We start from the raw sequence: 72,089 nt of genomic DNA, 5'->3' as shown, positions 1-72,089 counted from the left end.
GCCTAGCAACCTGCTTCCCTGGTACTTTAAATATGATGCTGGCAACAATCAGAGCAAAATGCCTCGGACCTTTGGAGGTGACGGAGTCCCACCTCTAACTGACAAACCAGGGACTCCTAAGATACGACTTGGCAAACAAATGGTAATGAGATGGGGAGCTATTAATATCAATGGGGGCTACTCTGGGAAGAAGGTAGAGGTGGCAGAGGCTGCAAGTAAGATGGGGCTGGACGTTTTAGCTGTTAGTGACATTCGGGTAAGGGGTGAGAGAGAAGAGGAAGTGGGAGAATACAAGGTCTACCTGTCAGGAGTCAAAGCAGGAATAGCACAATGGGGTGTAGGGCTTTACATCAGGAAAGAAATGGAACACAGCGTAGTTGCAATAAGGTATGTAAACGAACGACTGATTTGGATAGATTTGACAGTGTCTAGCACGAAAATTAGGATTGTGTCAGTATATTCGCATTGTGAAGGGACAGAACAAGATAAGATGGATAGTTTTTGTGAGGCACTCAGTGATGTAGTTGTTAGAGTAAAGGACAAGGACAGTGTTCTGCTCATGGGTGATTTTAACGCCAGGATTGGAAATCAAACAGAAGGGTATGAGAAGGTTATGGGTAAATTTGGAGAGGATATGGAGGCCAACAGGAACGGGAAACAACTCTTGGATTTCTGTGCCAGTATGGGCTTAGTAATCACAAACTCCTTTTTTAAACATAAGAACATTCACCGGTATACTTGGGAAGGCAGGGGAACCAGATCTGTCATTGACTATATAATAACAGATCAGGAATTCAGGAAGGCTGTGAGGGACACACGTGTATTCAGGGGATTCTTTGATGACACTGATCATTATTTAATTTGCAGTGAAATTATTGTGAGGCCGAAAGTGCAGGAGGTCAGGTCCATATGTAGGAGGATAAGAGTGGAGAAACTTCAGGATAAGGAAATCAGGCACAAGTACATAACAGCGATCTCAGAAAGGTACCAGTTAGTTGAATGTAACCAATTACAGTCATTGGAAAAGGAATGGACAAGGTACAGGGACACAGTACTAGAAGTGGCTAAAGAATGTCTTGGAACAGTAGTGTGTAAAAGTAGGATGAAGCAAACAGCTTGGTGGAATGATACAGTCAAGGCAGCCTGTAAAAGGAAAAAGAAGGCGTATCAAAAATGGCTACATACCAGAACCCAGATAGACAGAGAAAGTTATGTTGAGGAAAGAAACAAAGCCAAACAGATAATTGCAGCATCCAAGAAGAAATCGTGGGAAGACTTTGGAAACAGGTTGGAGACTATGGGTCAGGCTGCTGGAAAACCATTCTGGAGTGTAATTAGCAGTCTTCGAAAGGGAGGTAAGAAGGAAATGACAAGTATTTTGGACAGGTCAGGAAAACTGCTGGTGAATCCTGTGGATGCCTTGGGCAGATGGAGGGAATATTTTGAAGAGTTGCTCAATGTAGGTGAAAATGCGATCAGTAATGTTTCAGATTTCGAGGTAGAATGGGATAGGAATGATGATGGAAATAGGATCACATTTGAGGAAGTGGAAAAAATGGTCAATAGATTGCAGTGCAATAAAGCGGCTGGGGTGGATGAAATTAAGTCGGAACTCATCAAATACAGTGGAATGTCAGGTCTTAAACGGCTACACAGGATAATTGAAATGGCCTGGGAGTCGGGACAGGTTCCATCAGACTGGACAAAAGCAGTAATCACACCAATCTTTAAACATGGAAACAGAAAAGATTGTAACAACTACAGAGGTATCTCTTTAATCAGCGTTGTGGGTAAAATCTTCTCAGGTATTGTTGAAAGGAAAGTGCTAGTATTAATTGAGGACCAGTTGGATGAAAATCAGTGTGGGTTTAGGCCTCTTAGAGGTTGTCAGGACCAGATCTTTAGCTTACGGCAAATAATGGAGAAGTGTTATGAGTGGAACAGGGAATTGTATCTATGCTTTATAGATCTAGAAAAGGCATATGACCGGGTTCCTAGGAGGAAGTTATTGTCTGTTCTACAAGATTATGGAATAGGAGGCAAACTTTTGCAAGCAATTAAAGGTCTTTACATGGATAGTCAGGCAGCAGTTAGAGTTGACGGTAAATTGAGTTCATGGTTCAGAGTAGTTTCAGGGGTAAGACAAGGCTGCAACCTGTCTCCACTGTTGTTCATATTATTTATGGATCATATGTTGAAAACAATAGACTGGCTGGGTGAGATTAAGATATGTGAACACAAAATAAGCAGTCTTGCATATGCGGAGGACTTAGTTGTGATGGCAGATTCGATTGAAAGTTTGCAAAGTAATATTTCAGAGCTAGATCAGAAATGTAAGGACTATGGTATGAAGATTAGCATCTCCAAAACGAAAGTAATGTCAGTGGGAAAGAAATATAAACGGATTGAGTGCCAAATAGGAGGAACAAAGTTAGAACAGGTGGACGGTTTCAAGTACTTAGGATGCATATTCTCACAGGATGGCAACATAGTGAGAGAACTGGAAGCGAGGTGTAGCAAAGCTAATGCAGTGAGCGCTCAGCTACGATCTACTCTCTTCCGCAAGAAGGAAGTCAGTACCAAGACTAAGTTATCTGTGCACCGTTCAATCTTTCGACCAACTTTGTTGTATGGGAGCGAAAGCTGGGTGGATTCAGGTTACCTTATCAACAAGGTTGAGGTTACGGATATGAAAGTAGCTAGGATGATTGCAGGTACTAGTAGATGGGAACAATGGCAGGAGGGTGTCCACAATGAGGAAATCAAAGAAAAACTGGGAATGAACTCTATAGATGTAGCAGTTAGGGCGAACAGGCTTAGATGGTGGGGTCATGTTACACGCATGGGAGAAGCAAGGTTACGCAAGAGACTCATGGATTCAGCAGTAGAGGGAAGGAGTAGTCGGGGCAGACCGAGGAGAAGGTACCTGGATTCGGTTAAGAATGATTTTGAAGTAATAGGTTTAACATCAGAAGAGGCACCAATGTTAGTACTGAATAGGGGATCATGGAGGAACTGTATAAGGGGGGGGGGGGGGGGGGGGGATATGCTCCAGACTGAACGCTGAAAGGCATAATCAGTCTTAAATGATGATGATGATGATGATGATGATGATGATCCATCATCAGGAGCCATACGTGGACACACCTGTTTCCTAACACCATGACATGAGGAGTAACACCGCTATATCTCTCCAAATCATTGGAAGAATGGAACATCTCACCAGGTTCCCAGGTTACCACTATTCTCGCCGACTCTCATCCGGAGTCGCACAGAAAAGCGGTTCACCGATGACAGCAATGCGATACCACGCATCAGCATTCCATGTGTTCCGGTGCTCGCTTATTTCCAAGTCCGTATCGATCTTAGTGCTGAGTTTTCACTCAGACGGCGCTTTGGCGTTAGGCAGTTGTTTCCGTGTGTGATCGCTGGCCGTAGCTTAGCTGGAGGCGTGTGAGGAGGAAAGAGGTGGCTGCCTTGGAGTGGAGACAGTTCGGCTCGGCTGGCGGTTGTTTGCGTCTGGACGCCGAGTGGGGCCCGATGGGAAGACCGGACCGTGATTTTACGGCTGATAGTGTGCACAGCGGCATGGTGTGCCGTTTAACTTGATTCGTAAGGGGAGCAAAATCTCGCCTGTTGTAGTTTGTCGAGTCGGAGTTTGAAATACCTTCTATGTGCGGTGGGATGCCATTTCGTCCTCCTGTTTCTCCGCCGCTGGGATTGCTATCCTCGTTTACCGTCCCATGGATGTATATCGATGGGGTACGCTGCTCTCCGTACTCTACTAGGCGCTGGTGATGGAAGTGCGTCGTTCAGCGGCACGTTAGTCTTGGTGCTTTATGTTTGATCTTCAAGTGCATAGTCTTCGAGTGGCACTCCCTAGAGTTTGCCTTGCGCAGTTAGATTGGAGTTTATTTTGTCTTGTGGTGCTTCCGCTTTCCGTTAACGAAGGTTAAGCTTGATTCCGCGCTCCGTACGACGCTTGGCATCTCAGCAGGCGGGTCGGAGCCTCCTTCGCGAATAAACGGAAGTCTTTGGACTGAGAGGTTTTGTGTTTTGCATATTGTTCATAAATTGTTGTTTTGGTATTAAGTTGGCTGAGGTTTCTTATGGATTTCCCGGCATTTGGTCTGTTGTCCGGCCCGGGCTTGGTCTCGTCATTTTAAAAGTCGGTCCTTGTTTTGTCTTAGTACGATTTTGGTTTACTGCCTTGTGGTTCTGGTAGTACGCCGGGTCGCCGTGGTTGTGTTGCATTTTGTATGGGGCTGTGTGCTCGGAGCCGTGGAATACCATTTGTGTGAACTGCTTCACTGGGGAGTACTGATCGGCCCATTCTTGGTCCTCTGCTGTATCAAATAAGTTTATTATTATTTTAAAGTAACATTATCACTTAAATGATTTAATTCTTGTTGCGTTAATTGCAACTTGGGCACTGAGAAATTTAGTAGTGTAATTACGGAAGATTTAATAGTGGCACATGCCCCTTTACCTGTTTCGTAATCTGTTAATTACCGAAAGACCTTAAGTTCATAGTCATATGATGTGATTTTCTTAAATTATTGTATTTTTATGTCATGTTATTGTTTTTTTTAATTTGCTGATCACTAGTGTACTGTTCCAAGTATTAAAATGTTTCAGGTAGCTATTACTTGGGTGGAACGCGCGGAACCGCAACGGAGAGAGTAGTCGCGTGCCTTACTTGTCGGTTGTTGGCGCGGCCTGGTATCCGTTGTTTGTTTCGGTGCACCTGAGTTAAGTATTGTGTTGCCTCCTCCCTTGCGGCCCTGTCGTGTTCTTCTCGTACACATTTCCTTCAAGGTATTTTAGTTAATTTTATACTAGTATTATTTTAATTTCTTACATTGGTAAAATTGTGCGTCCTTCATTATGCACACAGTTTGTCATAGCGGAGTTGATGTGCAATTGTAATTTCTTAAACTCGTGATACATATTGTTTGTGATAATAGATTTGAGTATGCTAATTGTAATGTCTCATATATCATGATGTGCGTGTGAAATGGTGCAATAAATGGATGATTGTTATTTTGTTTTAGGCGCCCTTCATACCTCGTTTCTTGTCCCTGTTGGTACGCTATCCTTGTGAAGGTATCCCACATCACCACGGTTGTCGGCCACGGCACCACTCCAGACGCAGCCGTTTGTAATTCCGTAGTCCGGCTGCTGTTAGCCTCTGACTAATGGCACGGGATGACACAAGATCTTTCAGGCAGTCGGTTACCTGTTCTCGGACTGCAGGTGCAGATGTGAAGAAGATACATAGTGTTTCTGAACTACAAATCGATCCTCCCTTTTCGTGGTCAGACGTGGTCGACCAAAACCTATCGACGAGTACGTCTGCCCTGAAGTTTCCATGTTGTCCAACACTGGACCACTGTCACTTCCAAATACACTACAAGTCGGGAGCTTGCAAGATTGGACCAACCGGCCAATTGAAGCCCGCTTCAAACTCAGTCAAGTGCTGATCTCTGTTCGACGAGTACACGCCATCTCCTCCTCCACAGTTATCACTGAACATCCGACACCGTTCACGCCCATTGCACTGAGGTGGCAAAAGTCATGGGATAACGATATGCACAAACACAGATGGCGTTAGTAACGCGAACTCAAGGTATAGAAGGGCCGTGTATTGGTTGACCTATCGTTTGTACTCATGTGACACATGAGAAAAGATTTCCGACGTGATTATGGCCACACGACTGCAACTAACAGTCTTTGAATAAGGAATAGTAGTTGGAGCTAGACGCATGGAACATTCCGATTCGGAAATCGTTAGGGAATTTAGTACTCTGAGATCCACAGTGTCAACTGTGTGCCGAGTATACCAAATCGAGTAATTCTGCGGAAATTAGATTAGGAAATGAGATGCTTAAAGTAGTAAAGGAGTTTTGCTATTTGGGGAGAAAAATAACTGATGATGGCCGAACTAGAGACGATATAAAATGAAGACCGGCAATGGTAAGGAAAGCGTTTCTGAAGAACAGAAATTTGCTAATATCGAGTATAGATTTAAGTGTCAGGAAGTCGTTTCTGAAAGTATTTGTATGGAATGTAGCAATGTATGGAAGTGAAACGTGGACGATAAATAGTTTAGACAAGAAGAGAATAGAAGCTTTCGAAATGTGGTGCTACAGAAGAATGCTGAAGATTAGGTGGGTAGATCACATAACTAATGAGGAGGTATCGATTAGAATTGGGGAGAAGAGGAGTTTGTGGCACACCTTGACTAGAAGAAGGGATCGGTTGGTAGGACATGTTCTGAGGCATCAAGGGATCACCAGTTTAGTATTGGAGGGCAGCGTGGAGGGTAAAAATCGTAGAAGGAGACCAAGAGATGAATACACTAAGCAGATTCAGAAGGATGTAGGTTGCAACTGGTACTGGGAGATGAAGAAGCTTGCACAGGATAGAGTAGCATGGTGAGCTGCATCGAACCCGCCTCAGAACTGAAGACCACAAGAACAACAGGTTGAACATTATGGCCACCTAACTAATAGACACTATGTCCACCTTTGGCACGGATGACAGCGGCGACGCGTTGTGGTATGGAAGCATTCACGCCTTGGTAGGTCGATAGTCGGAGTTGGCACCACATGTGCACACACAAGTCATTTAATTCCCGTAAATTACTGGGAGGGGGCGATGAGTTTTGACGTCACGTTCAATCACATCCCATTTGTGAATGATCTGGTTCAGTTATGGAGAGCTGGGAACCAGCACATCAACTAATACTCATCACTGTGTTCCTCGAAACACACCTTCACATTTCTGGCCTTGTGACATGGTGTATTATCGTGTTGAAAAATGTCACTGATGTCGGTAGACATGATCGACATGAAGGGGTGTACGTAGTCTGCAACCAGTGTACTACGCTCCTGGGCCAGCAGGGCGCCTTGCACGAGCTCCACTGTCCTCATGGATGCCGACAGCCAGTTTGTTTCGTCGCACAGTACGGAAGTCAAGGAGCTGTTCCCCTGGATTAGCGCCCTCGCGTCGGTATGATGAAGAAGGTATTGGGATTCACCAGACCATGCAACGCTCTGCCATGGCGCCAACGTTTAGTGCCGATGATCTCGTGCCCATTTCAGTCGTACTTGCGGATGTCGTGGCACATGCAACGGACGTCGTCTGTGAAGGCCCACCACTAGGAGTGTTCGGCGTACCGTGTGTTCACACACACTTGTACTCCGCCCAGCATTAATGTCTGATGATAGTTCATCCACAGTTCACCGCCTGTCCTGTTTTACCAATTTACCCAGCCTAGAGTGGTTCTAGGCGCTACAGTCTGGAACCGCGCGACCGCTACAGTCGCAGGTTCGAATCCTGCTTCGGGCATGGATGTGTGTAATGTCCTTAGGTTAGTTAGGTTTAAAAATGGTTCAAATGGCTCTGAGCACTATGGGTTATGTCCTTAGGTTAGTTAGGTTTAAGTAGTTCTCAGTTCTAGGGAACTGATGACCTCAGAAATTAAGTCCCATAGTGCTCAGAGCCATTTTAACCATTACCCAGCCTACGACGTCCGACATCTATAATGAGGGGTGACCCCCCAATCGCATGACGTATGGACCTGGTTTCACATTGGTTTCGCCATGCGTTGAAAACACTCACCACAGCACTCCTTGAACACCCAAAAAGTTGTGCAGTTTCCGAAATGTTCGTGCCGAGCCTCGGGGCCATTTTAGTCTACCGTCGTCAGACTGAGATAGCTCGCGCCTTCCTCATTCCACACACGTTCACTGACACTACATGCAGCGTTCGTGTGTCTCACTAGCATCATCAGTGTGTTCAGGATTGATTTAGTTCAAACTAAATACTCAAGAGAAAGGACAAAATTATATTCAAACACGGGAGTGCATAAGAACACAATCCAGATCTTAGAGTTTTAAATTCACAACTCTTTATTACAATCTATTATATCAAATAATGTCTTTAACCGAAAAACACTGTTAATTACTAAGGCTGTCACAAACTGGTGACAAAACGCCTCCAGGCCCCATATTACGCCAACAGCGACTGCCTGCCGTATCGTGAACATTCTGATTACAGTTTGGTACGGAAAACAAGAAACGAACATACATGTAACATCAAACAAAATGATTAGACAATCCCACAACCTACTCCGAGCTCGGGGTTGTACAACACAATGGTTGTAACTATAATTAATAAAATATTTCCATAAAAGAAAAAATGTAAAAACAACATTAAAGAATACCACAACACAGCCAAAAGAAAAATATGTAAACTTGCCATTTGTAGGAAAGCTGTCATATAAAATAGCAAAGCTGTTCCGAGGAACAGATATCAAAATCAGCTACTATACAAATAACAAAATAAAGGACAAAGCTATCCATAACATTAAAAATAATACCAAACCGTAAAATCAATCAGGAATATACAAACTTAACTGCAACTCATGTCCAAAAACATACATAGGCCAAACAGGGAGAAACTTCAGCATACGGTTTGGAGTGTTTCAAGGATGTCTAGTTTTCTGCCTTTTGGTTGGATGTGTAAGATGCTAATACTTGTGTTGTTAATATGGTGTTTTGTTTCATGCAGGTGGGTAGCTATTGCTGATGTGTGATATTTTTTGTTTTTTAGTGCTGCCATGTGTTCCTTGAACCTAATCTCAAATGATCTGCCTGTCTGGCCTATGTAGAAGCAGTCACAGTCCAAACATTCAATTTTGTACACACCTGTGTGATGAAGTGGGTGTCGTGTGCCGATGTTGTGGGGTAACTGCTGTCCAATCTTGTTATCTGTTGTAAAGGATATGCTTATGCCTTTCCGTTTGAAGAAATTGGCAATCTGGTATGAAATGTTACCCAGAAAGGGGATTGTACGGAAGATGTTATTTTCTTTTTGTTTTTTGTGTTGTGATTCCTTTGCCATTATTGAGTGTTTTAGGGTGTCTACTATGGAGCTGTTATAACCATTTTCAATAGCTGCTTGTTTTATTATTTCAATTTCTTGATCACATTTATCTTCTGAGAGTGGTAGTTGGATAGCTCTATTAATCATGTACCGGAATGCTGCCATTTTGTGTGCTGTGGGGTGGCAAGAGGAGTTGTGGATTGTGGTATGTGTTGTGGTAGGCTTCCGATAAATTTCAAACTGATGTCTGTTATTCTTTATTCTAATGGTAAGGTCTAGGAAATTTATACTGTCGTCTTTTTGGTGTTCAACTGTGAATTTTATGTTTTCATGGGAGTTGTTGAAAAACTGATTCAACTCACTGATGTCATCTTTAGTGCCTTTGATTAAAATGATGGTATCATCTACATATCTGTAGTAGTAGATGATATTTTTGAGGAGGTGTTAATGTTTACCATTAGATATCAGTTTAATTTTTCGTCAAAATTAATCCTAAACCATATTCTGAAATAGCGTTTCGTTTCTCCACTAGGCAGTGCCACAAGTTCCTCCAAAAATCGTAACACAACACACACACAAATGTAATACTTACTAATGTAAATCCACCCGATGATGGAGGTTTAAACCTTCGAAACGCGTCGTGGAAATAAATAAAACGGTGACTGGTAACAGTGAACTTGTTGTTTCATTTAATGTCAGTAACAGTCACGGTAAAGCCTAACCTAAAAATGTTCGCATTTAAAGTTAATCTGCCCAGTCAGGCAATCAAGGCTATTTTCGAGTATAAAAACAGTGCACAAAAGGTCGCAATGACGACACAACACATACACTTCAATAGGAATTGTCTCAAGAATAACGTCATCCCAAATTATGTCAAGATTGACATCAAAACAAACACAACTACTGCGAAGAAAACACTGGAAATCGCTCGGAAACTCTGGGTGAAAAATGAACTGAAAGAACTTTATATTAAAAACAAATGTTCAATACACAGCTTTATAATGCAGAATTACAGTTGGGAAAGTTGCTTCATAGATTAGAATATGATTCCATAACCAAAAAAGTCAAAGAATACACCGAGTTCATCGTACAGAAAACGAAAACTACACAGAAGAGAAAACTAGCGAATCTTATAAAGCAACAATTACCTCCCAAACCGAACCAAAACAGCCAAAAGAAACACACATTCTACACACCCTTCCTCAACAACACGAACATAACATTCACTGCAGAAGAAGAGGCACTACTCTGCAAAGGCTTAAAACACAACGTTCAAGCTCCGCTGGATCAAAAGAACCAAGAAAAGCTCATCACTTGTGCAACACAGATCTCGACCATCGCCTTTAAGAAGCAAACTGACAGAATATCAGCCTGCCACAAAATTAACGAAATCATTGAAAAGGAAATTTCAAAACCTTTCCCAGCATACAAGAAAAGAGAAGAAGCCCTTACACGTACCATTAAGACTAAATTAAACGTTAATAATGCAATAATTGTAAAAGCTGACAAGGGCAACACAACTGTTGTAATGGACAGAACAACATACATAGAAAAAACTTTAGACTTCTTCCAAACCAGCAACATAATTGAAATACATAAAGATCCAACAGCCAGAATACAAAAGGAGATTAAACACATTTCAAACAACATTAACTTCCTACTTACCATCCAAGAAGCAAGAAACATTGTAACAATGAGCCCACAAGCACCTTGCCTTAGGTCACAACCTAAGATCCACAAAAGCGGGACCCCCATCAGGCCCATAGTGAACTGTAGGAACAGCCCAACATTCAAGCTCAATAAAATACTCTTCAGAATTCTCAAACAAGCATACACATTCAATAATGAGAGAACACTTAAAAACACAACAGAATTTACACAATATGTCAAAAACATACAAGTACCTGATGGAGCCACACTTGCCTCATTTGACATACAAAACCTATATTCCTCTGTGCCAATAGATCCCACACTACAGATAATTAATGCCAACCTACATAAACACAAAAATATCCCTTCAACTCACATCAATGAACTAATGGACCTGCTTGAATTCACACTTTCACACAACTATTTTAAATTTAACAATAAAATCTACCAACAAACAGATGGTCTGGCAATGGGCTCAAATCTTTCCGGATTGCTAGCAGAAATATTTATAAGCAACCTAGAAGACAAAATCCTGAATTCCAAGCACCACCTCCTCAAAAATATCATCTACTACTACAGATATGTAGATGATACCATCATTTTAATCAAAGGCACTAAAGATGACATCAGTGAGTTGAATCAGTTTTTCAACAACTCCCATGAAAACATAAAATTCACAGTTGAACACCAAAAAGACGACAGTATAAATTTCCTAGACCTTACCATTAGAATAAAGAATAACAGACATCAGTTTGAAATTTATCGGAAGCCTACCACAACACATACCACAATCCACAACTCCTCTTGCCACCCCACAGCACACAAAATGGCAGCATTCCGGTACATGATTAATAGAGCTATCCAACTACCACTCTCAGAAGATAAATGTGATCAAGAAATTGAAATAATAAAACAAGCAGCTATTGAAAATGGTTATAACAGCTCCATAGTAGACACCCTAAAACACTCAATAATGGCAAAGGAATCACAACACAAAAAACAAAAAGAAAATAACATCTTCCATACAATCCCCTTTCTGGGTAACATTTCATACCAGATTGCCAATTTCTTCAAACGGAAAGGCATAAGCATATCCTTTACAACAGATAACAAGATTGGACAGCAGTTACCCCACAACATCGGCACACGACACCCACTTCATCACACAGGTGTGTACAAAATTGAATGTTTGGACTGTGACTGCTTCTACATAGGCCAGACAGGCAGATCATTTGAGATTAGGTTCAAGGAACACATGGCAGCACTAAAAAACAAAAAATATCACACATCAGCAATAGCTACCCACCTGCATGAAACAAAACACCATATTAACAACACAAGTATTAGCATCTTACACATCCAACCAAAAGGCAGAAAACTAGACATCCTTGAAACACTCCAAATATACAAACATCAAATGGAACAACCAGAATCTATCTTAAATGACAAAAATGACAATATTTACAATAGTATCATCTCTGTTTTCAGCAACTGCCTACACTCATAAAATGCACACACACACACACACACACACACACACACACACACACACACACACACACACACACACCTAATATTTACCATAAATATTGACAGCTGCCAAGACTACAAGAGATTGACCTCACTCACAGATAATTCATCACACCAACAGCTTGTGCCCCTTGTCAGCTTAAAACTGTATGTACATCAACTACTGGCACAAATCTATATCTATCTGCATAGTTTATAGCATTAACCAATGTATTACCCCAACCTTTAGGCAGGTAATATATGCAACATGCAATCTTAAGACACCTTGCCATGTAAATGTTTCCTCCCATATAATCACTCTTTCCTCTCACCCTCTCTCTCTCTCTCTCTCTCTCTCTCCCTCTCCCTCTCTCCCTTTCACTCACACACACACACACCTTTTCTCTCTCTCTACCTCTCCTTCTGACTCCATCCCCTCACTTCACATCTGTTTATTAACCCCAATCAAAGAGTGTAATGTATGTATGATTTTACTGTTGTAGCCAATATGATCATTGTAATTATAGTCTGTAACATTTCACCTAATTGTTTCAATAAGTATGAAGTTTAAGCCATTTTAACATTTCACGTGATTGTACAAACGAGTACGAATGTTTGCTGTTTTAACTTGTCAGAATTGGATTTATATACCACCTGAAGTACACACACACACACCTTTTCTCTCTCTCTACCTCTCCTTCTGACTCCATCCCCTCACTTCACATCTGTTTATTAACCCCAATCAAAGAGTGTAATGTATGTATGATTTTACTGTTGTAGCCAATATGATCATTGTAATTATAGTCTGTAACATTTCACCTAATTGTTTCAATAAGTATGAAGTTTAAGCCATTTTAACATTTCACGTGATTGTACAAACGAGTACGAATGTTTGCTGTTTTAACTTGTCAGAATTGGATTTATATACCACCTGAAGTACACACACACACATAAACAAACACCGCTAAATGCTTAAAGCAATTATTCTGTAATAATATTGTTATGATGTATATTCTTTGCACTTTGCGATTATGTCTTCACTTCTGCTATACGAACCTTGCACCCAGCTGATTCCAGACGCCATATTTGTTTACAAATGTGGCAGTATACATGTGATGTGTTACGACAGCAAAAGGAACCTGTGATCACTGAAGGTACTGTAGTTTACTTATTTAATGTTTACCATTAGATATCAGTTTAATTTTTCGTCAAAATTAATCCTAAACCATATTCTGAAATAGCGTTTCGTTTCTCCACTAGGCAGTGCCACAAGTTCCTCCAAAAATCGTAACACAACACACACACAAATGTAATACTTACTAATGTAAATCCACCCGATGATGGAGGTTTAAACCTTCGAAACGCGTCGTGGAAATAAATAAAACGGTGACTGGTAACAGTGAACTTGTTGTTTCATTTAATGATAGTGCGTAACTTTAAACTCGCGAAATTGAAGTAAATGATTGGAATCGTTGCTTTTGCACAGGCCTGCTGCAGCATCCAAACTGCTGTCGAGATTGTACTACTGTAATAACTGAAGTTCCATGTAATTTGCCAGCTGAAGATGGGTGCAAACCCGAAATGCATATTGGCATAAATAAAACACATTAAAAAAGTGGCTGGTCGCTGTATTTTTACAGTGAAATATCATTATCCACGGCCACGGAGCCCAACAGTCCAAATATAATGGACAAATTGTTATGTAAAACCTATCTGTAAATAAAACATTCTCAACGTCAGTCAATGGCGCCGCAAAATTACTCCGTAGTTATTTTACTTCAAAAACGCAATACGCTCTACCAGTAGCCGTCCATTAACAAACTGTTAGTGAACCGTTGCTGTGATAGGCTAATAGCCCAATCATTCCAAAGTTTTACAGCCTTGCACCTGCTCACCCACATAATGCCGAAGCAAAGCTCAGTTCTGTTCAACCACATAATTCAACTTTCCATCAGCGGACAACGCCTTCCCAATGTAACAGCTACTAAAGGCGCTGAACATTCTAATTTTGCGAGCCACATAAATGTCGCCGTCTAATACGGGAACAAAGGCCAACTGAACCCGTGCCAATGAGGAACTTCCATCAGGCCAAGCACCGTCTCTCCATATGTACACGACGTCTTAATAACACTTGACGACACTGCTGTTTACTTCAAGTTTTAAAGTATACTTCAGCATTACACTAGCTCATACCTACCATACATTCAGCTTCGACGAAGCACTTCAGTCCGCTCGTTGGTAAACACCACATTCCCTTGCCCACCCATAACTATAGCCACTGATCTTTTTCTTCTTTTTTTATTATTATTTCATTTCCGACAACTTGAACATCTGGCAGCGGACAAAAACCGCTCTTCAGATAAAGGTTAGAAAAACTGTATTTAAAGATGGATAAGATATACAAAAGGTGACAATAACACACGATGTGATTCTTGAAGTTTTCCCGGCGGACATAATGTTCCATCATCTTTCGGGCGTGCACTCGGGACAGCGACAATTGTTCTTGCGATATTTCGGCTAGCCGAAATATCGCAAGAAGAATTGTCGCTGTACCGAGTGCACGCCCGAAAGCTGATGGAACAAATAACACACGATTTTGTAATCCAGTACATAGGTGGACGATATAGACAATGTTTACATAAAAATAAAAACGAGTAATTTGTAAAATACGCTTAGATGGAAAATAGTGATGATTTTTAGACTCGTTTGACGTTTTTATTTTATAGTTAAAATACAGTCACTGATGAGTGTTAAGATGCCATGCTGTACTGACAATGCTGTGTGACACATGGAAAAAATTGTCATGATGAAGGTGGAATGATGAATATGACTAAGGGAACCTGAAGGACCGCAGTTAGCGACTAGAAAGTAGCAAGATGGAAGAAGGGGGAAGGCGAAAATGGAGGGTGGTGTAAGGTGGAGTGTTGTGATTAGGGTTGAAAAGAGGGATATATCTCGGGACGATGTTCATTGTTGGGGAGTGGGAGTTGACTGAAATTCCAGCAGAAGAGGATGAGTAAGGCATGGAGGTGTAAGGCATGGAGGTGATGGAGAGCTAAATATGGATGTAGTGGCGCAACAGGGTACCTGGATTGGTTATTAGTGCGTGGAAAATGGGGTGCTGGGAATGGATGCTGCGGTTAATGTATCGGATCCAAAGGTGCTCTAGAAAGACAAGAAGATGTGGGAAGTGGATGAGTTGGTGCAGGATGCCAGTTGGGGGAGGTAGGCATATATATAAGACGAGGTAGAGCGCATGTCTTTCCAGGATTTCAAGTGTCTTATACAATTTAGGTGAAGCACAAATCAAGGTATCGGTGGTGTAAGTTAGGATAGGATGGATGGGAGATTTACAGGAGAGGATTATGGTAGAAGGATGCAGACACCAGGTGCGGCCTGTCATTGGTTTTAGTAGTTCCAGTCGGTTTCAAGCTTTGTGTTGGATATTCAGGAGATGTACTTTCTATACCAGTTTTCTGTTGAGAGATAGTTCTAAATATTACTTTACTGCGTTAGCCAGAGAGGTGGGTTCCTTGTAGATGGAAAAGTGCAAATCTGGGCAAGGGAATCGCCGAGTGGTGCTACCAAGGAGGTGGTGATTTTCTCTTCCAAGCAGACCTCGTAAAAAATCAGAAACACAGGCGGAGAGTAAATAGTTTAAAAATTGCACTGCTAAAATATTTTTTTTACTCTGTTATCTCTTCCTAGATTATATAATTTTAGAAACTCGTTTCTTCACCAAATTATTGAGTGTACATTACTTTACTTGAAGAATTAAAGCAAAACATATATCATGAATTCAGCGAAATTTAAGAGCAGAGAACAGAATCGAATTGGATGCTGAATTTAGCCAGAATCAAAGAAGCTGAACTCGATCAAAAATAGAATTTTACTGCAGATGTAGTCGGCACCACGGTGCTTAGGCCTCCTCGAAGATAACTTAGTCCTCTTCAGTCTCAACACATCTGGAAAATGAGAATTTATAGTCAGGGAAAAATAATGACACAAAAGAGATGTGAAAGTATCTAGATGTGAAAGTATCTTGGCTTTATGTGTTTTACAAATTTCACTAGATCTTTTTTGTAATGATAATAATAAATTGCATTGGACAATCGTTGATACTGTCTATTTAATTCCTAATACTGGTTAACACACTACAAATAGTTGGAATGAAAAGATTAGCTATAAAAGTAGCTTCGTGTATAATCCACCTGAAATACTACATCGTCTTCCTACTTGCAATAACCAATATGAATACCAACGAAGTCTTACAGATAAAATTGCAGCATGACAATTCTGACAGGAAATCCTTAAATATATCGTGGCAGCCAAGTGCAGTTTGCACTTCACATCACTGTGGAGAAGGATATATGAGCCACAGGCAAACTCATTTTAAGTATCCGTGGAGCAATTGCGCAGGGAACACCGCTCATCCTTCAAAAATAAAGTAGCAGAACAATGAAATTAGAAGGTATGTTGATGGAGACTGAATTTTTTCAATTCCAGGCGTTAAGAGCCAGTGCCCTAGGACCATGCGGAGTAAAAAGGGATTGTAAACTTAGGAGAGCCTTCAATTGCTCTCCAAAAGAAACCGATTGCACGCGAAGTGTATGTAATTCACAGCATATGGAATCAGTGTTCGTTTTCACTAACGATAATTTGTTCAAACCGTAAGAAACCAGTTACCTTCAAGGTAATCTGTTGGAATGTTCGACCAACAAGGACTACGAATTTCTGCACAAGCTCTCGAATTCGATGAAGATCATTTCACAGATGGCGTGATTGTGGAATTTCCGTCGACAGATTTAAGGAGATATCTACCAAAATAATTATAAGGTAATGAAACAAACATCTTTTTGTCGCTATTTAGTGACTGGCATTTGTGCGAAATGATTCACGTTTCCAGATTTATGATGCTGAGAAAATGTGCAAGACGAATGCTGGAAGATCAAAAATCTAAAAACTAAAACTAGACTGCGAGGATTGAGCCAGAGTTGCAGAGAGAGGAGAAGCAGACTTATTGGGCAGCTGCAATGCTTAGAGTTGTCCAGATCGCAAAAGAATATTAATTTTATGCCAATGGAAATTGTATGAAGTCCTATGTGAAACCCGGGGTTATACAGTAAGAGTAGTAAGTAACCTTATAGATCATTTTATAGTTGATGGCTTGACAACATCAGAGCCTTTTTATGAAATTCTTGAAATTTTTTACAAGAAATTCTCTTTTCTGGATGGCGTTGGATATAGGACCCAAATTAGATAAGAAAAAGTAAAGTATCCATTCAACAATATTGTGGCTTGTCGCAGTTTTCGGCCTCCCTGGTGTAATGGTTGACTTGCAAAGGCGAGTTATTATCGTGGGAAGGTAAGTGAATCTTGAAAATTTAGAGTTTAAATAACTAGTCTATAGCTCGTCGTGATGGTCACCATCTCTTCCCCATACACAACTGCCCCTGATGAAATCGCCGTTCGAGTACGACAAAAGAAAACGTACCTCTTAAGACTGAGGTCGAAGATGGTGTCCTCGGGGCATCCGTACACCTCAGGGACGAGTTCGTCTCCGTGCATTCTGCACACGTAGTACATGGCTGGATTCTCTTCGACGATGCCCATTTGGCCTGGTTGACCACAAGATTTGATGGGTCCTTCAGTACAGAAGCGATCCGATATTTTCAGGCTGATTAAATGAAAAGAGAAAAACTTGTATTAACAATTTCGATTTAATACTGACGTTAGGCGGCCTTTTGCCTTGAACAGAATGAACAGATCTATACATTCTTTTTAAAAGTAAAAGTTCATATACATTGAAGGAAAAAACTGTAACACAAAAAAGAAATAACAAAATAAAAATGATCGTAGAGTAATGAAATTTCGGGAATGTATTTCTCCAGGTAACATTCTCAAATGATTAACATAGAAAGATTGCAGGTTACAGTAATAAAACATAAGCCACTGCAAATTTTGAATGCTGGTGTATTAATAACTGGAGAACCACCAAAATATTGAATACAGGCACACTAACGGGCATGCATTGTGTTGTACAGATGTCTGATAAATGTTTGTAGGCTTGAGTTCCATGTCTGTTGCACTTGGTCAGTCAATACAAGGCAGTTAATGTTGTTTGTGGATGACGTTGGAGTTATCTTCCGATGATAGCATATATGTGCTAGATTAGAGACCGATCTGGTGGTCGAGCAGGCCACTCACAACTCTTTGGAGCATGTTGGGTTATAACTGCGGTATATGAGATAGCGTTATCCTGTTGGAAAACACCACCTGGTATGCTGTTCATGAAAGGCAGCACAACAGGTCGAACCACCACACTGGCGTACAAATTTGCAGTGAAGTTGCATGGGATATCCATGAGAGTGCTCCTGCTGTCGTATGAAATTGCTCCAAAGACCATTACTCCAGGTGTAGGTCCAGTGTATGTGGCACACAGACACTTTGGCTGAAGGTCCTCAACTGGCCTCCAGATAACCAACACGCGGCCGTCACTGGTACCAAGGGAGAACCAGCTTTCATCAGAAAACACAACAGACTTCCACCCTGACCTCCAGTGAACTCTCAGTTGACACTACTGAAATCGTAAATTGCGGTGGTTTGGGGTCAATGGAATTCACGCTACAGGGCGTCCTTGAAGTAACCGCTTATTAACAGTTCGTTGTGTCTCTGTGATGCCAACTGTTGCACCAATTGCTGCCGCAGATGCGATATGATGCTCCCGAGCCATACGCCGAACACGTCTTCTCTCGGTAGTGCTACGTGGTCGTCCAGGTTTCGGTCTTCTTACAACCGTACATTCTCGTGACCGCCGCTGCCAGCAATCATGTACAGTGGCTACATTTCTACCATGTATTTCAGCAAAACCACAGAACGAACATCCCACTACTCATAGCCTCATTATACGACTTTGTTCAAACTCAACGAGTTTTTGTTACTGGTGTCCTTGTCACCTTAAAAGCATTCTTGACTAACATAACCTCACCACGTCCAATTTCAAAGGTAACTAACGTTCACCGACATTACAGCGTGTATTTAAAGCAAACTTGATTTGCATGCCCGTAGTGGCTCTACTAGCGCCACTCTCATGCGACTGGCGCGAAATTTGGATACATGTATTTCAGACATAGAATCATGCCTAACAACTTTTGCTTATGGCGCCCAACTCTTTCTTAGTGTCCCGACTTTTTTCTCTGTCTGTGTATGATAAGTTGTAATAGCAGTACTGTTAACAGGAATAACTGCTGTTGTTTAGAGCCGGCCAGAGTGGCCTAGCTGTTCTAGGCGCTACAGTCTGGAACCGTGCGACCGCTACGGTCGCAGGTTCGAATCCTGCCTCGGGCATGGATGTGTGTGATGTCCTTAGGTTAGTTAGGTTTAAGTAGTTCTAAGTTCTAGGGGACTGATGACCTCAGAAGTTAAGTCCCATAGTGCTCAGAGCCATTTGAACCATTTGTTGTTTAGAATATAGGTACACAGCACCGTGGCGTTTGCCATTCGTATGTGAGTATAGATGGCTGCGGCAAGTACACATTCGTAACTGATGAATATAATTTCTTAAATTAACGGAAACATGAGAGGGACACACTATTTTTAACTTATTTATGTTATAGATTTTGTAGTAGACCAACGCAACTAGGATTTGAAGTTGTAAGAGTTTTCTTTTCTGTCAACAACTTGCTTAACTTTCGAGCTAGCAAGTGTTTATGACGTTCATGAGGTAAGTTTAAATTTGATATGACTGGTCAGTTACGAGATTATAGTATGTATAAATAGTGGCATTTTAGGAGCAACTTTAGATTCGTGAATGTCCGCTACACTTGCCTGAAATGTGGAGGTACACAGAACGAATCATATTTCCCGAGTCCGATTTTTGCCACACAACTTGATGTATGTTTGCGACATACCTTTAAGCAGTTTCTTCCCATAATTAACTCCAGTTTTTATTTAAGGCCTTATAGAAATCATAGGATAACACAAGATATATTGAATTTAAATGATGAAATGAGAAAATATAAAAATGCAGTAAGTGAAGCAGGTGAAAGGGAATAAAAACGCTTAAAAATGAGAGTGACGGGAAATACAAAATGGCTAAAGACTAGATGTAAGGACATAGAAGCATATTCCACTAGGCGAAAGATAGATACCGCCTACAAGAAAATTAAGGAGACCTACGGGGAAAGGAGAAGCGAATGCATGAATATCAGGAGCTCAGATGGAAAACCAGTCGTAAGCTAGAAAGGGAAAGGTGAAAGGTGGAAGGAGTTGTTGAGGGTCTACACAAGGGAGATGAACATGAGGACAATATTGTAGAAAGGGAAATGGATGTAGATGAGAATGAGATGGTACATATGATACTGCAAGAAGGATTTGATAGAGCTGTAAAAAAGTCGCTACAAGGCTCCAGGAGAAGACGATATTCCATCAGAACTATTGATAGCCTTGGGAGAGCCAGCCATGACAAAACTTTTCCTTCTGGTGGGCAAGATATGTGAGACAGGCGAAATGCCCTCACACTTCAAGAAGGATGTAATAATTACAGTTCCAAGGAAATCAGTTGCTGAGAGGTGTGAAAATTACCGAACTATCAGTTTAAGAAGTCATGGTTATAATATAATAACGCGAACACTTTACAGAAAAATGGAAAAACTGGCAGAAGCCGATCTCGGAGATGATCAGTTTGAATTCCGGAGAAAAGGGGGAACACTTGAGGCAAGACTGACCCTACGACTTATCTTAGAAGACAGATTAAGGAAGGAGAATCCTGTGTTAATACAAAAAAAAGAAAATCACACACATCCATGTCCGGGGCAGGATTCGAACCTGCGACCGTAGCGGTCGCGCGGTTCTATACTGAAGCGCTCAGCCACACCGGCCGGCCTGTATTTATAGCATTTGTAGATTTGGAGAAAGGTTTTGACATTGTTGACTGGAGTACTCTCTTTGAAATTCTGAAGGTAGCAGGGGTAAAATACAAGGAACAAAAGACTATTCACAACTTGAACAAAACGCACACTGCAGTTAGAAAGTCGAGGGGCATGAATGGGAAGGAGTGGTTGAGGAGGGTGTGAGACGGGGTTGTAACCTATCCCCGATGTATTTCGGGTCTGTTCTTTGAACGAGCAGTGAAAGAAACCAAAGAAACATTTGAAACAGAAATTAAAGCTCGAGAAAAAGAAATAAAAACTTTGAGGTTTTGCCAATGACATTGTAATTTTGCCAGAGACACCAAAGTACTTGGAAGAGCAGTAGGATGGAAGTACATCATCTTGAAAGGAGGATACAAGATGAACATCAACAGAAGCAAAACAAGAGTAATGGAATGTAGTCGAACCAGATCAGGTGATGTCAAGAGAAGTTCATTAGTAAACGAGACTTTTTTAGGTAGTAGATGAATTTTGTTATCTGCGTAGAAAAATAACAGATGATGGCGTAGGTAGAGAGCATACAAAATGTAAACCGATAAAGGCAAGAAAAGAATTTCTGAAGAATAGAAATTTGTTAACATCGAATATACACTCCTGGAAATTGAAATAAGAACACCGTGAATTCATTGTCCCAGGAAGGGGAAACTTTATTGACACATTCCTGGGGTCAGATACATCACATGATCACACTGACAGAACCACAGGCACATAGACACAGGCAACAGAGCATGCACAATGTCGGCACTAGTACAGTGTATATCCACCTTTCGCAGCAATGCAGGCTGCTATTCTTCCATGGAGACGATCGTAGAGATGCTGGATGTAGTCCTGTGGAACGGCTTGCCATGCCATTTCCACCTGGCGCCTCAGTTGGACCAGCGTTCGTGCTGGACGTGCAGACCGCGTGAGACGACGCTTCATCCAGTCCCAAACATGCTCAATGGGGGACAGATCCGGAGATCTTGCTGGCCAGGGTAGTTGACTTACACCTTCTAGAGCACGTTGGGTGGCACGGGATACATGCGGACGTGCATTGTCCTGTTGGAACAGCAAGTTCCCTTGCCGGTCTAGGAATGGTAGAACGATGGGTTCGATGACGGTTTGGAGGTACCGTGCACTATTCAGTGTCCCCTCGACGATCACCAATGGTGTACGGCCAGTGTAGGAGATCGCTCCCCACACCATGATGCCGGGTGTTGGCCCTGTGTGCCTCGGTCGTATGCAGTCCTGATTGTGGCGCTCACCTGCACGGCGCCAAACACGCATACGACCGTCACTGGCAACAAGGCAGAAGCAACTCTCATCGCTGAAGACGACACGTCTCCATTCGTCCCTCCATTCACGCCTGTCGCGACACCACTGGAGGCGGGCTGCACGATGTTGGGGCGTGAGCGGAAGACGGCCTAACGGTGTGCGGAACCGTAGCCCAGCTTCATGGAGACGGTTGCGAAGGGTCCTCGCCGATACCCCAGGAGCAACAGTGTCCCTAATTTGCTGGGAAGTGGCGGTGCGGTCCCCTATGGCACTGCGTAGGATCCTACGGTCTTGGCGTGCATCCGTGCGTCGCTGCGGTCCGGTCCCAGGTCGACGGGCACGTGCACCTTCCGCCGACCACTGGCGACAACATCGATGTACTGTGGAGACCTCACGCCCCACGTGTTGAGCAATTCGGCGGTACGTCCACCCGGCCTCCCGCATGTCCACTATACGCCCTCGCTCAAAGTCCGTCAACTGCACATACGGTTCACGTCCACGCTGTCGCGGCATGCTACCAGTGTTAAAGACTGCGATGGAGCTCCATATGCCACGGCAAACTGGCTGACACTGACGGCGGCGGTGCACAAATGCTGCGCAGCTAGCGCCATTCGACGGCCAACACCGCGGTTCCTTGTGTGTCCGCTGTGCCGTGCGTGTGATCATTGCTTGTACAGCCCTCTCGCAGTGTCCGGAGCAAGTATGGTGGGTCTGACACACCGGTGTCAATGTGTTCTTGTTTCCATTTCCAGGAGTGTAGATTTAATTGTTAGGATGTCTTTTCTGAAAGTATTTATCTGGAGTGTAGCCATGTATGGAAATGAAACATGGGCTATAGACAGTCTAGACAAAGTGGGAATAGAAGATTTTGGAATGTGGTGCAACAGAAGACTGTTAGCTGGATACATCTTGTTACTGATGAGGAGGTACTGAACAGAGTTGAGGAGAAAAGAAATTTGTGGAGCAACTTGACAAAAAGAAGGGATTGGTTCACAGGACACATTCTGAGAAGTCAAGGGATCACCAGATTAGGATAAGAGGTAAGTGGGGGAGAGGGGGTAAAAATCGTGGAGGGAAACCAAGAGGTGAATACATTAAGTAGATTAAAAAAAAAATGGTTCAAATGGCTGTGAGCACTATGGGACTCAACTGCTGTGGTCATAAGTCCCCTAGAACGTAGAACTACTTAAACCTAACTAAACCAAGGACATCACACACATCCATGCCCGAGGCAGGATTCGAACCTGCGACCGTAAGTAGATTCAGTTATTCGGAGATGAAAATGTTTACACAGTACAGAATAGCATGCAGAGCTGCAAGAAACAAGTTTTGAGCCTGAAGACCACAACGAGAACATCATTCACTTTGTTGTGCACTTAGATGTGTGTGGTCATTTCCACTTGTTATAAAGTTAAGGCTCATATCTCATTACGTTATCAATCTCTTGAATGTCTCTTATTTGTAAAAGTCTTTTGTCTTTTACGCACAGTTTTCGTGAAACTGGAAACAAATGAACGTCAGTCACTTGATTCGATATGTGGCCCATACCATGACTGAACCAAAATCTTCCACTGTGCAACCGACAGTGTGCAGACGTGTGCTGTCTTTCCATGCGCATTTTCAGTGACAGCATTCCTCGCCGTTCGATTTTAACAGCCTGACAAAATTTGTTTATGGTTCAGAGTAGCCTTAGGCACCGATGGTTTCCCCTAGAGATGAAAATGAAGGAGGTCTTTTCCAAACATGAACTTCGATAAGACGATTTTTTGCCACATCTGTTTGTTTCTTGTTGTTATTGCTGTTGCTATTGTTTTTGTTGTTGTTTTGTATGCGTGCACGCACTTGTGTGTGTATTTGTTTGAGACTTATTTTTAAGTGATCGAAGACGAGGAGGCAATATCTTTCATAGAGCAGTGCATTTGTTCAAAATTAACAAGTGGTTAGACACTGGACTCGCATTCGGTAGGACGACGGTTCAAACCCCCGTCCGGCCATCCTGATTTAGGTTTTCAGTGATTTCCCTAAATCGCTCCAGGCAAATGCCGGGATGGTTCCTTTGAAAGGACACGGCTGACTTCCTTCCCTAATCCGATGAGACCGATGACCTCGCTGTCTGGTCTCCTTCCCCAAAACAACCCCAACGCCAAAATGAACTTCCTGACAGGTTAAAATCCGGTGCCTTTGCAACAGTCTTACTGACCGAGCCGACAATGGTAACCAACCCGCCCTTATATTTACATTTTTGTCGAGCCCTCTCGCCTACATTGCAAACAGCGTATTTCGGATCGATGTATAGGTTCAACCTGCAAGGAAGTAACTCCAATGCTGAAGAAAACATTTCGAGCAGCAGGTGGATATTTTGCTCATGCTCACAGCAGGCCAGGCAGGGGTGAGGCCTTTGTACAAATGTGTAGTTAGCAACAGCGAAGTTAGACCATGGATAAGTGGATGAATGTGCTATTCATAGACGAATCCCACATGAAACATTGTTGATGCACGGTCTCTAGATAGAGAGGTAAAGAGGGAAGAACAGGTTATATTGCCCTACCGACAACGAGGTTATTGGAGCCCAACTCGGAATATTGAAGAACTGGGAATTATTTTTCTAAGAAACTAGCCCGGCGTTTCCCATTTGACGATCTAGGAAAACCACGGAAAACCTAAATGTGGAAGACAGACGAGATTTTAATCGCCGCTTTCTCGTGTAGAGGCCCCACGAATTACCAATGGACCACTTTTTTTTTACTAAAATATTTTATTGTGCTAAAATATGTCGAACAACAACGTTGTAAAAGTGTTGTTGCAAAGCATAACCGCTACAAGCACATCTTTCAAATTATTTATATGAAGCAAGTAATTTTAAAAAATAATTTAAAATATAATGGAAATATCGGTTTATAAAAAAAATGGGTCTGAGCACTATGTGATTTAACATCTATGGTCATCAGTCCCCTAGAACTAGTTAAACCTAACTAACCTAAGGACAGCACACAACACCCAGTCATCACGAGGCAGAGAAAATCCCTGACCCCGCCGGGAATCGATCCCGGGAACCCGTGCGTGGGAAGCGAGAACGCTACCGCACGACCACGAGCTGCGGACTATTGGTTTATATTTTGTATCCACAAGAGTGTACATAAATTCTTTTTAGATAACATATATTGTTTTTAACTACTTTTGCAGAACATTTTCTCCATGTTATGTTGATATATTGTTGGAACTGATTTCAAATTACAAGTAGACAAATTAAACAACATAATTGCAACAATTGTCACAGAATATACACTACTGTAAAAACAAAAAATTAATACACCTTTTTAGAGACTTACGATTCACTCAAGCTTTCTTGTTGCAACAGTGCATATGCAGCATAAGAAATGATTACATCTACAGATCAATAGCACAAGCGGTTCTGAGGCACCAAGTATCGACCCATGCCGGAACATCCATATCAGTACGTGACGTAGTCTCCATGTGTGGCAGTGCAGGCGGTGACTCTCTCATCCAGTATATCGTACAGATGGCGAATAGTGTTCTGGGATACGTTACGTCACGCTTGCTCGACCTGTTCAGGTAGTTAAGCAAGAATTGTTGGTTGACGAATCGAATGACGTCACTTCTCGACCCATCACAATATCCCATGCGCCCATTGGAGACAAGTCTGGGAACTGTGCTGGCCAGGGAAGTTCCTGCACGTCTCGCAAAGTACATTGCGTTACACTCGCAGTGTGTGGACGAGCATTATCCTGCTAAATACCACATCACCTTCCTGATGCGAGAACAACAGAAAAACGGGTCTAACAACATTCTGAACGTACTGTGCCCTGGTTGATGCCGCTGCAGAAACACCAAACGAGAACGAGAGTTGTAGCTTATCACACCCCAGACCATAAGGCCCTGGGATGGGGCCAGTGTGTCTCTTATGAATGCATTCTAGGAGACAGCACTCACCAGGTCTACGTCGTACACGAAAACGACCATCACTTGCACGCAGGCAGAATCCGCTTTCATCGTTGAAGATCACAGCGCGCCATTCCATCTTCCAAGTGATCCTCTGACGGCATTAGTAGAGATGTGCATGTCGATGGCGTGGTGTGAGTGGAAGACGGGCTAGATGTGTGCTTGCCCATAGTCCCAGTGCTAATAACCGGTTCGTAACACTTCGTATTGACACGTCTGGGCCAGAAAGCACTCTTATCTGTATTGTGATAGCTGTACGGTCTACCACTTCTGGTCTTACAATACGACGATCGTGGTGGGCGTTTGTGCTGTGTCGACGTCCAGAACGTCATCTACGGGTGTAAGAATGTTCACGTGACCATTGATACTAGCATCGTTGCACAACCGACGCAACTCGTACAACTCTGGTGGCGATTCTGCGAAAGGACCATCCGTCACTCGGAAAGCCACACCTTGGCCGCTTTCAAACTCGCTCCGTTGGCTGTAGGAAGGATAAGTGCGTCTCCATGGCGTGGTTGCCTGCTTGCTTCACACGTCTGCACCACACTGAGCTTTCTGTTTGTGAGCATACGCTATTAAAGAGTAGATGTAGATGGCGCTGTGGTATCTATGCCAGTACGCTGTATGTTGGTGGACGAAGTTGAGACCATTACCAGTACATCTACTATCCTCTAGGTGACACATGCCGCCATCGGATCAAAATCGACGTAGTCTTTCCAGGTGTACTAATTCTTTTTCCGCCAGTGTTTGTTACCCTAATATAATAGTTTTACGTGTATTACAAGAAGCTGAACGTGTAATGTTTATGGTAATAGTACGAATAATTTTGTTCAAAATTTGCGTATGAAAGTGACTTGTCTATAATTTCGTTAACTAAACTGTATACATGATACTATTAAGACGTGAAGTACGTTACACATTATTTATGTAACTAGGCAAGATTAGGGCCATCAGGCCCTGTCACAACTAACCAACGATCCGACGTGTTTTGCGTCACATACGTCTGAGTAACGATGTTATTTTCTTCGCTTTCATGAAATGAAACAAAAGAAAGAAGCAGACAAACAAAAACTCCATTGTTATACTAAAAAATACATTTGCTGCTCGGTTGCTTTCTCAGAAGTAATGTTAAAACAGTTTACTTGTTTAGTCTGTTTCTTTTGCAAGTTTAAAAAGATTTTTCTCAACTGTCTGGGACCATCAGATGATTGTGTTACTATGATATTGCAGTGCTTGTATTATTCTGAATAACGAAGCAAAGTTTCTTTGGACGCGCATGCATGTACAAAGAAACAAGCACTGCAGTGATTACAGCGGTTGTGAAATACGTTAAATGTAATTGCGAATATGGACAACCATCAGCTGTAAAATGGAATGGCGACAACGAAAGTTTGTACCGGACCGGGACTCCAAACCGGATTTCCCGCTTATTGTGAGCGGTTTTCGTACCATTTGGATATCCGAGCACGACTCACGGACATACCCAAACTTCCATATCTCGTCAACCGTACGTCTACGACCTGTACTCGTACATCCTTTGTGTATATTCACCTACAGGAGAGATTTTACTTAAAAGTTGCTTGCCCGTTGTCGGCCGATAAATATTGCAATGGCTGTGTTATTCTTAATTACGATACAAAAGTTCCTTTAGACATGGATGCATGTCCAACGGAATATCGTAATTATCTTCCGACACCGGGCAAGCGACTTTCAAGTAAAATGTCTCTCCTGTACGGGAATATACGTACATAATGGATGTTTGAGTAGATGTTATAGACGTATGGTTGACGACATATGGAAGTTTGGGTCTTACTGTGAGGCGTGTACAGATACACATGTAATAAGGCGACTGCTCGCGATAGGCGGGAAATCTGGGTTCGAGTCGCGGTACGGTACAAACTTTTGTTGTCGTCATTCCATTATACACCTGATGGTTGTCCATATTCGCAGATGCGATTACATTTAATGGATAGCGTTATTGGCTTGAAAACGAACTCATCTTCATCTTCAGTACTTAACCTCTGTTGAGAGTCACACGCAGATGAGGACTAACCGTCCACATGTGGTTCCAAAATGAAGTTTGAGACTCCAAAGTTGTAATCAACTGGCTCTAAGCACTGTGGGACTTAACATCTGAGGTCATCGGTCCCCTAGAACTTAGAACTACTTAAACCTAACTAACCTAAGGACATCACACACATCCATGCCCGAGGCAGGATTCGAACCTGCGACCGTAGCGGTCGCGCGGTTCCGGACTGAAGTGCCTTTAACCGCTTGGCCACACCGGCTGGCAGTTGTAATCACAAAAAGTCTATAAATTAGTTCATATCAGTGCACTTGAGTTTGTGTGGAAAAAATGTCAAATGACTGAAAAGCCAGACAATGGCACAGTCCTTAGTGTCAGGAAAAAATTTCCAGTCTTGCTGGATGGGAAAGACAGAGGCAGCCGGTAGAACCATAAGAACATAGAAAAAATGCGGTCTGGTAGTGGCAGGGTCGTGGTGAAGAAAGAATAGATGGTGGCATCTTTTTGGATGGTTGCAGAAACACCTAGAACTACGTAGACGACGTACTGCACCGCATATGCAACTTCCCATAGGTGCACTTGACTTCCACTTCATACCGATTAGAGCCGACGACATCGATCTGCTCTGTAAGAGATATTTGTCGTAGGCGATGATACTGAATACATAGACTGGTCGAAGATGCTTCTAGATTTTTCTTTTCTTATTTTTTAAATATGTACGGAATTTTCCGCTGGTAGGTAAAGGAACATATATTATATACTTAAGTGCACAATAGTGACATTGGTTTCTATATCATCCTCAGATAACTTAATACTATACAGATAGTCCACACAGCATCAGCGAGAGTTCTTAACTCTACAAAGGTCGTTTTTCAACAATAGTCTAATCTACAAGTGGATAATGCTACATATTGCTATATTACATGAACTAACTGGAAAATGTGATAAATAGGCCTGAAATAAGCTGGGTAGAGGGGAGAAAGGAGTCTATGGACTGTGAGTGTAGAACAGTTATAACAAGCATATCTGATGGTGAGAAAAATATTAATTGCTGCTGCTACTTTAATAAGAATGAATAACGAAACTGTATTTGGTCATTAAACAGTAGGTCAGGCTTCTTTGATTGGTGTTTATCAATAGCCAGAATTTCGAGATTTCTGCGTTTAGTTCGTCTACGGAGAATGTCACATTCACAAGTTCTGCTAGGACAGGATCTTTCTTTTTCAGTCTCAAACTGCTTTTATCCTCATTCAGTCTCCTAGTTATAGACATTACATCTTTTCTTAGTCATCAGTACTCTGAATGGTTTGATGTTCCCCACTTCAAATTCTTCTCGTGTGCCAGCGTCTGCATCTCATAGAAGCATTTGCACCCAATGTCCTGAATTATTTGTTCGATACATTCAAATCTCTGTCTTCCTCTACAGTTATACCCTTCCTACAACACCGTGCAGATTATTTCTTGATGTCTTTACCTATGTCCTACCATTCTGACTCTTCTTCTTCTTAATATTTTCCTCATGTTCCTCTCCTCACCGTTTATACGTAAAACCTGTTCATTTCTTATTAGACGACGTAATTTTCGATTGTCCATAGAGCAGTTGAACAATGTCATAAAGCTGGAACAGAAACTCATATATAGTGTGAGACCCTTAACACTCCTTTTAATTCGTGAACGGTTAAACGTATCGAAACGCGATCTTCGGCACATGTTAGAGCGTCGAGGGGCACTTATGGTTTTTTTTAGTTAATGTTTTTAGCTCTGGCGTCAACTGATATATTGAAGTAAGTTCCTTTTCTTAAAAATAGAACCGAATACTTTTTGTAACTGCTTTCGATAGCTCTTGAGAAGACATTTACAGTGATGAAGCGTTTATTAATGCTGACGTTGAAATCTTGCGTTAAAATATTCGAGAAATGTCGTAGGATGTGAGAGCACGGTGGCCCGTAACGGCATTTGCGGTGCAAACTCTGCCAAGCAGGTGTCTCGGATCAGGCTGCATAGTTGTATACCGTAAGGTAGGCGTGAGCTACGAAATAAAGCTTTCTTTCTCCTTGAACCTACTTGTGACCTAAATGCTGGTTCACTTACGAATGTTGTGTATGGAAATACGACATAGGCTACAGTCTAGCGTATCACAAAGGGCTTAGGAAAAGTAGTTCACATTTTTGTGTCCTCCCTGATTTAAGTTAGCTGAAACAGAGAAATCAACTATTTTTTCTAAAAAATAAATAGGCTGCAAAACGCAGTTACTGTATTAAATATCTAAATGTCAGAAGGAAGATTTGATCTCTTTTTTCTTCTAAGTGGCTGTGTGTTTCTTAGAGGTACAATGTAAGCTGTCGGACAACTGTCTCTACCTACAGTGTTCTAAATTATACAATACGGGAAACAGTCCTTGAACTAAACATTTTATCAAAAATACTGGTGACAATCCGTGCTGCTCAAAGTAAACATTCTTCTTAACGAAACGTCGTCCGCCCACGGTAGCTGAGTGGACGCAGGCACGGTAGCTCAGCGTGTTCGGTCAGAGGGCTGCCTGCTCTCTGTAATAAAAAATCTGAGCCAAGGAATCAACGATCAGCTTGAACGCATGTCTTCTGACGTCCGCCCACACCAAACGCAACGAACTTTATCAGCGAGACAGAATATTAATCTTAAGGGTCTGGGTTCGATTCCTGGCTCGGTCGGAGATTTTTTTCCGCTCAGTCACTGGGTGTTGTGTTGTCCTAATCATCATCATTTCATTGCCATCGACGCGCAACTCACCGAAGTGGCGTCCTATCGAAAGACTTGCACCCGGCGAACGGTCTACCCGACGGGAGGCCCTAGTCACATGACATTTATTTAACGAAACGTCTATTCATGGTTAACGTAAGCTCGTAATGACTTGTTGCCGGCTACATGCAATACACGCTGTCGACGTATCTGACATTGCAGTGCAATGAAGAAAACAAGTTGCTAACAATTATTTGTAACCATCCAAATCACACAACGTAAATTTTTTTCAAAAAAAAATAATTTTATAATTTATTTAGGCATGTGTTAAAACTCTTGACCATGGGTTAAAAGACACACTTGCAATGTCCGTCCGAAAGAACGATTAACAGATGTAATTACAGTGGATGATATGATAGAGCATACACTGATGATTCGACGACACATATCATCTGGCCTAGTAAAGGCTTCGTCATGGACTGCATCTTTGAGTGCTCCCGAACACATCGAGAGGAGCCAAAATCTGGGTCCTCGCAGGCCATTTGACAACAAAATTTCATCCTGTTCAACGTGGAAGAAAATTCTCATTCAGTATTTGCTTTTCAACACGGTACGAGTGAGCTGGACAACCGTCCTGTTGCAGCCACTTACACTGCCGAATATCCAGTGGTACCTCATCTACAAGAACTCGCAGAATGTTAGTCAGGAACGCCTGAGATGAAGTAAGGTCACATAATGTAATTTCCTATGATGCCGTACCACAAGTTTGCGCTCCAAGGCCGTTGATGTTCCAACTGACGCAGCCACTGTACGTTTTTGGCTGCCCAGTAATGCAGGTTGTGCAAATTTACATTAGCGTGGTTAGTAAACGTTGTTTCATCGGTAAAAGTCAGCCGCGTGGGATTAGCCGAGCAGTCTAAGGCGCTGCAGTCATGGACTGAGCGGCTGGTCCCGGGGGAGGTTCGAGTCCTCCCTCGGGCATGGGTGTGTGTGTTTGTCCTTAGGATAATTTAGGTTAAGTAGTGTGTAAGCTTAGGGACTGATGACCGTAGTAGTTCAGTCCCATAAGATTTCACACACATTTTACTTTTTTTTTTTTTTTTTTTTTTTTTTTTTTTGTAAAAGTCACACGTTGGAAAAACGTAGGGTGTCTCCTAGCTGCTGAAGCTCAAAACCGACAAAATTCTGTACGACGTTCGAAACCACGGTCGTCGAGTGCCTGATGTAGTGACAGATGATAGGGATGGATATTCTGCCGATGCAGGACGTGAATGACACTCGTCTGGCTGATTCCACATTCCTTGGCAATATGTCTCGTACCACTGTGCTGATTCATTAGCGTCCTAGCCAGAAAGCTTCTTCGTGTTCTCTGTCAATTGTAGACTGGTTTCTTGTCCCCTTTTGGCGTTCAAGTAGTCTGTCCGCACTAGCGTCTTAATAATTAGTGCAACTGCCTGGGGCGTCGGACATTGGCGATCCAGTTAGATAGCCCTGTACGCCTGTACTGTTTTTATGGCATTTCTTTTACATTCACCATATGAAAGAAGTATCCATTCTCTCCTCATTGGTGTACATGTCTGCACGGAAGGAATGTTGAAGCAGAGATGAGTGGCCCGCAGTGCAGACAAGTAAACAGGCAAACGTGTTGACAGTCTGACACAGCAAGCACGAGAGCTCTGCTGGCGGTGTTTGCACCGCTAATGACGATTCCAGCCATCGTGCTCTAGAATTTTTTAACGACAGATTTGAAAGCCAACATTACCAAGTGCTATATCACTGAAACTGTCTTTTCAAGAGCTATCGAAGGCAGTTACAACGATTCCATTTACAAAAAGAACTTGGTTCAATATCTCCTTTGATAACAACGCTAAAAACATTAATCAAACAAAAAATACGTGTCCCTCGACATCCCAACATTTGCCCAAAACCGCGTTTCGATATGTGTAATCATTCTCGAAATGGAAGGGGTGTTAAGTCTGTACATACTGACGTACACCTTACAACCATGTTCTCCTTCTTACAAACGTATTTAGAATCATTTTCCACCCTTCATAAAATTCGTCTGTGCTCTCCACCAGTCCCACAAAGAAAAAAAAAACAGACCACGATTAAACTCGTCCCACACTTTTGCAGTCGCGTCTGGAGTTACTGGATATACTGCCGTTGTTATGTGGTTGTCACAATTCAGCCAAAACTCTTGTAAAGGGGGAAACATAGACGGAGTCCCTCACAATTCCACTTCCCCTCCCCCCTCCAAAAAAAAAAAAAAAAAAAAGAGAGAGAGAGAAAGAAATGGGTCATATACTGTGAAGCCAGGGAACCTTTGAGATCAATGGAGCGTTGCAAGACCCTTACGTCCTTCAAGATGTGCGATTCCAGACTGTCAACGAAAATCACGCAGCACAGTTGCAACTGGATTCCACCGGCTGAAATGGCTTTTGTTGCTGTGCTATCGATATCTCGACTCGACGCACGCTCCGTAATGAACGCATGAGTGTGCGAGCACTCTACTGTAGCTGCAGTAGGTAACGAAGTGAATCGCCAAATTACAGCCGGCGCAAACGCATACGTTAGTTCCAGTGCGTAAGTTGAAGTGTCATTAATTTCGTTTCTTCATTCTTGTAGCAGGAATCTTCTGAATCTTTTTTTAGCAAACTGTATTTTGTACCTGTTGAATACCAAAAGTTTCTAGCTAAACTTCAAAACAGTTGCTGATTCGCAGCCATGTTTAAGATTTTGAAATATGTGCCTGCCCAGATAGCAAAGGCTGTCACCAAGTATATGGACATTAGTGTCACAGTTTTAAAAACAGGTATGGCCATTGAGAACGATATGTTGAATATAGAAACTTACGATTTATACCTTGTTTTAACCAAAGCTAAATAGTGTTATCGGGAACGGTATCAACGATTGGTTGTATAATCGTGAATATGAAACTGAATTTAGACACGAAAAGAAATTGTCAAAACTAAAGAACAGGATACCAATAAATAGTAATAAAGTTACATAAATAACAGAGAACAGTAGCAATTTTTAAAGAGTATTAAAGAAAACTCAAATTAACATTTCTGAGGCAGAAGGGCTAAATTTACAAAAAGGTTTAGTGTATAAAGTGGCCGCTAGTCTTTGTAACTCTACAGTAACAGATGTTTTTGTGGTTGACCTTCAAGTTGGTACAGATCGTGCTAAAGTAGATGAGGTCCATCAAGTTAGGATAGCTCATGACTGAAACATTATAGAAAAAGAAATGACAGCTATGAGTGGCAGTTGCACTAAAGAAACGAAAGCGATCAATAATATTAATCGTAAATTGAAAAATAATAAAGCTTTAATAACTAAAGCCGAAAAGTCAATACAATTGTCGTTCCCTACAAAAATGAATATGTAGACAAAGCCTTACAGTTTTTTGAGGAAAATGGAATCCCTGAAAGTAGTATAGATCCCACCGCTAACCTGCAAAAAGCAATTCGGAACGTTTAAATAATATTGTAAACCTGTAGGGAAATTCCGCGAAAAAATGGTTAGTGAACATGTATCCAAAACCTCCCGTTTTAAGAAGCCAGTTCAAGCTTCACAATAACCACCATCCGATCTGCTCGACCGTAAACAGTATAGGGATTGCTCATCACAAGTTAGCTAGGCATTTACGAGGTAAACTCATGGAATATTTTACTTTAGACAGTAATTTTTCCGTTACAAATAGGCAAGATCTGATTCGTAAAATGAAAATGCTCAAATGCCCTCCTCATACTGGGTTGTTGCCCTTTAATATTACAATCCTGTACACGAAAGTTCCGACCGACGTGGCACCTGAAATAATTGAAAAGAACCTGATACTGCATAAAAAGTTAACTGAGATGCAAATTACAGAGCTGATGAGGTTGTTGAAAGTAGTGCTCAAGCATGGGCAGTCCCTTATCTGGCATCCTGGCTGACATTTTCATTAACTTCGTTGAAGGTGGCTTCTTCAAAACTAAGTGAGAATGAGTAAATGACTTAATTTTTGAATTTAATGTAACTGACCTAGAATTTGATTTATTATTTAACACATTCAACGGCACCCAATGATAAAGTTAAATTTACAAAAGAAATTCAAAATGAGAACGGCGACCTAAATTTCCTTAATCTGAAATTATGCATACGAAATGGTAGTGTTACTTTCGCTATTTATCGTAAGACAACCTACTGTGATAATATTATTCCACCACATTCTTACCACCCACAGTCTCATAAAGCCCCGTATTTTTGTTAAGCAATAAATCGTGAACAGCGCAACTTCCCCCATCCAATTTTCAGAAAGAAATTAATCTGATTAAGACTGTTGCTAGCAATAATGATTGTAGACAAAACGTAGTCGACCAAATACTTAGCAACAAATGACAAATACAAAATTTTTCAACACTAGATGACAACAAACTGAAGAGTAATGAAGAGGTAAATAGCAAATTCATTTAGATTCCATTTTTAGGTAATTCTTCCAACAAGATTGGCAGTCTTCTTCCTGGAAAACACGGTTGTAAAGTTAAATTATGTACGAACAATTCTCTGAACAAAAATTTAGTATCCTTTCAGAAACTCAGGCGTCTATAAAATCGTCTGTAAAGATTGCTTATCTGTTATATAGGGCAGACTGTTACAGCTATTAAAGCCAGATATAAGGAGCACCTGTTGGATAAGAAAGGAGGGAATGTGCATAATTTTTCATTTGCTGAACAATCATTTATTTCTGACGACTCTTCGAGGGAATTAAGGAAACCGTAATTACGTAAGGTAGTAAAATACTGGAAATTGGATTTATTAGAAAAACATGAAATTTATAAACATCTTGCTAAGAACATTTTGAACAATCAATTGCAACTCGCAAGTAAGCACTTCTGAGGCTCTGAGCACTATGGGACTCAACATCTTAGGTCATAAGTCGTAAGCTCTTCCTTGATGGATTCAAACCGCTGCTCACCGTTACATAATCTGTGTTTACCGATCCCCGTGAACATCAATGAATTCGACGCCTTCCTAAAAGTGTTCCTCCTCTACTGTTGAGCTACTGACATTACATTTCTCTGGGTTTAATTTTTCTTGGCCTTATGAACATATGCTCCTACAGTTGATATTCAAAAATGGTATTGGTTCAGATAAGTAGAAGGTTCTCATATTTTTTTTTTGTGGTTTAACTTTATCCTTTTATGCTTTCCTCCACCGTTTTTGTAACAGAATTAATTTTTGTAATAGAGTTGTTATTTCCTGCACACTAAATTTACGTGTAGTATCACTTTCCTACATAAATGTTTTACAAATAATTTCATTTTTAAGATACCTCCCCTAAAACTATTGCATTTATAATTGGCCTTCTATAAGAGATTAACATATTGATCTACGCAGTGCTTACGCGCATCTATATAGCCCCCACAGCTTTCGAATTTTACTTATCGCTTAAGCTTCTGTAGTGTTTAGTGGAACTTATCGTTTTTAGTGACGCTGTTTTATCAAATATTTCCTCTTCTTTCCCCATGTACTTGTAATGGTGGTCTTTTGTAAATAGAATTCTAGCTCTTGGACGCTGAATTTATGTACAGCATTACTCTGTCAGCAAATGTGTTAGGAAATTATATACATAATGTATACCAGTAAATTTATTGCATTTTTAATAGTTTTGTAGAGGAAATTTCCTTCTTACTTTAATGTAATATGCTACTATTTAACACAAGCAAGGCGTAGTTCTTACGCGCATGTATTCAGCGCCCTCTCCAAGCCAATTTTTCCTGGTCGCTTGAGCCTGTACATTGGAACAGTTGACCTTTGTCTCTAGCATTGTGTATACTTAAATTATGCAGATATTTTATCCTTTGATTCCTATTATAATTTTATGTAGACAACTGCCTTTAACAGTGTGTGAATACATTTAGGCATTTATCATGAGGTTCGCTGAATGTAACCTGGCTACTGTCTTAAGCAATGGCATGTGATTTTTCCGGTTTTTATACTACTTTATATGTGAGAAGAGGCTCTCGGCTTCAGCTAATGTAATTTAGCACCGTGTGCTGTAAAACGTGAGTGCGCTTACTTCACATATAGTTTTCTATTATTAATATTTTGCTATGTTTCTAAAACTAATTTTTGTAACCGATTATATACACTTTTAGGGCCCACTTCTTTTGAAGAACATATTCTTAGAAATATCGAAACGTAGGCCAAGGGCTAATAAACCTTTGTTTATCAACTGACTGTCTGATTTTTTCAAGTTTTTCAGATTGATGCAGTTGCTGATTCGCTGCTATGTTTAAGATTTTGAACTACTAGTAAATTTATCAGTAGTCACTTCTCAGTTACACCAGCTTATGGATAAACTTCAGTATGTTCCCACAAGGAAAAGGAAAACAATATTTGTTACTAAACGTCTGAAAAGCGAAGTGTTTAGTGCTGTCGACAAGGGATTTCAAATTGATTTCGTATTTCTAGATTTCCAGAAGACTTTTGACGCCGCACCTCACAAGCGTCTTGCAATCAAATGTCGTTTTTATGGAATATCGTCTCAGTTATGCGACTGGATTCGTGAATTCCAGTCAGAGAGGTCGCATTTCCTAGTAATTAACGGAAAGTCATCGAGTAAAATGGAAATGATTTCTGGCGTTCTCCAAGGCAGTGGTACAGTCATCCTGTTTTAGGAGACAGTCGGAGCAGCCGTCTTAGGTTGTTTGCAGAGTGTGCTGCTATTTATCGTCTGCCAAAGCCACCAGAAGCTCGAAACCAATTGTAAAACGATTTAGATGAGATATCTGTGTGATGCAAAAAAATAGCAATTATGTCGAAATTATGAAATGTGTCCGGTCATCCTCACGAGTGCTAAAAGGAATCCGTTAAACGTCGGTTACACGATAAGTCCGTCTAATCTTAAGACAGTAAATACGATTAAATACCTAGGTATTACAATTACGAACAAATTAAATTGGAAATTACATGTATAAAATATTGTAGGGAAGCAAACCAAAGACTCCGCTTTATTGCCACTTCGAAAACGTAACAGATCTACTAAAGAGACTGCCTACACTACGCTTGTCCGTTCTCTTTTGGAGCACTGCTGCGCGATGTGAGTTAGAATGAACGGAGTACATGAAGAAAGTTCAAAGAAGGGCAAAACGTTTTGTAATATCGAGAAATAAGGGACAGAGTGTCACGGGTGTGTTGCAGGATACGAGGTAAACATTATTAAAACAAAGGCGTTTCTCGTTGCGGCTGGATTTTCTCACGAAACTACAATCACCAACTTTCTCTTCTGAATGCGAAAATATTTCGTTCGCGCCGACCTACAAAGGGAGGCCATCATGATAATAATATAAGGGGAATCAGAACTCGCACGGAAATATACAGGTGTTCGTTTCTTCTGCACGCTGTTCAAGAGAGGACTAACAGAGAGTTATTGTGAAGCTGATTCGCTGAACCCTCTGCCAGATACTTACGTGTGATTCGCAAAGTATCCATGTAGATTTAGATGTAATGTGACTCATTTATTTGTGAGTAACGATAAAGTGAAACCCGAGTTAGTGCCTCACTACGAAGACACCTATGATGTCCTGGAACGACAAACAAAATATTTCACTGCAAATATTAAGGACGTGCCAATTAACATCTCACTTGACAGACTGATTCCGCCTACACCCTTGTCTGCTTAAACACCAGTGAACCACATGATAACGTTCAGAGTACTTCACCTGTGAAAGTGTTACCTACACCTCCAGGAGTCTCACCAAAGAAAGTTAACCGATTTGGTCGAATTGTGAGGTTCTCCAAAAGTTCAAGTAGGGGCGGGAGGGGGTGTGGGTGACGTAGAATTAAGTTTATGTTCATAACCTACAGTTCTGTAAATACTTCTTCTTTGCGTTGACTTCGTTTTCCTTTGTAAAAAAAATGATATTTTTAAATTCACAGAGTAAGAGTGTGTGATGAAACAAGAGAGGGAAGTTTCTAAATAATAATTTCCATACTAAAATACTGTGTTCTCTGGTCAGTTGTACAAGAACACCGACAGGGTCTACTGTGAGGCAAAAAAGAGTGCTCCAAAATTTAATCGTCCGCAGAGAACATTTGACCATATATCTGATAACAACCATTATTAAGGTGTCAGACGAAACTGCATCACTTCGACCTATCTTCACTAGAATAATATTTGTGTAGGAAACGTTGAATCGAATGGCTTTTGTCACATATCATAGTATAAAAAGCAGTAAAAGAGAGTATTTATAGTGATAACATTACGTATGAATGAGTAGTGTCGGTAATGAAAAAACGTTAGACAGGAAACAATGTAGCAGAAAACTGGTGTCTCACCTGCAATCGTTTTTGAGAGAATTGTAAGCAGAGTTTCCCCTGCATGACGCAGGTTGAGAAATCTCGCCTTCTCCGGGACACATGTGGTACTTCTGGCAGTTGTACGGGTCGGGGAAGTTCCCCTCGCCGCGACATATGAACAAGCGCTCGTCTTCGCTGCGGGGAACACATCTCGACTCTTCAGCTGGCACGCAAGCCTTTTTCGTTGCGCTACATTTCATATCGTCATCCACAGCGCATTTCATTATGGCTACTGGAAAATAGCCCTCCTGATCATCGCCTCCACATTTCATCACCTGTGCAATAGAGAAATTAGTATTAACATTCTCTTGAGGGACATTTCCTTAAATAATTCGACTTAAATGGACGTCAGCTTAGCGTTAATCCTGAAAATGATAAATTTGCCGTCTGCTTTGATCCATGCAGAGACCAGAAAGGTGGATTTTAATTACTCATCAAAATACAATACACTGAGGTGACAAGAGTCGTGGGACAGCTGTCATTTGTACTCAGTTGATTCGTGTGGAAAGGTTTCCGGCGTGGTCATCACCGCACGACAGTAATTAGCAAAATTTGAACCCGGAATGGTAGTTGGAGGTAGAAACATGAGACATTCTATTTCGGAAATCGTTAGGGAATTGAATATTCCGAGATTCACAATGTGAAGAGTGTGCCGAGAATATCAGATTTCAGGCATTACACCTTACATAACACCTCACCAGGGACAGCACACCGGCCGACGGCCTTCACTTAACGGCCGAGAGCAGCAGCGTTTGCGTAGAGTTGTCAGTGCTAACAGACAAGCAACACTGCGTAAAATGACCGCAGAAATCAATGTGGGACGTAAAATAAACGTGCGGCGAAATTTGACGTTAATGGATTATGGCAGGAGAGGACCGACATGAGTGCCTTTCCTAAACGCACGACATCTCCTGCAGCGTGTCTTCTGGACTCGCGACCATATTCGTTGAAACGTAGACGGCTGGAAAACCGTGGCCGGATCAGAAGAGTCCTAATTTCTGTTGCTAAGAGTTCATGATAGGCTTCGAGTGTGGCACAGACCCCACGAACCTATGGACCCAAGTTATCAACAAGACCCTGTGGAAGCTGGTGGCAACCCCATATTAAAGTGTACTGTATTTACATGGAATGGACTGTATCCTCTAGTCCAGCTGAACCGGCCATTGACTGTAAATGGTCATGCTAGGCTACTTGGAGACCATTTGCAGCTATTCGTGGACTTCATGTTCTGAAACAACGACGGAATTTTTGTTCACGACAGTTCGCCGTGACACCGGGGCACAATTGTTCGGGACTGGTGTGAAGAACATTCTGGACAATTCGAACGAATGATTTTGCCACTCCTGTCTCCCGACATGAACCTCATCAAACATTTATGGGACATATTAGAGAGGCCAGTTCGTGCACTAAATCTCGCACCAGCAACACTTCTGCAGTTATAGGCGATTAAGGAGACAGCATGGCTAAATAATTTGGCAGTTGCTTCCAGCGATGCCACATCGTGTTTCTGTACTAGGCCGAGCCGGCCGCGGTGGTCTAGCGGTTCTAGGCGCGCAGTCCGGAACCGCGCGACTGCTAAGGTCGCATGTTCGAATCCTGCCTCGGGCATGGATGTGTGTGATGTCCTTAGGTTAGTTAGGTTTAAGTAGTTATAAGTTCTAGGGGACTGATGACCACAGCTGTTAAGTCCCATGGTGCTCAGAGCCATTTGAACCATTTGAACCACTAGGCCGAGGAAAAGGAGGCCAGACACGATATTAGAAGGTATCCAATTACTGTTGTCACCATAGTGTCCGTAATGGAACTACTTCGTGTTTCGTTACAGGATCAGAGTCTACAAAGGACATGCGTCCAAAATACTAATGCGAGAAAATATGATGCTCAATTATACCAAACGAGATTACATATAAAACATAGTGCCAACCATATTACATCACTGTTGCGTCTGTGGAATTCATATCAAATAGGGCCAACAGGAAATGCTGAACGTATACAAAGAAGTGCAATGCGAATGTCACAGGTTGGTCTGAATCTCGGGAGATGGTCACTTGAAAATTTGAACCTGATGACGCTTTAAGATAGGTGCTAACTGCATCACTAAAGCCGACTTTGAATGTTTCTGAGAGTATTAAGGGACCACGCTAGGGATGTACTATTACACCATAATCCCCTACATATCGCTCCCGTAGGGATTGCGGAAACAGTACTACACTAACTGCAGAGCACGCAGAGGCATTGGTGCAGTCCCACGAGAATGGAACGGGAACAAACTTTAATACGAGGTGCAATGGAAAGTGTCCTCTACTATGCACTTCAAAGCGATTTTCAGAGCCCATATGCAGTTAGATACAAATGTGTATCAGAGTTTCAGCGTAAATAGTGCAGGTTGAGTGCCTTACCTTGGAGCAATCTTTGCTGCAGACGATCTGGTCGGGTTCCGAGCAGATGACTCGTGGATCGCAGCTGATGCAAGCGGAGGCTGCAGAGACGATGCACGCCACCTGGAAACACAGTGGGGCTCTCAGGAGTCATTTCAACAGAGTCAGGGCAGTTACAGAGAGGCAGTAAAGCTTATGCAAGGTTAATCTCAGTCTAGTCTCAAAAAGGTACTCACATGTAAGGTTTAGTGATCGCTATCAAGCTGAACATGAAGAGAGAGAGAAAGTGTATGAGGATATTGATAGGGTAATACAGTATGTAAAGGGGGATGAAAATCTAATAGTCACGGGGGACTGGAATGGAGTTGCAGGGGAAGGAGTAGAAGAAACGGTTACAGGAGAATATGGGCTTGGGACAAGGAATGAGAGAGGAGAAAGACTAATTGAGTTCTGTAACAAGTTTCAGCTAGTAATAACGAATACTCTGTTCAAGAATCACAAGAGGAGGAGTTATACTTGGAAAAGGCCGGGTGATATGGGAAGACTTCAGTAGGATTACATCATGGTCAGACAGAGGTTCCGAAATCAGATGCTGGGTTTTAAGGCGTGCCCAGGAGCAAATATAGACTCAGATCACAATATAGTAGTTGGAGGGGGGGGGGAGGTTGTTTTGGGAAGGAGATCAGACGGCGAGGTCATCGGTCTCATTGGATTAGGGTAGGACGGGGTAGGAAGTCGGCCATGCCTTTCAAAGGAACCATCCCGGCATTTGCCTGGAGCGATTCAGGGAAATCACGGGAAACCTAAATCAGGATGACCGGACGCGGGATTGAACCGTTGTCCTCCCGAATGCGAATCCAGTGTCTAACCACTGCGCCACCTCGCTCGGTACAATATAGTAGTGATGACGAGTAGGCTGCAGCTTAAGACATTAGCCAGGAATAATCAATACACAGAGAAGTGGGATACGAAAGTACTAAGGAATGACGAGATACGTTGAAGTTCTCTAAGGCTATAGACATAGCAATGAGGAGTAGCTCAGTAAGCAGTACAGTTGAAGAGGAATCGACGTCTCTAAAAAGGGCTAGAACAGAATTTGGGAAAGAGGGTAGAAAGAAGGTAACTGCGAGAAACCACGGGTAACAGAAGAAATACTTTAATTGATCGATGAAAGAAAGAAGTACAAAAAAAATGTTCCGGGAAATTCAGGAATACGGAAATACAAGTCGCTGGGGAATGAAATAAACAGGAAGTGCAGGGAAGCTAAGACGAAATGGCCGCAGGAAAAATGTGAAGAAATCGAAAAAGAAATGATCGTCGGAAGGACAGACGCAGCATACAGGAAGGTCAAAACAACCTTCGGTGATATTAAAAGCAAGGGTGATAACATTAACTGTGCAACGGGAATTCCATTGCTAAATGTAGAGGAAAGAGCGAATAGATGGAAAGAATACATAGACAGCCTCTATAACGGGGAAGATTTGTCTGATGTGATAGAAGAAGAAACAGAATTCGATTTAGAAGAGATAGGAGATCCAGTATTAGAATCAAAATTGAAAGAGCTTTGGAGGACTTAAGATCAAGTAAGGCAGAAGGCATAGATAATGTTCCATTAGAATTTCTAAAATAATTGGGGAAATGGCAACAAAACGACTATTCACGTTGGTGTGTAGAATGTATGAGTCTCTGAATTTCGAATAAGCATCATCCACACAATTCCGAAGACGACAAGAGCTGACAATTGCGAGAATTATCGCACAATCAGCTTAACAGCTCATGCATCCGAGTTGCTTACAAGAATAGCATACAGAAGGGCAGAAAAGAAAACTGAGGATGCTCTAGACGACGATCAGTTTGGCTTTAGGAAAGGTAAAGGCACGAGAGAGGCAATTCTAACTTTGCGTTTAATAATGGAAGCAAGACTAAAGAAAAATTAAGACACGTTCAGGGGATCTGTTGACCTGGTTCAACAATGTAACATGGCGCAAGATGTTCGAAATTCTGGAAAAAGTAGGGATAAGCTATAGAGAGAGACGGGTCATATAAAATATGTACAACAACCAAGAGGGAATTATAAGAGTGGACGAACAAGAACGAAGTGCTCGTATTAAAAAGGGCGTACGACAAGGATGTAGTCTTTCACCCCTGCTGTTCAATCTGTACATCGAGGAAGCAATGGTGGAAATAAATGAAAGGTACAGGAGTGTAATTAAAGTTCGAGGTGAAATGATATCAATGATACGATTCAAATGCTCAAATGTGTGTGAAATCTTGTGGGACTTAACTGCTAAGGTCATCAGTCCCTAAGCTTACACACTACTTAACCTAAATTATCCTAAGGACAAACACACACACCCATGCCCGAGGGAGGACTCGAACCTCCTCCGGGACCAGCCGCACAGTCCATGACTGCAGCGCCCTAGACGGCCCGGCTAATCTCGCGTGGCAATGATACGATTCGCTAATAACATTTCTATCCTGAGTAAAAGTGAAGAACAATTACATGATCTGCTGAACGGAATGAACATCCTAATGAGTACACAATATGGGTTGAGAGTAAATCGAAGAAAGACGAAGCTAATGAGAAGTAGTAGAAATGAGAACAGCTAGAAACGTAACATCAGGATTGATGGTCACGAAGTAGATGAGGTTAAGGAATTCTGCTACCTAGTCGGTAAAGTAAGCAACGACGGGTGGAGGAAGGAGGACATCAAAAGCAGACTAGCACTGGCAAAAAGGGCTTTCCTGGCCAACAGAAGTCTACTAATATCAAATATCAGCCTTAATGTGAGGAAGAAATTTTTGAGAATGTGCGTCTGGAGTACAGCTTTGTATGGTAGTGAAACAAGGACTGTGGGAAAACCGGAACAGAAGAGAATCGAAGCATTTGAGATGTGTTGCTACTGACGAATGTTGAAAATTAGGTGGACTGATAAGATAAAGAATGAGGAGGTTCTGCACAGAATCTGAGAGGAAAGCAATATGTGAAAAACACTGATAAGGAGAAGGGACAGGATGATAGAACATCTGTTAAGACATGAGGGAATGACTTACATGGTACTAGAGGGAGCTGTAGAGGGTAATAATTAGAGCAGGCTGTTCCAACCGAGCTCCAGGGAGCCGGAGCGCTCCGGAGCGCTCACTGCGGCAGCTCGGAGCCCGCGTGGAGGGGGAAAGCGAACTCACTGCCCCCTGGCCGCATGCAGCCGCAACTGACGCAATATTCCGTGTTCAGTGACAGCTATGATTAGCCGCGGGAGCCCTGTACCTCTATTGGAGGATAACTTTCTATTCATTGAGAGGGATGGTCGTCCGCAGTGTCTTGTATGTCATAAAGTAATTAATTCTGCGAATATACAACGACATTATACACGTCTTCACGCAGCGCACTACGATCAGGTAGAAGGCGTTGCACGCAGAGAACTGGTGGCCAGGCTTAAGAACGACATACCAGGAGACGTTAAGTTTAAAAACGGTTTCGTAATACGGAGGGTATCAAAACATGCAACATAGTTCGTGATCTGTAATGCGTTTATAATTTTCAGGTGAATGAGAGCGGAGAAAACACTACTGAGTCTGCAATTCGAGCAAGCTGCAGGGTGGCTCACATCATTGCGACGAGTGGCAAGCCGTTTTCGGTGGGACCACTCGTAAAATCGTGCATGGTAGCCGTTGCAGAATGTTTGTTTCCAAGGGAGGAGGTGCAGGCAATTGAAGGGGTTTGCCTGTCGAAGCAAACAATGTCTCGTCGAATCCTAGACATGGCAGCGGATTTAGAGACACAGCTCAGGAAAAAGGCGGAGAGCTTTGTTGCATTTTCGCTAGTGCTTGACGAAAGCACCGACATATCGGACTGTGCTCAGCTTGCAGTTTTTTTGCGTGGAGCTGCAAGTAACTGAAGAACTCTTGGATGTGGTACCACTCGATTACACCGCAACAGGACGTGACATTTTTGAAGCTGTTTGTGAATCAGTGGACAATATGAATTTGCCGTGGGATAAGCTCCATTCTGTAGCGACAGATGGTGCACCACAAACGATCGGGTGTCACCAAGGTTATGCTTCTCGTTTGAAAAATAAACTCAGGGACGAATTCGGGAAAGACATTTTGACTCTTCATTGTTTTATTCACCAAGAGGCACTGTGCGCTGAAATAATAGAGCTAGGTGGCGTAATGAAAGATGTCGTGAAGTGTGTGAATTTTGTGCGGCGTCACGGTATGAATCATCGCCAATTCTAAGGATTCCTGAAAGATATGGAAGCGGAGTATGGGGATATACCTTACCACAGTACAGTTCGTTGGCTGAGTCGGGGAAAATTTCTTGATGTTTTCTTTGCCATTCGTGAGGAAATAACCCTTTTTTCTCGAAATGAAAGGGGAAGAAATGCATTTTCTGAAAGATATAAAATGGATATCAGAGCTGGCGTTCCTAGCTGACATAACTATGCATCTAAATAATGTAAATCTGTCATTGCAGGGCAAAGGGCAGCTAATAGTTGACATGCACGACCAGATCAAAGCGTTCATGCAAAAGTTACGTTTATTTGAGAGGCATATGAATAATGGACATTTAACGTTCTTCAATCGTCTTGCTTCTGTAAAACTACCTGAAGGTACTACTTTCGGCGATTACCAAGCAAAGTTAAAGCAGCTCATCACGTCTTTTGAAACACGATTCCGAGACCTCACTAGTTTGGAAATGGAACTTAAGGTGTTCAGCATTCCTTTTTCAGTTTCCCCCGATGACTTGTCATCATCACTTCATTTGGAGATTATTGATTAGCAAAATTCAACTTTGTTGAAAGACAGGTGCTACAACACGTTGGATTTGTCATGATGGTATCGTTCATTACAGCAAAAAACATTTCCCAAGCTTCACAAAAATGCTGCTCAGATCATGGGCATGTTTGGATCTACGTATTGTTGTGAGCAGCTTTTCTCAGCAATGAAAAGAGTAAAAAGTAAGAAACGATCGTTTCTTCAGGATGCAACAATGAAGGCCATCCTCTGCATTACCGCTGTGAACACTTTGACGCCTGATATTTTCGATCTTGCAATGAAAAGAAAAGTCAAGCTACAGAGGCCCAATAAATTTAGTATGCAATTTCTTATAAAACAGTTGTTTCTTATTTATTTCCTGAACATCGTATTTCCTGGTGTAGCATGTCACCACGTCTTAGGAGCTAAAAGTATGAGGTTGTCGATCTTGTAAGACGCAACTGGCACATCAAAACGCTTGCCTTGCCGCCTGCCTCAGCCTGCCGTGCCACCTGCCGGCGTGCCGGCCCACTTGAATGGTCACAGCGAGCGACACGGCTCCCTGGAGCAGGGAGCGCTCCGCGGCTCACAACGGAGCCGACGAGCTGGTACAGCCTGAACTAGAGGATGGCTGAGACTGGAATACATCCAGCAAATAATTGAGGACGTAGGTTGCAAGGGCTACCTCTGAGATGAAGAGGTTGGCACAGGAGAGGAATTCGTGGCGGGCTGCATCAAACCAGTCAGAAGACTGATGACAAAAAAAAAAAGATCAGTGGTGGCGAAGTTGTCAGTGCTACAAGTGTGCATAGTATAAACGTACAAGAAAAGTTAAATACATTTTTAACAGAATTATCACTAAAATTTTGTGAGCAACTACTTACATGATTTGAGTTACCAACTTTCATCACAATATGTTATTGCGAAAAATGGACTGTGTACAACAGAAACAGGAGAGGGACGAAGAAGCGGAGGTATTAGAGGGAAAGAAAGTGGACAGAGAAGCATGAGGGGATTAGAATGAGGACAGGGTTAGTTTATTATTTGATGTGTACTTGGTGAATCAGGAAAAAAGGTATCTACTTTGAGGGGTGATAATATGAGTGAATCCGAACAACAAATTTCAGATGGTCATATGCCCTATTCCGAATGGTTTCCCAGATATAATACATTTAATATCAGTTTTGTGCGTTTTTCTTGAATAATTCGAAATTTGCATCGTCCGGAGAAAATGTGCCGCAGTAAAAAATTAAACTACAGTGTAAACAATTTTCTGAGGGCAACCACAGCTCAGAGACATTGTGAATAACAATTATAGCTTTCGACACTCAATAACCATTCACATTGTCAAAAATATTGTAACAATGAAAAGTCAACAATTTCAGGTGTTTTCAAAAGCCGCGTAGCTATATGAAGGTGCTTTGTTAGCAACGACTTGTTTCACGTCAGTATAGACTCAGCTTCAGGTTTGTAATGGTTATATTTCCATGATGTAGGTGGTCAGTTACAGAGTCCCAACTTTCCAAGAGTGAAACCACAATGGTGAGTTGTCATAATAAAATTAAGCACACACAAAAGCTGCTTGTCAAAATATACAAAACATGAGAGTTGAATGAACAAGCCCGAATAATAGCCAGTGGGATATAGAATCCTGTAGACACCAGCTGTATAAAACCAGTGAAGTGAAACTTAAAATACGGTTTGATGTGCGTGATTTCCCCGTATTGATAACACGCCGATGTGATGTTAACATCCACGGGGTGTTGGCAATACGGTGGAAATACGCACATTATACGAAATTTTAAATTTTACATCATTGTATCTGTACAGCTGGTGTCTACCGATCTTGTAATACATCCTACTGGGTGTTTTCTGGCCTGGCTCACTGAGCTGTCATGATTTGTACATTTAGACACTGATCTTTTTGGTGTACTAAATTTTATTATTACAACTCACCGTTGTGGTTTGACTCTTTAATTTGTTTAACTTACTAAAAGATGGGACTCCGTAAATGTCCACCTACATCATGGAAATATAACCATTATAAACTTGAAGATGCGTCTATACTAATGTGAAACTGGTGGTTGCGAATAAAGCATCTTCATATAGCTATGCGGCTTTTGGAAACACCTCATCATTATTGACTTTTTGTTTGTTATAATTCTTGCGACAATTTGAACAGTTATTGACTGTTGAGTGCTGTTATTGTTAATTACATTAAATGTTCTGTAAAGAAAGGCCCTATTCACTTTTTCTCTAGGGCAAATATTTTGCGCGAAGAGAGTGCGGGAATGCTGAAATCTCGAGCGGAGCGCTTGCGCTGTAACGTAAGTAGATTTTCTAGGCCCCAATATGAGATACAGAAATTTCACGACTCGATAGACCAATAGAGTCACACATCAAATTGTTCCTTTCAACTTCCTCTGCACTACTGTTGTACGTTGTAAACAATGACAATGATTGAATAGCACAGAAAGTAAATAAGAATATACCGGTATGACTATAATTGAAGTGCAGTTACTCACGGAGGTCCAGCGTGAGCTGTGATTATCGTATGGCAGCGACATTTGGTAGATATTCTAATGCGTTAACGCGTAAACAAATTACACTGGAAAACAAATTATTTCCAATTTTGGCCACCAGCTTCAAATCTGGCGCTGTACAGCATCACACCGACGTCTCCAGTGCTCACATACTGGACAAATTGTGTAAGTGGCGGTTAATAATAAAATTAGAATTATGCCTTTCTCACTTGTTTGACGTTCCTACCCACGTCCTGTTCCTCATCTATTGCATATGGAAAAATTTCAATACGTCTTATTAGCATTCACAGTGCTAGATTCGCTTTGGTGGCAAAAATTGAAACTATCAGCCCTCAAATCATGCGGTTTCCTCTTGACGCACCACGAATGATATAGATATTCACACAGAATACCCCAGCTACACTTACCTGCATTCGTCGTGCATTTCAGCATAGTAGGCTGTGTCACCAATTGTGAATAGTAGAGTGGCTCTTGTCGTCCCTTTCAGTCTACCAACACGCGTCGAAGTGTCACTCCAATATTCTGTCCAACTTGAACAAAAAAACTGTGCCCATGAGCCCTCTAGTTCTCTGCACTGGACGAGTACTCCTCTTACGTCCGAAAGATTTGCGCTTGAGTCCACTGTTGCCTGCAGAGCTGTGCGCGTCGTTCGTTAGAAGCGTCCGCCTCAGTCATTTACGCGCTGATTTTCTTATGTTTTACTCTAGCAAGTGTCCATTGACTTGTCGAATTGTTGATCATACTGGTATTACGTGATAATATGATTCAATTTGTCAACTGCTTCTGGTATACTTTATGACAAAATTGATTACAGGTGAGTCGCAACATGTCAGTGTCCAACGGACACAGTACTTTGACAAGTACTCAAGTTGCTATCATTAGGTACGGGCCGACGCAGCGCGTTTATTTCTTGTCCCTCTTTCCGATTTGTTGTTATAGCCGCCGTCCACGACATACACTGCTCCCGCTGACACATTACTCAATCCTAGATTCCCTCTCAGATATACTTTCTGGCGGAACTACTGCTATTCTTCTGCCCGCCCCTGAAGTCTGTTCATTGTCGGGTATATCTCCCCCACTGCAGGTTCCCAGGCCTTACTAAGTATGTAGCTGCTACTGAAACGGTGCTGTCAATACGCTGCATTTAAGCCCTTCAGGCAAATTCCATAAAGAATAATGATAATGAAAACTACTGCTTGAAATGGCACAAGGAGTGGCTAGGTGCCATGATTTTATCACGCCATGTCCATCTGGATCTGGGAATGAAAATTTACTGTTTCATTTTACTAGTCACACTTCTCTTCCCATGCAAATAAGTGAATGAAAGTGTGATTGTTTTAGGGCTGTTAAAACTGTAGATCTAACCAAAAATGAACAGTGGGTGGTGGTTTTGCAAAGAATAGTCAGTTGATACGGCTGTACAAAGAGAATAGCAGACGTTTCACATGGCGTCGACAGCTTTAGAAGGCGTCCAGTGGTTCAAACGGGGAGAACTTTTGTCACTGGGAAGTCCGTCTTACGCAGTGTGCCCACGTTGATGATGGAGTATGGTGAGATAATTTGGTAAATAAATTTGTTATATCATTGTAGATCAGGGACGAAATGTTATACTTAAAGTCAGTATAGACAGGGAAACGTTGATTATATGGTACCTGTAGCAATTTTGTCTCAATAGATGATCTTACGAAGTTTTGACCGTTAACATGTGGTACCGACCAGGATAGTGCCTTTTCTGGTCATCGATCATTAACTAAATGTTCTTATTTCACAGAGAAAGGAAAGTGCTTCATTTTCAGGATGGGTTTATTAATTTGTGTAAATTTTTCTGATATTTTCTTTGTGTGTTCGTGCTGGGTGCACTTAGCGCCAAAGTCAATCAAGGGCCACAAAGTGTTCACTATCAAGGTTTACCACACATTTAGCAATAGCGATTTATTGGTAAATCCTTTAGAAGGCTGGTCCAGATTGTTTAGTGGGGCTTATGTCTACTTTTCGCGAACTTTTCCTTGTGACTACGGAACGACTAACAGTTCGTACCCCCGTGTATAACATCACTACACCTGAGATTTCAATGTATTTGTGAAAAAGTCTTAACTGCAACAACTGTCGCTCGTGATTTACATTGAGATGAGACAAATTTCAAGTATCATTTTCCACCTTTCAGAGGTCTTTCTTTGCACTGGTTTGGTGGCTACGTGTGTTCCAGTAATTACAGTTGAGTGGTATCATTCAATGTTTTGATCACTGCTAAGAAAGGTAGCTCTCCACTGAGAGTAATTTTGTGCATAAAAGATGATTAATTTTTGTAGTTCAATTGTGATGAGCGGCAGTACCACGTGATCTGCCACGTGTGGCCGTGTAAATTTGTGGGTTGTGCAGAGGCAAGTAGTACAGTGTTCAGTGATCTAAAGATCATTGAACACTTGAATTGTTATGAGTTGCTTCTGTAATCTCTATTGTACAAGGAGTTGTGGTGGAATTCAGATTGTTTAAATACCACCAAATTTCGAACTTAACTTGGTTTCTACGTGAGGTAGTTTTCAGTTTTGCTTATACCCCTTTACTGTACTAGCTCACCACGGCAAAGTTCACCGTGGATTCAATTTGATTAGTGTTGTCGTAATGACAGATCGTATTGCCAAATCATGCTTGAATAATGACCACTAAGATAAAATTCCTGTCAGTCCTTTTTTCTCTTCTTTTTTTTGCCTTTGAAGTATTATAATCTCATTTGTTTACCATGTGTGGTAGTTTGCTGTTATGCATGTGTCGATTCTAAATTTCAATTTAACTACGGTTTACGGAATCCCGAGGGAGAGAGTGAATACCTAGGCAATATTTTGAATGCTCTACTTAACAAGGCCACTAAGCCAAAGTTTCACTTATTTGTGCTAATAAGAGCCAGCGTGGCTCTCTCTGATTGATTATGAGCTACGTTATTTTTCGATCTGACAATCGGTGCTTTGCTGATTTCATTTGCTAAGCCTTATCATTTTGCGTTTGTTTATTTTATCATAGCTAGATACAGAGTGTTCTGCATGTCATTCAATCGTGTGTGTTGTTCTATCAGATTTATTCCGTCGCATACATTCCGTCAGTACCTAGCAGTAGGGCACACTGAACTCCGTTATAGAAGATCAAGTAAATCTCAGCTGGGATTAATTATAGTAACTGAAATTACGAGGTTTGCTTGACGCAAAGTAACTGAGATTGATTGTTGAGCATATGAGTGATTGAGACTGTGAGACTTGTCTTTGGGAACCTGTATACCAAATTACGTATTCATTGATCTTGTTACAGAATTAAGTCCCTATATTGCTTGACAAGGTAAATTCCTAGCAACTGATGCTATTTCATTGATCTTGTTACAGAATTAAGTCCCTATATTCCTTGACAAGGTAAATTCCTAGCAACTGATGCTATTTCATACAAATAATTTAATTTAAAAGTAAATGAAATCAAATTAGAATACAATCTAAACCTACGACTACATTGGGCAAATTGCAAATCTTTGCCGAGCGGTCTAAGGCGCTGCAGTCATGGACAGTGCGGCTAGTCCCGGCGGAGGCTCGAGACCTCCGTCGGGCATGGGTGTGTGTGTTTGTCCTTAGGATAATTTACGTTAAGTAGTGTGTAAGCTTAGAGAATGATGACCTTAGCAGTAAAGTCCCATAGGATTTCTCACACATTTGAACATTTTTTTGCATCTGTGCCGATTGTGATGGTGGTTCACAGGATCATGGCGCGTTACCTGTTGTACAATAATTAAGTTGATTGGAATAATAACAACTGAATCATTTATATGCTTTCATTTATTGGACCGTAAATAATAAGATATACCATCTAGTCAACCATAGCAGTCAGTACGAGATAGCCAATGATCAAGAAGAAAGAACCATAAGACTGCTGTGCAGTACACACATTAAATAGAAGGTATTGCTATTTAACAACTGGAAATTCAACGGCGACTAATAAGAGGGTAATTTTGCACTGTCGCGACTGATCAGCAGTTCCCTTAAACTCCAAGAAGCTACACTTTCTGTGTCAGAACGTTGTTACGGTTGTAATCTATGCGATATAATCAGGACAGACAATGTTCCACGTCTGCCAACTGATTACTCGGCTGTGATCTTGTGTGCCATTGGCGTTCTCACCAACGACCTTCGACAGTATCCACTATCTGACCTATATACATCTTGCCACGTTGGCGGGATATCTGTTAGACTCCGGATGTCCGTAATCCGAGGCCATGCTTGACATCACCAAGCTCTGCCCATGTTGTAGCTAGTTGGGAGAATACCATCTTCACTTGGTGTTTCCGGAGAATTCATTCTGACTTTCCGGATTATAAGCCACAAAAAGGAATAAAAACAATTGCCTCGTCCTAATGACATTATTCTTCTATTTCCGCCAGTTTTACAGTAGGGCACTCCGAATTTGACCACTCCTTGTAACCACACTTCCGAAACAACATCAACAAAGCTCTTGGTTCGGACTTTCATTGTCCACTTGTGTAACAATGCTTTGAGCACAGCATTGCTTTGCACTGGGTGGTGACAATACGGCCATTACAGTTAGGTACGATAGTGACTACAGTTAAATTTTAAAAACATTGCTACTTTCTACATATATAAAATTACTAATTCAGGTTTTAATAGATCAGATATTTATACTTATATCTGCTTCTTGTAGGTAATGTTCTACTAAACTGTTGATTTTTAGATTGTTCACATCTTAATTTTCTAATATTTGTTGGCGCGAGAACCTTCTTTTCTACGAGATTTTCCAACAGTTAATTTTGATGTGGAATGTATCTGGCACACCCCAATATGATATGATCAGTATCTCTGTCGTCTTCTGGATGTTCGATACGCGAGGGAGAGTCTGTCTCTCCAATTGTGTATAGATGTGCTGGGAAACATGTGTGTCCCAACCTGACCTTAGTAATTGATATTACTCGTACATGGTATAGTACGCTGAACTAAACCAAACGAAAAGTCCTTCTCCTGCTGCGATATTTGCCACTGAGTTCCCCGTTGATAGTAAGCCTTTTTTTTCTGTTTATAAAAGTCGTAATATGGAAACTGCATAAATAGCGGATCCCCTTCTTTGATACTTTCTTTAGCAAGACTATCCACAACTTCATTGTGCCGTATACTTGAGTGTCCCTTACCCACATTAGGTGAATGGATTTATTTTCTTTGTTGGTCTTCGTTAAAAATCGTACTACATGGCAAAGGTAACTGCTATCAGCTTTTTACTTTCGATGTTATAATTGCTCCAAAGCACTTTTAGAGGCAGTCAGAAGTGTATTTTTTCCCTTGTTCACTTTTAAAATTAGCTTATTGTGTAATTTCTGTTATTTTTTCGAAGTAAATACTGCTTAAACGTGGTAATAAAATTTTTTAGCTAACTGCAACCTAGGGCAACAATATGCTTAGCCTCCTTCCTAATTTGCTGTAGATACGTCATCATATATATATATATATATATATATATATATATATATATATATATATATATATATAACGGATCTCCGAGCGAGGACTACTCAGAAGGACGTCGTTGTCAGGAGAAGCAAAACTGGCGTTCTACGGAACGCAGGTTGGATGTCAGATCGCTTAATCGGTAAGATAGGTTAGAAAATTTAAAAAAGAAACGGGGAAATGGATAAGTTAAATTTAGATATAGTGGAGGGGGACTTCTGGTTAGGTGAATACATGGTTACAAATACAAAATCAAATAAGGGTAACGCAGGAGTAGGTTTAATATGAATAAAAAATAGGAGCGCTGGTAAGCTACTACGAACAGCATAGTGAACGCATTATTGTAACAAAGATTGACACGAAGCCCAACCCCACCACAGTAGTGCAAGTTACATATAAATTAGCTCCGCGGAAGAGGATGCGATTCAGGAAATGTATGATGAGATAAAATAAATTATTCAGGTAGTTAAGAGAGCCGAAAATTTAATAGTCATGGGGAACTGGAATTCGATAGTAGGAAAAGAAAGAGAGAGGGTAAAAGTAGTAGGTGTATATGGAATGCCCGTGCGTGGTTAACCGAGCGATCCCGGCGGAGGTTCGAGTCCTCCCTCGGGCATGCGTTTGTGTGTTTGTCCTTAGGATAATTTAGGTTAAGTAGTGTGTAAGCTTAGGGACTGATGACCTTAGCAGTTAAGTCCCATAAGATTTCTCACACATTTGAACATTTTTTTTGGTTAGCCGAGCGGCCTCAGGCAATGCAGTCGTGGACTGTGCGGCTGATCCCGGCGGATGTTCGAGTCCTCCCTCGGCATGGGTGTGTGTGTTTGTCCTTAGGATAATTTAAGTTAAATAGTGTGTAAGCTTAGGGGCTGATGACCTTAGCAGTTAAGTCCCCTAAGATTTCACACACATTTGAAGATTTTTTTTTAAATATTGTATAGGGTTAAGGAATGAAAGAGGAAGCCGCCTGGTAGAATTTTGTGCTTACCATAACTTAATCATAACTAACACATGGTTTAAGAATCATGAAAGAAGGTTGTATACGTGGAAGAGGCGTGGAGACACTGGAAACTTTCAGATAGATTATTCAAGGGTTGGAACTTAAATAGTGGCAACTATTTATTCACAATCAATACAAAAGAGTTACTTGTTTGCACCTCCTACTGTCCTTCAAAGTAGTCACGAGCGTTGCGTAGAAGCCGTTGCCAGTGATGTGGAAGGCGTAGTATACCGTTAGCAGAGCCTGTTTTGTTAATGATGCGAATGGAGCGGTCAAATCTCTGGAACAGTTCTGAAGCGAATGCCACGAAGTGGTTTCTTCATCTTCGGAATCAAATCAAAGTCACAAGGACTTAAGTCCGGTGATTATGGTGGATGGTGCAGTACTCCCCAGTCCCATCGACCGAACAGAGCAGCCACAGCTTGCGCTGTATGCGCCCGCGCATTGTCGTACAACATGATTGGTGAATTGCGCAGAAAGTGTCGCCGCTTCTTTCGCAACATTGGTCGCAGGTGTGCTCCAAAAACGAACAGTAATACTGTGCATCGACAGTATGACGTGGAGGAACGTAATGCGTTAGGATAACACCATCACAGTCGTACACGAGAATCACCATAACTTTAGACCGCTCCATTCGCACCATCAACAGAACAGGCTCTGCTAACGGTATACTACGCTTTCCACATCGCTGGCAACGGGTTCTACACAACACTGGTGATTACTTTGAAGGACAGTAACAGGTGTAAACATGTAACAATTTTGTATCGGTTGTAAATAAATAGTTGCCACTATTTAAGTTCCAACCCTCGTATATTGGTAAGACAGAGATTTAGCAACCAGGTTTTAAATTGTAAAACGTTTCCAGAAACAGATGTGGGCTCTGACCACAATTTTTTGGTTATGAACTGTAGATTAAAACTGAATAAACTGTAAAAAGGTAGGAATTTAAGGAGATGGATGGGACCTGGATAAACTGAAAGAACCAAAGGTTGCAGAGAGTTTCAGAGAGAGCTATAGGGAACGATTGACAAGTAAACGGGAAAGAAATGCAGTAGCAGAAGAATGGGTAGCTTTGAGAGATGACATAGTGAAGGCAGCAGAGGATCAAGTAGGTAAAAAGACGAAGGCTAGTAGAAATCCATGGGTAGCAGAAGAGATATTGAATTTTATTGATGAAAGGAAAAATAAAATAAAACTGCAGTAAATTAAGGAGGCAAAAAGGAATAGAAACGTCTAAAAAATGAGGTCGACAGGAAGTGCCAAATGGCTAAGCAAGAATGGCTAGAGAACAAATTTTAGGATGTAGAGGCATATATCACAAGTTGTAAGATAGATGTTGCCTGCAGGAAAATTAAAGAAACCTTTGGAGAGAAGAGAACCGCCTGTATGAATATCAAGAGCTCAAATGGAAAACCATTCCTAAGCAAAGAAGAGGAAGCACAAAGATCGAACGAGTATATAGAGGGTCTGTACAAGGCCGATGTACTTGAGGGCAATATTATGGAAATGGAAGAGAACGTATATGAAGATGAAATGGGAGATTTGATACTGCGTGAGGAATTTGACAGAGCACTGAAAGACCTAAGCCAAGAAAAGGACCTGGGCGTAGACAACATTCCATTACAGCTGCTGAGAGCCTTGGGAGAGCCAGTATGACAAAACTCTACCATCTGGTGAGCGAGATGTATGAGACAGGCGAAATACCCTCAGACTTCAGGAAGAATGTAATAATTCAAATCCCAAAGAAAGCTAGTGTCGACAGGTGTCAAAATTACCGAACTATTACTTTAATAAGTCACGGCTACCAAATACTAACACGAATTGTTTACAGACGAATGGAAACACTGGTAGATACCGACCTTGGGGAAAATGTTTGGATTCCGTAGAAATGTTGGAACAGGCGAGGCAATACCGACCCTACGCCTTATCTTAGAAGATAGCTTAAGGAAAAGCAAAACTACGTATCTAGCTTTTGTAGACTTAGAAAAAGCCTTTGACAATGTTGACTGGAATACTCTCATTCAAATTCTGAAGGTGGTATAGGTAAATTCAGGGAGCGAAAAGCTTTTTAAAATTTGCACAGAAATCAGATGGCAGTTATAAGAATGGTTCTGAGCATTATGGGACTTAATATCTATGGTCATCAGTCCCCTAGAACTTAGAACTACTTAAACCTAACTAACCTAAGGACATCACACAACACCCAGTCATCACGAGGCAGAGAAAATCCCTGACCTCGCAGTTATAAGAGTCGAGGGCCATGAAAGGGGAGCAGTGGTTGAGAAGGGATATCTCCGATATTATTCAATCTGTATATTGAGCAAGAAGTAAAGGCAACAAAAGAAAAATTTGGAGTAGGAGCTATAATCTGTGGAGAAGAAATAAAAACTTTGAGGTTTGCCGCCGACATTGTAATTCTGTCTGGAACAGTGTCCTGAAAGGAGTATATAAGATAAACATCAACTAAAGCAAAACGAGGAGGATGGAATGCAATCGAATTAAATCAGGTGATGCTGAGGGGTTAGATCAGAAAATGAAACATTTAACGTAGCAGATGCGTTTTGCTATTTGAGGAGCAAAATAACTGATGATGGTCGAAGTAGAGAAGATATAAAATGTAGACTGACTATGGCAAGGAGAGCGTTTCTGAAGACGAGAAACTTGTTAACACGAGAATGGATGTATCTGGAAGTCTTTTCTGAAAGTATTTGTATGGAGTGTAGCCATGTATGGAAATGAAAAATGGACTAAAATGGTTTAGACAAAAAGAAAACACATACTTTCGAAATGTGGTGCTACAGAAGAGTGCTGAAGAATAAATGGGTATCTTACAAAAGTAGCGAGGGGGTGCTGAAAAGAACTACGGAGAAGAGGAATTTGTGGCACAACTTAGTAAAAGAAGAGATCGTTTGGTAGGACACGTTATGGGGCATCAAGGGATCACCAATTTAGTATTGGAGGGAAGCGTGGAGGGTAAAAATCGTAGAGGGAGGCCAAGAGATGAATACACTAAGCAGATTCAGAAAGATGTAGACTGGAGTAGTTACTCGGAGATGAAGAAGCTTGTACAGGATACAGTTGCATGGAAAGCTGCATCAAACCACTTTTTGCACTGAAGACATTATATATATATATATATATATATATATATATATATATATATATATATATATATATATCTGTGTGTGTGTGTGTTTGTGTGAGTGTGAAAAAAATTGGCAAATTGTTCTCCAGGTAATTCATAATATCGCTGTTAGCTGTAACGTATTGACGCATTCTGTCTGGTAGATAAAAAGCTTCAAACTGCCAGAATGCACTCATAGTTCATCTTCTTTACTGAACACTGCTAATGTTTATTTCTTTTGGGTCAGATGGAACGTAAATTTGAGACACTGGAAACGTGTTATTAACATGCAGTCTTTTAAGTAAGGGTACAGAGCTAAAATAATTATACATACTGAAGGGAAAATTCAAGCAAATTAAAATATACTGAAGTGTTGAAATGCTGGTATAACTGATTGAGAGTCCAATTCGCCACGTTAGATGATTTATTGCAGTCGCTCAGCCGTTGGTGGAACCTGTTTCGTACCATACAGATCTATTTGAGTTCCAATGTTCCAGTATATTTTAATTTGTTTGAGTGTTCCCTTCAGTATGTACTTTTACTGACAGTGGTGTTCGTTTGCCTTCTCTTCTGACAATCGTTAATTTTTAACTAAAACAGGATGTTTGATTACTACGGATCTTTGAAGCGGAACCTTTTTTTAAAAAGGTTCTAATGTCAAGAGACCTTCCTGTGCCCTCTACTGAAATTAGTTGTTGACCATTGCTCCTAGGCACTGCCTTATAGCCCGAAATTGAGGTACATTTAGTTTTGTAGTACACATTGTGGGGCATTTCCAAAAAGGAAACTCCGTAGTCTGCTGGAGAACGTATGACTCAGTAGTGTACTAAGATGAGGTAGATGTCCTCTTGGGCTCTCCACCACATACTACATACAGTACGCAAGATATTCTGAGCTTTTTCTGTTTTCGTAACAATATGATTAACACGATTAGTCTAGGATAAAGTGCTACCCAGAAGAAGCCACAATACTATTACTGATGTTGGAACATTTTGTCGGATAGTGAGACTGCGATCTGTATCTGAGGTTGGTCGTGGGGTCAAGCCCTCGTAGTTAATCCATGAAGTTTATTCAATCCGGTTCATGCTCGCCTCTTCACGTTAAGGGGGAAACCACATTGGAGGTTCAAAAAATCCGATTTTCTTTAATGGGGGGGGGGGCGGGGGGATATCGTTAGCTTGACTATTCAAGAATACTCTGTCAAAATTTCAAAGCGAGATTCTCATTCGTTTGGATGTTATGAGCATATACACTCCTGGAAATGGAAAAAAGAACACATTGACACCGGTGTGTCAGACCCACCATACTTGCTCCGGACACTGCGAGAGGGCTGTACAAGCAATGATCACACGCACGGCACAGCGGATACACCAGGAACCGCGGTGTTGGCCGTCGAATGGCGCTAGCTGCGCAGCATTTGTGCACCGCCGCCGTCAGTGTCAGCCAGTTTGCCGTGGCATACGGAGCTCCATCGCAGTCTTTAACACTGGTAGCATGCCGCGACAGCGTGGACGTGAACCGTATGTGCAGTTGACGGACTTTGAGCGAGGGCGTATAGTGGGCATGCGGGAGGCCGGGTGGACGTACCGCCGAATTGCTCAACACGTGGGGCGTGAGGTCTCCACAGTACATCGATGTTGTCGCCAGTGGTCGGCAGAAGGTGCACGTGCCCGTCGACCTGCGACCGGACCGCAGCGACGCACGGATGCACGCCAAGACCGTAGGATCCTACGCAGTGCCGTAGGGGACCGCACCGCCACTTCCCAGCAAATTAGGGACACTGTTGCTCCTGGGGTATCGGCGAGGACCATTCGCAACCGTCTCCATGAAGCTGGGCTACGGTCCCGCACACCGTTAGGCCGTCTTCCGCTCACGCCCCAACATCGTGCAGCCCGCCTCCAGTGGTGTCGCGACAGGCGTGAATGGAGGGACGAATGGAGACGTGTCGTCTTCAGCGATGAGAGTCGCTTCTGCCTTGGTGCCAATGATGGTCGTATGCGTGTTTGGCGCCGTGCAGGTGAGCGCCACAATCAGGACTGCATACGACCGAGGCATACAGGGCCAACACCCGGCATCATGGTGTGGGGAGCGATCTCCTACACTGGCCGTACACCACTGGTGATCGTCGAGGGGACACTGAATAGTGCACGGTACATCCAAACCGTCATCGAACCCATCGTTCTACCATTCCTAGACCGGCAAGGGAACTTGCTGTTCCAACAGGACAATGCACGTCCGCATGTATCCCGTGCCACCCAACGTGCTCTAGAAGGTGTAAGTCAACTACCCTGGCCAGCAAGATCTCCGGATCTGTCCCCCATTGAGCATGTTTGGGACTGGATGAAGCGTCGTCTCACGCGGTCTGCACGTCCAGCACGAACGCTGGTCCAACTGAGGCGCCAGGTGGAAATGGCATGGCAAGCCGTTCCACAGGACTACATCCAGCATCTCTACGATCGTCTCCATGGGAGAATAGCAGCCTGCATTGCTGCGAAAGGTGGATATAGACTGTACTAGTGCCGACATTGTGCATGCTCTGTTGCCTGTGTCTATGTGCCTGTGGTTCTGTCAGTGTGATCATGTGATGTATCTGACCCCAGGAATGTGTCAATAAAGTTTCCCCTTCCTGGGACAATGAATTCACGGTGTTCTTATTTCAATTTCCAGGAGTGTAGATAGTGTACAAGATATGAAAAAATCAATTATGGCGACATACTATCATATGATTTCCACGGTTGAAAATCCTCGACATGAGTATTACCCAGAGGGAGAAGACAGCTGGTGCGAGTGGCAGAAACGAACAGCCCTTGGAATGGAACGTGAACCGCACCCTACTCCATTGCACACCGACGTAAAGAAGGGAATGCTTCCAATATATGAAGATTTATCAAGGGATGAATTACTGGAGAGGTGTTTAGGTGGCCACACACAAAATGCGAATGAAAGTTTTAATTCCACTATTTGGCGATCTCCTAAACACTTGCACTCCAGACTAAAAGTTGTTGAATTGGCAGCGTATTTAGCAGCGGGCTTATTCAGTGAAGGAAATTCATCCCTTCTGATGGTCATGAACGAGGCAGGAATTGTAGTAGGCACGCAAAGTTTCAATTATGCCGAACAAATGGATAACCAGCGCGTGAGCCGGCAGAATCGACGTAGTGCATTGGCATCGAAGGAAGGTCGGGAAGCTCGGAAAGCACTGCTGCAAGGGCAAAACGAAGCCTATGAGGAAGAAGAAGGGTTGCTGTATGGTGCTGGAATTGCAGATTAAACGGTAAGCATTTTAAATTTTTGCAAACTTCCTTGAATTTCTAGTTTCCGAGAATTTTCACATTTCACATTTACATGCAGCCTAACTCAAAAAGTATAGAACCGATCATTACAAAAATTGATAGTATTATTCTTTATAAAATTACGAATTATATGAAGCAACTTGTGAGATTATATCATGATTTTAAGGGTATTTTTCCTTACATAATTAGAGAAAAAATCGTGAAAATCGAAGTAAATTGATCCAACGTCTGCGAAATTTTTATCTTTCATTATTTTCACCGGCATTGAGGTTCATATTCTTATAAAATTAGTTATTAATGTAAAATCAAACCTTTTTGATTTCAGATGAAAATCGGAATGGCTACACTGCACGCAATTGGAGAACTATACTCACAACCTTCAGAGAACATCACAGCGTAACTTTATTATTTTTGGTTTAAATTATTCAAAAAAATTCACAAAAATGTTCGAAATATGAATGAAATAATGTAAAAATTGGATTAAATTGTAATTAATTTTTGGACAAAAAGTATCCCAAAAACTCACTGTCAAACAGCTTCCTAATGTGGTTTCCCCCTTTAAGGCACTCGGCAATTGGTGGAGGAAGGAGGGTATACAATGTTTATCACTATTTGCTGAACTGCACCTAGCCTACCGCATGGAAGCCTGTCGCAGCGCAACTCCCATCATTGTCGTTGTCCCCTCCCCCTATTACGCCGCCGGCACAAAAATCAAATAGCTCTGAGCACTACGGGACTTAACATCTCAGATCATCAGCCCCCTGGAACTTAGAACTACTTAAACCTAACTAACCTAAGGACATCACACACATGCATGCCCGAGGCAGGATTCGAACCTGCGACCGTAGTGGTCGAGCGGTTCCGCCGGCACATGTATGGACCTCGTTATTGTGTTCACTCTATGTGAACTGCCACTTTGCACCTGATAGTCGTCGTAGAAAACTACGGAGCTGGCGAGATATCACTGCACTTCTCTGTAATGATCCCATGGATTCAATAACCAGAAAGATTGTCTTCTTATCGCTAGCGAGAGTATTTGAGACTGTGTGCTACAGGGACCGAGCCCTACAGTCAACATTTGGGTGACGGGTACATCTGGCAATCACACGCAAGCACACCGCTTCCGCAAAGTGATTGCCTCCTTCCAGGAGGCAAGAACAGACAGAAAGAAATGACCAGCAAAATCTGCTGTTATGACCCCGACGGGGAATGATGGGGATCAGTCGAAACTTGTAGGGTCAGGGCTTCTCCTCATACACGGAATGACTTCTGTAGGACCATTGGGAAGCCTGAGACAGGCTTGAGCAGTGACGTCTCGACCATATTCAGGGCAGCAGTCCAAGGAGGAACCCAGCGTGTTGCCACACACCGTGTTGAGCAACACGTTATTGGACGTTGCCCACAAGGTACTTTTATTTCCCAGTTAAGGATGCGCTCTATTGAACAGATTGTCAATGTTCTGGTTATTGTTTTGTTTTTATTTGAAAGTAGTTTTTGTTGGTTTCGTGAGGCTTATTCTTTCATTTCTTGCTTCCTTTGAATCTAAGCTCGGGCGATGAAAATCGCACAGTTTATTTACTTGGTCGTGCAGGTGTCATACAGTAAGCTTAGGCATTGTGAACATAACGCCATCGAAACAACATTAGTCGATTTGTTATTGCAGCTTGATGTTATTCTCGATTGACTATGTCAACTTACGAGTTGGATTGTCATCATTTGCTGGAAGTTCTAATTTTCTGCTTCTACGTGAACAGATATGCGGTTCAGGCTCTTTAAAATGCTGGGTAGGACCTTTGGTGTGGTACATATTAGTGGATCTGAGAATGTTTTCATCGCTTCAGGAACGATGACTTCGACGTCGAAGACCGGCATGGCGAGGACGTGAGAAGATTTTCGACGCTGCTGAAACAGACGGAGATCACAGGAGATCGTTACCGAAAGCATTCGGTGCGTTTAAGCCGAACACTGAAAGACAAATGGCCAGAATGTAGCGATAGACATGAAAAGTTGATTTTGCAACATGAGAATGCTCGACTTCACGTTGGAAAAACCGACAAAACATTCTTGGAAACTCTGAAATAAGAAATCCTACCTAGCAGCCCAGCATTTCCGGTTGTGTGAACAAGTGTAAAAGTGGGTAGGTTCATGATTCCCCTCAAAAGGCGGCCAATTCTCCCACTGCAGGATTCATATGCTGACCGAAAGATAAAAGTAAGTCGTGGACAACGGTGGTCAGTAATTTGAAACATAAATTTTTTGTAAGATTTTCACAGTAAAGCCTCGAACTTCGAGAAAAAATAGCGGAACCAACGTTGTAGATCCGCAGCGCAGCAGAAAACCCAGTACGTTTACTCGCTTCTGACAATACGCCACTATTGTTGCTCATTAGTCTTGACGTGGAACGACATGCGTAACTTAGTTTCTGTAGTCCGAACTTAGCAGTGTACCGACGGTAGAACATTGCATGACGTAACTATAACACGTTAGTTACTTCAAGTACATCCAGCTGCTCTCTGTTTATGTTATTTGGTTTGCATATTGACGAACTGGTGGGATGGAATTATAATTTCGTGTATAAATAGCAACTTGCGAGTGGTACCACGGTGTATTTGTTCAATATCGGAAAGAAGGTCATAACTGTTTTAGTCGAAGTATTTTGTTTGGTATACAGTTTTGTGAGTCTTCTTCCTGAGCGCTAGACGGCAAATGGGGATGACTTGCACTCTTGTGATTTAACTGGGAACCGTGCCTGAATCGCTACTTCATACGAAACACCACAACGAGAAAACAAATGTTCGTATATTTTGGCACAATTATATCAGTGTAGCAGGATTTCACAGTTTTCACGCCTTTTTACATTGTAAGCAAAACCCTCACAGAGGGGGAAGCCTTTGTATAGGTTCAGTGGAGACAAAGGTTTTTGAATTGGAAACTAATCATCCTCACTTACCGAGAAAATAAGCCTCACAGCTGCCTGCAGACCCATCGTGGACTAAGTGATTTCAGACGTTAGCGCAGTAATAAATACCTGTAATTATGCTTCACACTATCAGGTCACAAACAGATATTATTTATATCAGTGAACCATATTTTAATGGGTTTATCGAACGATGTGCTACCCAGTCGAACGGCACTGAACGCCTTAACTGGTATCGGAGATTAAGTGCAGACCAAAGTACAGAAGCTATTCAGCCACGGGAAAGGAGACTCAAACTGAATATCTTAGCTCTTACTAACATGGGTCCCTTATGGATCTCCGGAGTAACTCCAGGAGGAAGCCAGAGTGGATTCTCTGGAGATGTCACTGCTGAATCCGCAGTACTACAGAGCCAACGAGCGTATAGAAAAAAATAACCAGGTGTCAGACAATCGCCATGTTTTTATCAGTTTGCTCGAGAAATATCTAATCAGGTAGCGTCGCAGGGAGATACCCAATCAGCTACCGACGATAGCAAGACAAAAATTTGACGAGAGATTTTAAAGCTGAACTTCTCCTCTGTTAATTGATAACAACGTAAATTAAACTTCATTCTTATATGGGTACAGACGGAAGTAAAAGAGAAACTTATGTGTTAACCACTGTTTATATTCGATGAACGGAAGGAACCATGAATGTTCAGTCACATATTATGATATTCAGTAAATAACAGGGACCTACCCTAAAAAGGACAATTCATTTTAGACTGCAGACTGATTTTTAGTTTTTCCTATTGGGATATTCGTCATTCAAGTTGCTTGAAGGTAGCTTTTGAAACTTTTCTTACCCGTCTCCACATAGTGTACTTTGGGTAAGTTGTTATATCTCTAGTTACTTTCTTAGTGTAACATATTACAAATATGCATGTATGTATGTATGTATGTGTGTGTGTGTGTGTGTGTGTGTGTGTTCCACGTCTCCTAAGCCACTGAAGCGATTTCAACCATTACTGTCAGGCAACAATCACTGAGTGGGTAAAGATCATGTACCTAATGTAGTTCAGGGGATAGGAGGTTATGAGCAATGAGATACCCGAAAAACTTCAGCATCATACATGAAGCTTTAATACATTTAGTCTTTACTACTAAGACACTCGTACAGGCGGGTCAAGCTGAGGAAATCTCTGACAATTTGCAGAGCTTTTGACAGCTTTAAACTACGAAGCTCAAACGGCTGTAGGCGAAAACAGCAATCGTCTATAGAATTGCGAGGAGGCGTTACCATACAGACGTTCGTAAAATCGGGTAGTAGATAAGCGAAGCAACTGCGCTCGGCTTACAATAACTCCCTCGGATCATATTTCTTAATTTTAATAGTGTGCTTGTACATTTCCGATGGCCTTTCCGCAGCGGTAACGCAGGTTCCCGTCAGATCACCGAGGTTAAACGCTTTCGGACGTGGCTAACACTTGGATGGGTGACAGTTCGGTTCTGCCGAGCTCTGTTGCCAAGCGAGCTGCGCTGAGCCCTCTTGGGGATAACTGAGGAGCTATTTGACTGAGACGTGGCGGCTCCGCTCACGAAAACTGACAACGGCGGGGAGAGCGGTGTGCTGACCACGTGCCCTCGGTATCCGCAAACAGTGACGCCTCTCATCTGAGAATGACGCGGCGATCGGTCGGTACCGTTGGGCCTACCGAGGCCTGTTCGGACGGAGTTTAGTTTTAGAGGGGGTATTTAAACATTTTTACATTATGCATGTTTCTTTGCATTACTGTTTCATGACTTCAAAAATGTGTTTACAAATACCGCACATGGAAGTGAATGTTTTTCAATTAAAAAAAAAATGGTTCAAATGGCTCTGAGCACTATGGGACTTAACATCTATGGTCATCAGTCCCCTAGAACTAAGAACTACTTAAACCTAACTAACCTAAGGACATCACACAACACCCAGTCATCACGAGGCAGAGAAATTCCTTAACCCCGCCGGGAATCGAACTCGGGCGTGGGGCGCGAGAACGCACGACCACGAGCTGCGGACGTTTTTCAATTCTTCACTACAAACACAGTTACTTTTTTGTTTTAATTTCTGGCGAAAAACTGGCAAAATAAATATTCCACGAGTGCCGGATTTGTCAGCTAGTGCACCATAAAGTATTACAATCTCTAAAGCATAATGAACTTCATACACTTCTATATAACATGGATGTACCGACAAAGACGACAAAAAACAATAAGAATATAGAACGTGAGGCAGTTAAGGTACACTACCTATACTGTATCCATACCAAGTAAATAAAGTGACGAAAAAAAAAAGCAAATCGCAACACCAAATCATAATTAATGTAGAGTAATGAAGTTTCTGGATTGCGTTTGTCTAGGTAACATATTTAAGTGGTCGAAATTGCAAAATCACAAGTTAATGTAAGCGCGAGATAAGTCATTGTAAATGGGAATTGCTGGTAGGCTAATAACCGGTGGAACCGCGAGAAGGTTGCATGCAAACACGTAAATGTGCGTGCATTATGCTGTACAGGTACCGCATGTCAGTTCGTGGGATTGGTTTCCATGCCTGTTGCATTTGATCGGTCAATGCATTAAGGGTTAATGTTGGTTGTCGATGACGCTTGAGTTGTCGTTCGATGACATCCCATTATGTTCTCGACTGGAGACAGATATGGTGACCGAGGAGGCAAAGGCAACATGTTGAAACCCTGTAGACCATGTTGGGCTACAACAGCTGTATGTGGGCGGGCGTTATCCTGATGGAAAACACCCTCCGTACTGCTGTTCATGAAAGGAAACACAACAGGTCGAATAACCAGATTTACACACAAATTTGCAGTTGGGGTGCATGGGATAAGCACGAGAGTGCTCCTGCCTTCATACGAAACCGTACCTAAAACCGTAACCCTAGGGCTAGGTTTAGTACTCAGACAAGTTGGGTGCCAGCCCTCAACAGGCCTGTTTCTAACCTACACACGGTCGTCAATGGTACTGAGGCAGAACCAATTTTCATCAGAAACTGCACCAAACTCTACCCTGCCCTCCAATGAGCTCTCTGTTGACGCCACTGAAGTAACGACAGGCTCGGAGCTATCCCTGAAGTAACCGAATTGTAACAGTTCGCTGTGCCACTGTGGTACCACCGGTGCTCAGACTGCCACTGCAAATGCAGCAAGATGCGCCAGCAGAGCCGTAAGGCGAACGCGGAAGTCTTCTCACTCACAAGGGGAGGCCGGCAATTGTGAAATTCAGATTCGATTCATACTGCGCATAATAAAAGCTCATGGCTAGAGGTGTAATGTGGCAAAGCACCAAGATGCACTTCTCAGCCGTTGTCGAGAAAATCGACAGTTAAAAGAAACCGTTGCGGTGAAATACTCTCTAAGAGTAAAAGTTTTCTGCAGCGTCGTGGTGCAGCGGTAAGCGCTGGGGTTCGTAATCAGAAGGTCGCCGGATCGAATCCTGAACCATTCAACCATTTTTTTTTTTTAGTATTTGTTTTTTGTAATTCAAATATATATATATATATATATAATTCCCGGCCATCAGTTCCAACAATTATGCATATAATAAGTTGTTGAAAGTCGTTTGTCGTGGAAAAACTGGCGACTTCGAACATCATTATGTTTTCCCCACACAAAGTTGTATTTCACAAAGGTTATTAATTGCCTTCATAATGTTTACCACGTATAGTTAACGGAAGACGTAGAAACGATATTCCGAAACGAATACGTATAGCGTAAGTCAAACGTTCGAATTAGAATAGAGACCCCACGAACACAAACTTGCTGTGGCAGGTATGAAATATAAACTCCGTTACTCGCACGTTACACTTGAAGGACAGATGTTGAATGGGCCGAAACGAGCCGCCGCATAACAGCGTAGTTGCGTGCCAACTTGGAAAGAAGGTAGATGCGGTCCCTAGCGCAACTTGTAACATCGTCGAAAATCAGTGCGGATGGGAGAGCTTTGGTACACCCTGTTAAACAAACGGAAAAATGGAGGCGGTACAATTGGAGAGCGATCCGCCTTCACCAACATGCATAAGCAATTCATTAATAGTTTATATATATATATATATATATTACAAAAAAATAATAATAAAAACAATTTGCATGGCGCGAGATTCGATCCGGCGACCTTCGGATTACGAACTCCAGCGCTTACCGCTGCGCCACGACGCTGTAGAAAATCTTCAACCGTAGAGAGTATTTCACCGCAAACGTTTCTTTTAACTGTCGATTTTCTCGACAACGGCTGAGAAGTGCATCTTGGTGCTTTGCCACATGACACCTCTGGCCATGAGCTTTTATTATGCGCAGTATGAATCGAATATGAATTTCACAATTGGCGGCCTCCCCTCGTCAGTATAGCCCACCCGGCCTACCGAAGCCCGGTCTTCTTGCGACCAAATATTCTCGTGACCAGCGCTGGAAGCAGTCATATACAATGGATACATTTCTGCCAAGTATTTCTGCAATATCGCGGAAGGAATATTGATATTCTCGTAGATCTGTTTCACGACCTCGTTCAAACTCAGTGAAGTGTTGATAACGGCGTCTTTCACGCCTTAAAGGCATTTTGACTACCATCAACCAGCCATGTCCAATCTGAAAGGTAACTGACCCACACGACCGTTACAGTATGTGTTTTTGTGTCGGATAACCAAGTTACAGGCACACACGAGCACTCTCATTCGCACTTTCACTGCATAAGCGTTTCTGACGTTACGCTCTTTCTGATGGCTCGTTCCTATAATTTGAAGCATGTAATAGACCAGACGCGTCTGGTAAAGCCAGACAATGTTGTTGAGGCTCTCTGTCATCAAATTAAGTGGGTATAGAAACAGTGTGTTCCGAAACTATTCGTTCAAATTAATACGGAATGTAGGGGAAACCTAAATTCATTTCGATAAGGAATATATGGTCTCTGAAGTCAACTTGTCATGTTACGGAACATCTTATCAGTGGTGCTGACATAGCCGGTACTGTGATTGTATAAGAGCTTCTCTGTGTACAGATGGTTGGCTGTGATGCCTGCCTGGAAACACACCGATTCAGTCGCATTCATTACTGCCTTGTGACAACAAGGCGGTTTACGCACGCTGAGTTGGCTGACTTGCGTCTGGTAAACGGGTCTGTGAATGGAAATGGAAGAGCCGCGGTGAGAGAAAATCGACAGCGCTTTCCCAACCGACGGGTTCCGTAACACCAAACATTCGAACGTTTGCATCGCCTGCTATGTGAAACAGACACTTACTGCGCAAGTATGCATGATACAAGTCGGAATAGTACAGTGTGAACTCGCGAAATCGAACACGATGTTTTGCGACATATTTAAAACACCCCATTTACAAATCCGCAACGTATTGCACTCATCGTTGATGTCAGACGTAGCCCTGTGTGGAATGTGTAACATGACCATCAGCTACATGTTTCCCATCTTCAACGTGTGGCAGCAAAAACCCCTGAAGGTTTTCCTCAACGCGTGCAGTGGTACATCCAACAGACTGCCCTGCACCCCTTGTTTCCAGCCGATGTCCTGCACACCGACGAGGCTTTGTTTATTCGTGAAAACTGTTTCAGTATACACAATTCACCTGTTTCGGCACCCGACCTCGTGCTCAGCAGTTCGGTGTTAATGTGTGGGCCGACGTTCTCGGTGATAGGTTGACTGGACCATACATTCTTCCATTCCGCCTCAACGGATGGAGATATCACATCTTCATGGAAAATTTGTTGGCAGAAATGATGGAGGGTTTACCTCTGTACGTTAGACAAAGAATGTGCTCATAGCAACATGGGGCATTAGCCCATTTCAGCATTGCTGTAAGAAATCATCTGAGTGCCACCTTCAGGAATCGATGGATCGTCCAAGGTGACCCCGTGACCTGCCCACCCACGTCACCTGACCTCACGTGTCTGGATTCCATCTTCTGAGAACATATCAAGCAGCTGGTAATGAAACCGTTCTGGATACAGAAGGAGTCCTCGTCTCTAGAATTGCTATTGGTGCTAGTACCATAGCGGACACGTCAAGAATCTTCGAACTGACACGACAGTCAGTGGTCCAACGATGTATCTACATCTACATCTACATCCATACTCCACAAGCCACCTGACGGTGTGTGGCGGAGGGTACTTTGAGTCTCTCTATCGGCCCTCCCTTCTATTCCAGTCCCGTATTGTTCGCGGAAAGAAGGATTGTCGGTATGCCTCTGTGTGGGCTCTAATCTCTCTGATTTTATTCTCATGGTCTCTTCGCGAGATATACGTAGGAGGGAGCAATATACTGCTTGACTCCTCGGTGAAGGTATGTTCTCAAAACTTCAACAAAAGCCTGTACCGAGCTACTGAGCGTCTGTCATGCAGAGTCTTCCATTGGAGTTTATCTATTATCTCCGTAACGCTTTCGCGATTACTAAATGATCCTGTAACGAACCGCGATTCTCTCCGTTGGATCTTCTCTATCTCTTCTATCAACCCTATCTGGTACGGATCCCACACCGGTGAGCAGTATTCAAGCAGTGGTCGAACAAATGTACTGTAACCCACTGCCTTTGTTTTCGGATTACATTTCCTTAGGATCCTTCCAATGAATCTCAGTCTGGCATATCCTTTACCGAAGATTATTTTTATATGGTCCTTCCATTTTAAATCACTCCTAATGCCTACTTCCAGGTAATTTATGGAATTAACTGCTTCCAGTTGCTGACCTGCTATATTGTAGCTAAATGATAAAGGATCTTTCTTTCTATGTATTCGCACCAGATCACACTTGTCTACATTGAGATTCAATTGCCATTCCCTGCACCATGCGTCAATTCGTTGCAGATCCTCCTACATTTCAGTGCAATTTTCCATTGCTACAGCCTCTCGATATACTGCAGTATCATCCGCAAAAAGCCTCAGTGAACTTCCGATGTTATCCACAAGGTTATTTGTGTATATTATGAATAACAACGGTCCTACGACACTCCCCTGCGGCACACCTGAAATCACTCCTACTTCGGAATATTTCTCTCCATTGAGAATCACATGCTGCCTTCTGTTATCTAGGAACTCTTCAATCCAATCGCACAATTGGTCTGATAGTCCAAATGCTCTTACTTTGTTCATTAAGCGACTGTGGGGAACTGTATCAAACGCCTTGCGGAAGTTAAGAAACACGGCGTCTACCACGGCATATACCAACGTTCTGAAAGGTTCGAGAGATCACGTTCGCTTTTCCATACAATAAATCTTCGCCACATCACAGCGTCCCCATTGCTCGTCGCTGCTCCGATTTCATTAAAATTGCA

The 72,089-nt window shown here is 42.1% G+C and overlaps 1 protein-coding gene across 1 annotated transcript; it reads right to left on the bottom strand.

The window, feature by feature from the left end:
- Window positions 1-15,783: 15,783 nt before the first annotated feature.
- Window positions 15,784-64,850, bottom strand: LOC126188675 (uncharacterized). Its single transcript, XM_049930281.1, has 5 exons — window positions 64,815-64,850; window positions 41,682-41,783; window positions 39,262-39,557; window positions 17,546-17,728; window positions 15,784-16,016 (listed from the first exon to the last, which is right to left on the bottom strand). The coding sequence occupies exons 1-5, from the start codon at window positions 64,848-64,850 to the stop codon at window positions 15,992-15,994; spliced, it is 642 nt and encodes a 213-aa protein (XP_049786238.1). The 3' UTR covers window positions 15,784-15,991.
- Between the last annotated feature and the right edge of the window lie 7,239 nt (window positions 64,851-72,089).

The sequence above is a fragment of the Schistocerca cancellata genome, chromosome 5 (assembly GCF_023864275.1).
Source record: "Schistocerca cancellata isolate TAMUIC-IGC-003103 chromosome 5, iqSchCanc2.1, whole genome shotgun sequence".
Classification (NCBI taxonomy): Eukaryota; Metazoa; Arthropoda; class Insecta; order Orthoptera; family Acrididae; genus Schistocerca; species Schistocerca cancellata.
Note: the sequence above shows the minus strand (reverse complement) of the source record. Positions and strands in the feature narration are given on the sequence as shown.

What these genes read in the sequence shown, in the direction of transcription:
- LOC126188675 (XM_049930281.1), bottom strand. Translation starts at nt 64,850, where the DNA reads ATGGGTCTGCAGGCAGCTGTGAGGCTTATTTTCTCG. An exon ending in CTGTGAGGCTTATTTTCTCG is followed by an intron (nt 41,784 to 64,814) that starts GTAAGTGAGGAT and finishes CTGTGTTTCCAG; the next exon opens with GTGGCGTGCATCGTCTCTGC. An exon ending in GCAGCAAAGATTGCTCCAAG is followed by an intron (nt 39,558 to 41,681) that starts GTAAGGCACTCA and finishes TCTATTGCACAG; the next exon opens with GTGATGAAATGTGGAGGCGA.